This window comes from Hypomesus transpacificus, chromosome 7 (assembly GCF_021917145.1).
Source record: "Hypomesus transpacificus isolate Combined female chromosome 7, fHypTra1, whole genome shotgun sequence".
NCBI lineage: Eukaryota > Metazoa > Chordata > Actinopteri > Osmeriformes > Osmeridae > Hypomesus > Hypomesus transpacificus.
The window spans coordinates 9,399,039-9,459,986 of record NC_061066.1 but is presented as its reverse complement, the minus strand read 5'-3'; the positions used below and the strand labels follow the sequence as shown (position 1 = coordinate 9,459,986).

General features: G+C 49.2%; 3 protein-coding genes across 4 annotated transcripts in view; all 3 read left to right on the top strand.

Annotated features, from left to right (window-relative positions):
- Positions 1-5,658: 5,658 nt before the first annotated feature.
- On the top strand, positions 5,659-20,798 carry hmgcra (3-hydroxy-3-methylglutaryl-CoA reductase a). Its single transcript, XM_047023241.1, has 20 exons — positions 5,659-5,703; positions 7,429-7,614; positions 8,016-8,127; positions 8,582-8,669; positions 8,770-8,854; positions 12,207-12,312; positions 13,842-13,948; positions 14,414-14,530; positions 14,611-14,771; positions 15,115-15,338; positions 15,805-16,019; positions 16,334-16,528; positions 16,780-16,938; positions 17,034-17,191; positions 17,472-17,577; positions 18,000-18,170; positions 18,314-18,454; positions 18,856-19,014; positions 19,092-19,246; positions 19,713-20,798. The coding sequence occupies exons 1-20, from the start codon at positions 5,671-5,673 to the stop codon at positions 19,765-19,767; spliced, it is 2,733 nt and encodes a 910-aa protein (XP_046879197.1). The 5' UTR covers positions 5,659-5,670; the 3' UTR covers positions 19,768-20,798.
- Positions 20,799-22,554: 1,756 nt separating this feature from the next.
- On the top strand, positions 22,555-28,721 carry fxn (frataxin). 2 transcript variants are annotated; one of them, XR_006956329.1, is made up of 7 exons: positions 22,555-22,722; positions 22,836-22,898; positions 23,048-23,133; positions 23,261-23,381; positions 25,959-26,056; positions 26,399-27,480; positions 28,478-28,721. XR_006956329.1 is itself a non-coding variant. In XM_047023194.1 (6 exons), exons 1-6 carry the CDS (start codon positions 22,603-22,605, stop codon positions 26,535-26,537), a joined length of 627 nt encoding a protein of 208 aa, XP_046879150.1. In that variant the 5' UTR covers positions 22,555-22,602; the 3' UTR covers positions 26,538-27,544. The 2 variants fall into 2 exon arrangements, 1 of the variants encoding a protein (XP_046879150.1); XM_047023194.1 differs by lacking the exon at positions 28,478-28,721 and having other exon boundaries at positions 26,399-27,544.
- A 27,319-nt stretch (positions 28,722-56,040) lies between these two features.
- The window catches only part of LOC124469735 (tight junction protein ZO-2-like), a 38,130-nt gene continuing 33,222 nt past the window's right edge, over positions 56,041-60,948 (top strand). The window contains 1 exon segment of the mRNA XM_047023211.1: positions 56,041-56,366. Coding sequence (XP_046879167.1) covers positions 56,310-56,366 — 57 coding nt within the window. The 5' untranslated portion in view covers positions 56,041-56,309.

Here is a 60,948-nt window from a genome sequence, read left to right as displayed (position 1 = left end):
GTAAGATGAAGGCACTGCTTGTGGGGTGTGTTGTTACCTCTCAGTGTGTCTGCCTTGAAGCTGGAGGGGCCTTCTCTACTCTCCTGCTTCTCTCTCCCCCTGATGTCTCTCACCCTGGTCTCTCTCCCCCAGGTGTCTCTCCCCCTGGTGTCTCTCTCCCAGATCTCTCTCCCCCTGGTCTCTACACCCCTGGTCTTTCTCTCCCTGGTCTCTCTCCCCCTAATCTCTTTCTCCCTGGTCTCTCTTCCCCTGATCTCTCTCCCCCTGAACTCTTTTTTGCTGGTCTCTACACCTCTGGTCTCTCTCCCCCTAGTCTCTCTTCCACTGGTCTCTCTTCCCCTGGTCTCTCTCTCCCTGGTCTCTCCACCCCTGGTCTCTCTCTCCCTGCTCTCTCCACCCCTGGTCTCTCTCCCCCTGGTCTCTACACCCCTGGTCTCAGCTGGTTTGGAGTGTCTGGTCACCATGCCATCAGGCTGGGAGGGCCCCACAGGGGAAACAGCAGCAGCATGGGAGCTTGTGCTGATGTCACTTCCCCTCTCTGTTCCTTGCAAACATGAGGGTTAAAAATACATGTTAGCTATGCAGTACCACTGACGTGAAAGCCCCACTAGGGGGCAGCAGTTGTACAGTTCTTGGTCTAGGTTGGTTATGGGTTCTGATCTGAGGGTCTAGGTCGGGGGTACTCAATAGACGGACTACAATACAATACAATTTGGACCTAAGCCTAAATCAACATTTAAATGTAGTCATGATCCAAGCGAGTTTTCATTGGTGCGTGATTTCGCGCTATAGCCTATGTATTTGATATAGTTGTGTGTGTCATTAGCAACAACGCAGGTTAATCGATTTTCTAACTGTTTCTTCGCTAGCAAAAATCATGGCGTGCTCTAAACCCCAAAAATAGCTATGACTGGACTGACAATGCATTTGTGCTGCCGGTGGGTAGTACAAAACCGATGTGTTTAATCTGTGATGAGACGGCTGCCCTTGTCAAAAGTGGTAACCTGAAACGTCACTATGACACAAAGCATGGAGGCTTTAAACAAAATTACCCCCAGAACTCTGAGGTAAGGGCCAGCAAAATAAACCAACTGCAATCATCATACCAAGCAACATGCAGTGTAATAATTAGATCAGCCACCCAACAAGAGCATGCATTCAAGAGTGACATGGGTCTTAGGCTGGATGGGGATTTTGTCCATCACTGTTGGATCACTGTTTGTCCATCACTGTTGGATCACTGTTTGTCCATCACTGTTGGATCACTGTTTGTCCATCACTGTTGGATCACTGTTTGTCCATCACTGTTGGATCACTGTTTGTCCATCACTGTTGGATCACTGTTTGTCCATCACTGTTGGATCACTGTTTGTCCATCACTGTTGCATCACTGTTTGTCCATCACTGTTGGATCACTGTTTGTCCATCACTGTTGGATCACTGTTTGTCCATCACTGTTGGATCACTGTTTGTCCATCACTGTTGGATCACTGTTTGTCCATCACTGTTGGATCACTGTTTGTCCATCACTGTTGGATCACTGTTTGTCCATCACTGTTGGATCACTGTTTGTCCATCACTGTTGGATCACTGTTTGTCCATCACTGTTGGATCACTGTTTGTACATCACTGTTGGATCACTGTTTGTCCATCACTGTTGGATCACTGTTTGTCCATCACTGTTGGATCACTGTTTGTCCATCACTGTTGGATCACTGTTTGTCCATCACTGTTGGATCACTGTTTGTCCATCACTGTTGGATCACTGTTTGTCCATCACTGTTGGATCACTGTTTGTCCATCACTGTTGGATCACTGTTTGTACATCACTGTTGGATCACTGTTTGTCCATCACTGTTGGATCACTGTTTGTCCATCACTGTTGGATCACTGTTTGTCCATCACTGTTGGATCACTGTTTGTCCATCACTGTTGGATCACTGTTTGTCCATCACTGTTGGATCACTGTTTGTCCATCACTGTTGCATCACTGTTTGTCCATCACTGTTGGATCACTGTTTGTCCATCACTGTTGGATCACTGTTTGTCCATCACTGTTGGATCACTGTTTGTCCATCACTGTTGGATCACTGTTTGTCCATCACTGTTGGATCACTGTTTGTCCATCACTGTTGGATCACTGTTTGTCCATCACTGTTGGATCACTGTTTGTACATCACTGTTGGATCACTGTTTGTCCATCACTGTTGGATCACTGTTTGTACATCACTGTTGGATCACTGTTTGTCCATCACTGTTGGATCACTGTTTGTCCATCACTGTTGGATCACTGTTTGTCCATCACTGTTGGATCACTGTTTGTCCATCACTGTTGGATCACTGTTTGTCCATCATTGTTGGATCACTGTTTGTCCATCACTGTTGGATCACTGTTTGTCCATCACTGTTGGATCACTGTTTGTCCATCACTGTTGCATCACTGTTTGTCCATCACTGTTGGATCACTGTTTGTCCATCACTGTTGGATCACTGTTTGTCCATCACTGTTGGATCACTGTTTGTCCATCACTGTTGGATCACTGTTTGTCCATCACTGTTGGATCACTGTTTGTCCATCACTGTTGGATCACTGTTTGTCCATCACTGTTGGATCACTGTTTGTCCATCACTGTTGGATCACTGTTTGTACATCACTGTTTGTCCATCACTGTTGGATCACTGTTTGTCCATCACTGTTGGATCACTGTTTGTCCATCACTGTTGGATCACTGTTTGTCCATCACTGTTGGATCACTGTTTGTCCATCACTGTTGGATCACTGTTTGTACATCACTGTTGGATCACTGTTTGTCCATCACTGTTGGATCACTGTTTGTCCATCACTGTTGGATCACTGTTTGTCCATCACTGTTGGATCACTGTTTGTCCATCACTGTTGGATCACTGTTTGTCCATCACTGTTGGATCACTGTTTGTCCATCACTGTTGGATCACTGTTTGTCCATCACTGTTGGATCACTGTTTGTACATCACTGTTGGATCACTGTTTGTCCATCACTGTTGGATCACTGTTTGTCCATCACTGTTGGATCACTGTTTGTCCATCACTGTTGGATCACTGTTTGTCCATCACTGTTGGATCACTGTTTGTCCATCACTGTTGGATCACTGTTTGTCCATCACTGTTGGATCACTGTTTGTCCATCACTGTTGCATCACTGTTTGTCCATCACTGTTGGATCACTGTTTGTCCATCACTGTTGGATCACTGTTTGTCCATCACTGTTGGATCACTGTTTGTCCATCACTGTTGGATCACTGTTTGTCCATCACTGTTGGATCACTGTTTGTCCATCACTGTTGGATCACTGTTTGTCCATCACTGTTGGATCACTGTTTGTCCATCACTGTTGGATCACTGTTTGTACATCACTGTTGGATCACTGTTTGTCCATCACTGTTGGATCACTGTTTGTACATCACTGTTGGATCACTGTTTGTCCATCACTGTTGGATCACTGTTTGTCCATCACTGTTGGATCACTGTTTGTCCATCACTGTTGGATCACTGTTTGTCCATCACTGTTGGATCACTGTTTGTCCATCATTGTTGGATCACTGTTTGTCCATCACTGTTGGATCACTGTTTGTCCATCACTGTTGGATCACTGTTTGTCCATCACTGTTGCATCACTGTTTGTCCATCACTGTTGGATCACTGTTTGTCCATCACTGTTGGATCACTGTTTGTCCATCACTGTTGGATCACTGTTTGTCCATCACTGTTGGATCACTGTTTGTCCATCACTGTTGGATCACTGTTTGTCCATCACTGTTGGATCACTGTTTGTCCATCACTGTTGGATCACTGTTTGTACATCACTGTTTGTCCATCACTGTTGGATCACTGTTTGTCCATCACTGTTGGATCACTGTTTGTCCATCACTGTTGGATCACTGTTTGTACATCACTGTTGGATCACTGTTTGTCCATCACTGTTGGATCACTGTTTGTCCATCACCTGAATGGAAATGTGGTGAGTGGACGTTTTGGGTTTCTAATTGAGTACCCCTGGAGATGCTATACACTGATCTTCATGGACAGTAAAATAAAACTCACCTCTGTCAAACTGCTTAGTGGCACTACGGTCAGTCCCTTTTGCATCACCTGTAGTAAAAACTTCCCTAGCAAAGGAAAATACTTATCATGAGTGTACAAGGGTTAAGTACATTTTATACTACTATGTATTGTTTTAATATATGTGTAAAGGTCTAATTCCTCTACTTGTATCCACATGAGGCCTGAACTGATGGCGCACCTGGCTGAGGATACAGCGTTGTCCACGTTCTGAAGCAGGAACAGAAGAATGAAATATGCTCTTATCAACTTGTTCTTTAAAAATTAGGGTCACATCGACATGGCGCGACACTTTTACAAGCCTCTCAGTATTTTAGCTATGAGTCGTATCCTAGCTAACGTTGCTAGCTACCTTCACGGGAGTGAGACGTACTTCTGACAGACGCTTATGTGCCATGAAACCAAGTTGCGGAGACATATCTGGTGGACGATAATGTGATTAGCTAGCTAGCTAGGAACGAAGTACAGTTAGCTGCTTTTATGCACAATTTCAATTAAAACGGACATAGTAAGTAAAACACAAATATCCTCAGTATAGGCCTACTGTTCAGCTCTACCTGTTTGACTGGTGGTGCTAATGAGGCAACTGGTCGACGTCTGTGACAATGGCGATCCCACAATTAGCTCAGAAAACATCAATCTGTCGAACACACAACCGCCACAGTTGAGGATCTAGCTAGCAGCACCGTGGTGCTAACTTAAGGCAGAGCACTATTTCATTTGTCTATCACTTGTTACATAAATGAGCTAATTTATAGCAAACTGTGTAGCTATATAGATGAATACTACTGGTATTCCTGAATAGCTTGACTAGCATATGCTCTAGGCTGTAGCAAACTAGCTAGTTAACTTATATGAGAAAATCACACCTGTCTAGGTAAAAGTCGACATCTCCTTCAGAATCTCCGGCTTCAGAGGCTGCCACAAATTCAGTGTCGGAGAAACTCATATTCATACTTGCTGTGACAAAATGTCACTCACTAACACATTCTATTTGCTGAAACTTCACAATAACCAAGTAAGCTAGCAAACTAGCTTCACGTGAGTTTTTTTTTTGCCGTAAAGACCCGCTCCACCACACTTTGAGCGCGAAGACTTCTGCTTTTCTCACTTAAATATTTTACACTCCTAATAATATGATTCTTCATTTAATATTATTAGTATATTAAATGTGCTTATTATAATCGTTTTTTTTATTATATTTTGGAGTTGCATGACACGCATTAACTTAATGTCTTTAAGGCAGCCTATGTGTTTCAGGTTTGCAGAGATTTCCGAAGATCCTTCCTAAATTAACTGTACATGAGCTTACACAGAAAGATAGCCTAGTACACTGCTCAATGTTTTATTTTTATTTTAAACACCCATTTATCTCTTGTGTTCCCATTCCATGTAAAAGATATATACGACCACACGTGGATTGGTAAAAAGTCTACGGCACAAACAAATCTGTTCACCGATCAATAAATAATTAACTGATTGTACACGAAACGTGTACATTTGTTCGCCTTTCAACAACATTATGAGTTTGACAGGGATGCACCGGGACAGGGCCGCTCCGAGGAGAACCAATGATGCTGCGTCGCTCGAGCTTTCAGCAAGTGGTGAGATCGCGCGTCCCTGCTCAGAACACGCCCACTGTGCATGTTGCTAAGGGAACAGGGTGGACCTTACTTACTCGTGAAGCAGCTTTCGAATGTAATTGGCTCATGCCTCGGATGACGCAGTCCCATGCCACCTCGCGACGCACCTACGGTAAAAGCCGGCGGCCTCTGCTCAAGCTGTCTCCGGTGTGAATGGGACGGAAACGGGCGCCTGTGTGCATGAACCTATTTATTGTATCAATAAAACAAATATGCACACAGTTTAATTTATTTAGTTACTAACTTTACAACTTAAGACATCGTTTTAGATCGCTGCAAGAGTAGGCTACGGAAACAGTGGCTATTATCCATTTAGTCGCTTTAATTCTTTGACCCATTCTGACACAGGTAAGTTGGTCTATCTCTTGAACCAATTTGATTGAAGCGAACTGATCTGTTAAACTTGTGACTGACATACTGTATACATGGCTGGTAAAGGATACAAGACAGTTTGGGCAGAATAACGGTAGCAGACAAATAGCTTACGTTTTTTTGTGGCTATTCAGAGTTCCTTTATTAAGCTAGAACAAATAACTAGACACTGTCATCTGTGAATACAGAACCCACTTGATGATAATGTAACCGAAACACAGTTTTCCATCACGTTACTGCTTCATGTTTTTTTCAATGTAGGTTATGTATTTTCTACATGTGTTTGACCTACTATAGATTGACGATTAGACTCCAGCCAACATCTGAATTTGGCTTTCTCTCACCGTCTCTTGTTCAGTTGCCTGCAGTGTAATTGCGCTGGTACAGCATCAGGAGCTGATATGTGGTTGTGGAGGCAGCTTGCGCGTGGAGCCTGTTGTTTCTCATATAAAAAAAAAATATATACATATATATTTGTACAGCCGTTTTTCAAGCAATGTCACAGAGGGCTTCAAATACGCCCATAGAACTGCCCCTCAACCAACCTAAACCCTCAAGGAAGACAAGGAAAAATTCCCCGAAAAACTCACTAGAGCAGAAAAAATTGAATAAACTTTGGGAGGAGCAATTCTGTGAGGGATCTCCTCCAGAGACGGTTGGTGAAGAGAGGTGCATATTTGCAGACAACAACCTGGGTTTAGGATTAGAGATGTGTATTGTCTATTGTTGTCCATTGGGGATGGACGTGAATATATTATTTTAGTTAGCCCACACAAACATCATTAGCAGTGGCGATTTTTATTATTTAGCGCTTCCGAGACGCGTGGTGTGCGACTCTGAGGTGAATCATGACAGAACTTGGGGCAGGACGGACTAAGCTCACCATGAATCACAGTGGAAATTTGGCCATGTGCATAGAAGCCCGCTCGACTATTTTAACTGATGTCAAATTAGATCCATCAGACTTCAATGTTCACATCTGAACTTGGTTGGCTACCGCTGCTTTTTTCTTATTTTGGGTTTGTCGTGCAAGTCAGGCGCTGAAGTGTCCAAGCAAGGGGAGTGGAGCAGTCCACAGTGTGCAGTTTGGTGAACATCAGTGCTCAGAAATGTATTTATTGTCTTGGATGTCAATGAATCAAATATAACCAATTTAACAGCCGAGTATGAATATCATGAAACAGTTGATCTGTATTGATCTTTGTGAAGTTGGAAACTAAAATCGACAAGTTAATGTTCACCTACAATCATCTTGCCTACACCACCACAGGGACAATTCTTCAGTCCTAAATCCTAACATCTGTCTCTGTCCAGACTCCTCCCTTCCCCTCCACCATGCTGACTCGGCTGTTCCGCCTGCATGGGCTGCTGGTGGCCTCTCACCCCTGGGAGGTGATCGTTGGCACGGTAACCCTCACCATCTGCATGATGTCCATGAACTTGTTTACCGGCAACAACCAGATCTGCGGCTGGAACTACGACTGCCCCAAGATGGAGGAGGTACTAAGCTGGACTGCACTGTACTGGACGCACCGTACTGCGCTACACATTCCTCTCAGTTTCTTTACACTTACACTCAGCAGTTTGTCACCCTGGTTACATAAACGATGCCCTCATTGGAAGTGTCTGGAAGAATGACACATTGCAGTATGGATCAATAAAGTATTTCTCCAGTTTAAGGATTTTGAAATTGTTGTATGCTGTGACACTTTGGTGACATAAAGACACAAATGATTTCCTTCTCATTACTGACTTACTGTAAGTCGCTCTGGATAAGAGCGTCTGCTAAAATGACTAAATATCATTAGACGGCATTAGAATGTGGTATTGCTTTATGGCTCATCCCTGGTGTTTATGACTTTGTTTATTGATTTTTTGTGGCCTCTGTTTACGTGTTCCAGCAGGTTCTCAGCAGTGACATCATCATCCTGACCATCACACGCTGCATCGCCATTATCTACATCTACTTCCAGTTCCAGAACCTGCGACAGCTCGGATCCAAGTACATCCTGGGTATGCATCGCTCCCCACACGCATCGCTCTCCACACGCATCGCTCTCCACACGCATCGCTCTCCACACGCATCGCTCCCCACATGCATCGCTCTCAACACGCATCGCTCCCCACACGCATCGCTCCCCACATGCATCGCTCTCCACACGCATCGCTCCCCACCCGCATCGCTCTCCACACGCATCGCTCCCCACACGCATCGCTCTCCACACGCATCGCTCCCCACACGCATCGCTCCCCACATGCATCGCTCTCCACACGCATCGCTCCCCACCCGCATCGCTCTCCACACGCATCGCTCTCCACACGCATCGCTCCCCACACGCATCGCTCTCCACACGCATCGCTCTCCACACGCATCGCTTCCCACACGCATCCAGCAGCTCTTCACCTTGTTTCACACAGGAAGTGAAACATGAGCTACATTCCTTTTCTCCTTCTCTGCCTAATTTAGGGATCGCCGGCCTCTTCACCATTTTCTCCAGCTTTGTTTTCAGCACAGTCGTCGTTCACTTCCTGGATAAAGAACTGACTGGCCTCAAGTGAGTGTTACCTCGTCACTGGTGCAGTTAGAGCACGTGGTTCTGTTACCTCATCACAACAATAAGAGTCTCACATCCTCCATCTTTCTTGTGTTTGCAGCGAGGCTCTTCCCTTCTTCCTCCTCCTCATCGACCTCTCCAAGGCCTGTGCGCTCGCCAAGTTCGCCCTGAGCTCCAGCTCCCAGGTGCTCCTTCTACTCCTGCCTAGTTACGGTTCAACACTGTAACAGCTGTCTCACATTATATACTGTAACAGCTGTCTCACATTATATACTGTAGCAGCTGTCTCACATTATATACTGTAACAGCTGTCTCACATTATATACCGTAACAGCTGTCTCACATTATATACTGTAACAGCTGTCTCACATTATATACCGTAACAGCTGTCTCACATTATATACTGTAACAGCTGTCTCACATTATATACAGTAACAGCTGTCTCACATTATATACTGTAACAGCTGTCTCACATTATATACTGTAACAGCTGTCTCACATTATATACAGTAACAGCTGTCTCACATTATATACTGTAACAGCTGTCTCACATTATATACTGTAACAGCTGTCTCACATTATATACTGTAACAGCTGTCTCACATTATATACTGTAGCAGCTGTCTCACATTATATACTGTAGCAGCTGTCTCACATTATATACTGTAACAGCTGTCTCACATTATATACTGTAACAGCTGTCTCACATTATATACTGTAACAGCTGTCTCACATTATATACTGTAACAGCTGTCTCACATTATATACTGTAGCAGCTGTCTCACATTATATACTGTAACAGCTGTCTCACATTATATACTGTAACAGCTGTCTCACATTATACAGTGCCCTCCAAAAGTATTGGAACAGTGAGGCCAATTCCTTTATTTTTGCTGTAGACTGAAAACATTTGGGCTTGACATCAAACGATGAATGTGAAACCAGAGATCAACGTTTCAGCTTTTATTTCCAGGTATTTACATCAGGATCTGATGCACAAATTAGAAAATATCACCTTTTTGTTCGAACCCACCCATTTGTCACGTGAGCAAAAGTATTGGAACATATGACTGACAGGTGTGTTTTGTTGCCCAGGTGTGTCCTATTACATACATTATTCAATCAATAAATACCACTGAATGTCTACACTCAGGTTCAGATTGGGTAAGATAGGTTTTGTCTATGCAGACTGTATTCAGAGGTGAAAACAACATGAAAACCGGAGCGCTGTCTTTGGGTGAAAAACAAGCAATTGTGAGTCTTAGAGAAGATGGAAAATCAATCAGAGCCATTGCAGAAACATTGGCCATAGCCAGTACAACCATTTGGAATGTCCTGAAGAAGAAGAAAACTACTGGTGTACTAAGTAACAGACGTCGAACAGGTAGACCAAGGAAAACATCAGCAGTTGATGACAGAAACATTGTGAGAGCTGTAAAGAAAGACCCTAAAACAACTGTTAGTGAGATCAGCAACAACCTCCAGATGGCAGGAGTGAAGGTATCACTATCTACTGTTCGCAGAAGACTTCATGAACAAAAGTACAAGGGCTACACCAGAAGATGCAAACCACTCATTAGCAAGAAGAATAGGAAGGCCAGGCTGGAATTTGCCAAAAAGTACAGAGATGAACCTCAAAAATTCTGGGACAAAGTTTTATGGACTGATGAGACAAAGATTAACTTTTACCAAAGTGATGGAAAGGCTAAAGTTTGGAGAAAGAAAGGAACTGCTCATGATCCCAAACACACAAGCTCATCTGTGAAACACGGTGGAGGTAATGTCATGGCTTGGGCTTGCATGGCTTCTTCTAGGACGGGCTCATTAATCTTCATTGAGGATGTAACACATGATGGCAGCAGCAAAATGAACTCGGAAGTCTACAGAAACATTTTGTCTGCCAATTTAAGGAAAGATGCAACCAAACTGATTGGCAGAGCCTTCATCATGCAGCAAGATAACGACCCAAAACACACTGCCAAAACAACAAAGGAGTTCATCAGGGGCAAGAAATGGAAGGTATTAGACTGGCCAAGTCAATCTCCAGACTTAAACCCTATAGAGCATGCATTTTACCTGCTTAAGAGGAGACTGAAGGGAGGAACCCCACAAAACAAACAACAACTGAAAGAGGCTGCAGTGAAAGCCTGGGAAAGCATCAAAAAGGAAGAATGCAAAAGTTTGGTGACGTCAATGGGTCACAGACTTGCTGCAGTTATTGAAAGCAAAGGATTTGCAACTAAATATTAAGTCTTATTCACTTAAATATGTTTTAAGTATATCTGTTCCAATACTTTTGCTCACATGACAAATGGGTGGATTCAAACAAAATGTGATATTTTCTTAGTTGTGCATCAGATCCTGATGTAAATACCTGGAAATAAAAGCTGAAACGTTGATCTCTGGTCTCACGTTCATTATTTGATGTCAAGCCCAAATGTTTTCAGTCTACAGCAAAAATAAAGGAATTCGCCTCACTGTTCCAATACTTTTGGAGGGCACTGTATACCGTAACAGCTGTCTCACATTATATACCGTAACAGCTGTCTCACATTATATACTGTAACAGCTGTCTCACATTATATACTGTAACAGCTGTCTCACATTATATACTGTAGCAGCTGTCTCACATTATATACTGTAACAGCTGTCTCACATTATATACTGTAACAGCTGTCTCACATTATATACTGTAGCAGCTGTCTCACATTATATACTGTAACAGCTGTCTCACATTATATACTGTAACAGCTGTCTCACATTATATACCGTAGCAGCTGTCTCACATTATATACCGTAACAGCTGTCTCACATTATATACCGTAACAGCTGTCTCACATTATATACCGTAACAGCTGTCTCACATTATATACTGTAACAGCTGTCTCACATTATATACAGTAACAGCTGTCTCACATTATATACTGTAACAGCTGTCTCACATTATATACCGTAGCAGCTGTCTCACATTATATACAGTAACAGCTGTCTCACATTATATATTATAGAAGCTGTCTCACATTATATACCGTAGCAGCTGTCTCACATTATATACCGTAGCAGCTGTCTCACATTATATACAGTAACAGCTGTCTCACATTATATACTGTAACAGCTGTCTCACATTATATACTGTAACAGCTGTCTCACATTATATACAGTAACAGCTGTCTCACATTATATACTGTAACAGCTGTCTCACATTATATACAGTAACAGCTGTCTCACATTATATACTGTAACAGCTGTCTCACATTATATACCGTAGCAGCTGTCTCACATTATATACAGTAACAGCTGTCTCACATTATATATTATAGAAGCTGTCTCACATTATATACCGTAGCAGCTGTCTCACATTATATATTATAGAAGCTGTCTCACATTATATACCGTAGCAGCTGTCTCACATTATATACCGTAGCAGCTGTCTCATATAGAAAGTAGAGCAGGAGTTCAGTTCCAACAGTATGTTGGTGGTCAGATATGATGATAATAATAGTACTATAATGCCAATTGCCTCCTGTGTGTGTTCAGGAAGAGGTGAGGGACAACATTGCTCGGGGCATGGCCATCCTGGGGCCCACCTTCACCCTGGACGCCCTTGTGGAGTGTCTGGTCATCGGAGTGGGCACCATGTCAGGTAATTCTGGTTGTGTGTGTGGTAGAGGAGGTCAGTAACTCTGGTTGTGTGTGGTAGAGGGGGTTAGTAACTCTGGTTGTGTGTGGTAGAGGGGTCAGTAACTCTAGTTGTGTGTGGTAGAGGAGGTCAGTAACTCTGGTTGTGTGTGTGGTAGAGGGGTCAGTAACTCTGGTTGTGTGTGTGGTAGAGGGGTCAGTAACTCTGGTTGTGTGTGTGGTAGAGGAGGTCAGTAACTTTGGTTGTGTGTGTGGTAGAGGAGGTCAGTAACTCTGGTTGTGTGTGGTAGAGGGGGTCAGTAACTCTAGTTGTGTGTGTGGTAGAGGAGGTCAGTAACTCTGGTTGTGTGTGGTAGAGGGGGTCAGTAACTCTGGTTGTGTGTGGTAGAGGGGGTCAGTAACCCTGGTTGTGTGTGGTAGAGGGGTCAGTAACTCTAATTGTGTGTATGGTAGAGGAGGTCAGTAACTCTGGTTGTGTGTGGTAGAGGGGGTCAGTAACCCTGGTTGTGTGTGGTAGAGGAGGTCAGTAACCCTGGTTGTGTGTGGTAGAGGGGGTCAGTAACTCTAGTTGTGTGTGTGGTAGAGGAGGTCAGTAACTCTGGTTGTGTGTGGTAGAGGGGGTCAGTAACTCTGGTTGTGTTAGGTAGAGGAGGTCAGTAACCCTGGTTGTGTGTGGTAGAGGAGGTCAGTAACTCTGGTTGTGTGTGTGGTAGAGGGGGTCAGTAACTCTGGTTGTGTGTGTGGTAGAGGAGGTCAGTAACTCTGGTTGTGTGTGTGGTAGAGGGGTCAGTAACTCTGGTTTTGTGTGTGGTAGAGGGGGTCAGTAACTCTGGTTGTGTGTGGTAGAGGAGGTCAGTAACTCTGGTTGTGTGTGTGGTAGAGGGGTCAGTAACTCTGGTTGTGTGTGGTAGAGGAGGTCAGTAACTCTGGTTGTGTGTGGTAGAGGAGGTCATTAACCCTGGTTGTGTGTGGTAGAGGGGGTCAGTAACTCTGGTTGTGTGTGGTAGAGGAGGTCAGTAACTCTGGTTGTGTGTGTGGTACAGGAGGTCAGTAACTCTGGTTGTGTGTGGTAGAAGAGGTCAGTAACTCTGGTTGTGTGTGTGGTAGAGGAGGTCAGTAACCCTGGTTGTGTGTGGTAGAGGAGGTCAGTAACCCTGGTTGTGTGTGGTAGAGGGGGTCAGTAACTCTAGTTGTGTGTGTGGTAGAGGAGGTCAGTAACTCTGGTTGTGTGTGGTAGAGGTCAGTAACTCTGGTTGTGTGTGGTGGAGGGGGTCAGTAACTCTGGTTGTGTGTGGTAGAGGAGGTCAGTAACCCTGGTTGTGTGTGGTAGAGGAGGTCAGTAACTCTGGTTGTGTGTGTGGTAGAGGGGGTCAGTAACTCTGGTTGTGTGTGGTAGAGGAGGTCAGTAACCCTGGTTGTGTGTGGTAGAGGGGGTCAGTAACTCTGGTTGTGTGTGGTAGAGGGGGTCAGTAACTCTAGTTGTGTGTGTGGTAGAGGAGGTCAGTAACTCCGGTTGTGTTTGTGTGTGTGCAGGTGTTCGCCAGCTGGAGATCATGTGCTGCTTTGGCTGCATGTCTGTCCTGGCCAACTACTTTGTGTTCATGACCTTCTTCCCTGCCTGTGTGTCTCTGGTGCTGGAGGTAAGGCTCCTGCTGACCTGACTCTGGGACATGTTCACTACTGCTGACCTGACTCTGGGACATGTTCACTACTGCTGACCTGACCCTGGGACATGTTCACTACTGCTGACCTGACTCTGGGACATGTTCACTACTGCTGACCTGACTCTGGGACATGTTCACTCCTGCTGACCTGACTCTGGGACATGTTCACTCCTGCTGACCTGACTCTGGGACATGTTCACTACTGCTGACCTGACTCTGGGACATGTTCACTACTGCTGACCTGACTCTGGGACATGTTCACTACTGCTGACCTGACTCTGGGACATGTTCACTACTGCTGACCTGACTCTGGGACATGTTCACTACTGCTGACCTGACTCTGGGACATGTTCACTACCTGCTGACCTGACTCTGGGACATGTTCACTACTGCTGACCTGACTCTGGGACATGTGTGTGTGTGTGTGTGTGTGTGTGTCAGCTATCCAGGGAGAGTCAGGAGGGCCACCCTGTCTGGCAGCTGGGTCACTTCTCCAGAGTGATGGAGGAGGAGGACAACAAGCCCAACCCCGTCACCCAGAGAGTCAAGATGATCATGGTACACACACGCACACACACACACACGCTCACACACTCAGACAGAGTCCACCTGATCTCTCGTGTTCCTGGGTGGTGTAGTCCCTGGGTCTGGTGATGGTCCACGCCCACAGCCGCTGGATTGCTGAGCCCTTCCCCGGCAACGCCACAGCAATGCAGCCCCAGGTGGGCATGAGCCTGGACCAGCACACCCCCAAGAGGATCAACCCCGACACCCCCCTCTGGCAGTTCTACCTGTCCAGGTGAGTCACTAGCTCTACCTGTCCAGGTGAGTCACTAGCTCTACCTGTCCAGGTGAGTCACTAGCTCTACCTGTCCAGGTGAGTCACTAGCTCTACCTGTCCAGGTGAGTCACTAGCTCTACCTGTCCAGGTGAGTCACTAGCTCTACCTGTCCAGGTGAGTCACTAGCTCTACCTGTCCAGGTGAGTCACTAGCTCTACCTGTCCAGGTAAGACAGACTATTCAACAAGGAGTGGTCTGGCTGAAAATCTTACATTTAGTCTCTCTTCCTTTTCTTTTCTTCCCTCCATCCATCCATCTATCCACCCTTCCACTCCTCCTTCCCTCTTTCCCTCCTTCCCAGGATGGTGAGCCTGGATGTGGAGCAGATGATCTGCCTGGGTCTGGCTCTGCTGCTAGCGGTGAAGTACGTCTTCTTTGAGCAGGTGGAGATGGAGTCCACCCTGTCCCTGAAAAGCCCTGCCCTCCGCCGCCCGGCCCCCTCCTGCTGCAGGACGGAGCCCACTGCCCGCGCCATGCCCCCCCGTACCCCCCCCACCCTGGCCATCGCCACCAAGGAAGAAAGAGGTAGGGCTTGTGTGGATGGTTTTAGTGCGTAAAGACACGTGTGTTAACGTGTGTCTCTGTTCTCTGCGTGTTCCGTACACATGACCTCTGTCCGTACAGAGGTGGTGACTTGTGGTGTGTTCACTTCCTGTTGTCCCTATCAGAGGTGGTGACTTGTGGTGTGTTCACTTCCTGTTGTCCCTATCAGAGGTGGTGACTTGTGGTGTGTTCACTTCCTGTTGTCCCTATCAGAGGTGGTGACTTGTGGTGTGTTCACTTCCTGTTGTCCCTATCAGAGGTGGTGACTTGTGGTGTGTTCACTTCCTGTTGTCCCTATCAGAGGTGGTGACTTGTGGTGTGTTCACTTCCTGTTGTCCCTATCAGAGGTGGTGACCTGTGGTGTGTTCACTTCCTGTTGTCCCTATCAGAGGTGGTGACCTGTGGTGTGTTCACTTCCTGTGGTGTGTTCACTTCCTGTTGTCCCTAGCTGAGGTGATACGGCCGCTGCCCCCCACAGCTGAACTCCAGCACAGAACCATCTTCATCCTGGGGGACGAGGGGAACACCCAGCCCCCACAGGCACCCCAGCCCCCCCCGACCCCCCAGATTCAGCCCCCACAAGGCCCCCAGGGCCCCCAGCCAAGCCTGCCCTACACCCCCCGACCCCTGGAGGAGTGTCTGTCCATACTGAAAAACCCAGAGGTGAGTCTCTCTGCACACACACACGCACACACACACGCTTTCTGCAGGAGAGCAGTGTGAGGGGTTTAGAGAGGCCGTCCTCAATGAGCTTAGCTCTCCCTGCTCCCTCACTGTTGACCCTGGAACACCAGGACGCTAATGCAGCTACAGCACCTCAGCGACCCCACCAGCCTGTGTCCTCACATCGCACCTGCTGACTTTGCAGGACTCCGAGGGGCCAGGTGTGTGTGTGTGTTAGTGTGCATGTGAATGTGTGAAGGAGAACAGAAGTGTTTGAGTGCTGCTGGATCAACAGGGTGTTGTTGTGTTTCCAGAAAGGAGCTGGTTTCCTGAGTGATGAAGAGGTGATGCTGCTGGTACAGTCCAAGAACATTCCAGCCTACAAGCTGGAGGCCCTGATGCAGACACCGGAGAGGGGCGTGGCCATACGCAGACACATGCTGGCGTCCAGCCTGCCCTGCCCTGGAGCGCTCTCCGCCCTCCCCTACCTCAACTACGACTACTCTAAGGTCAGCTCAGGGGATGTTCTGCTGAGGGACAACAGACTGGGACAGATTAGTCTGACCAGTGTCCTCTCCAGGTATCTGGCCCTTCTGTGTTGCCTGAACAGGATTTGTTTAGTGGTGCATTAAAATGTACATATCACTTTACAAAAAGAATACTAAATATAGCTGAACATAGCAAAATTATGTAACCGTTTAATCCTATGTTAAAACATTTTTTAATAAGAAATAATAACAAAAAACTGTTTGTTTGCCAGGTGATGGGCACCTGCTGTGAGAACGTGATTGGCTACATGCCTGTGCCGGTGGGTGTGGCCGGGCCGTTGCACCTGGACGGGAGGCAATTCCAGGTCCCCATGGCAACCACAGAGGGATGCCTGGTTGCCAGCACCAACAGAGGTTGCCGAGCAATAGCTGTGAGTGACACATTTGATCCATGCTGAAGGCATGTGTTTACTGTGTAACACATAATGTAGTGAGTTTGAGTTTCAAATGACCCCTGACCCCACAGCTGGGAGGTGGGGCCAGCAGCAGGATCCTGGCAGACGGGATGACACGGGGGCCGCTGGTGCGGCTGCCCTCCGCCTGCAGGGCTGCTGAGGTGAAGGCCTGGCTGGAGAGCAGCGAGGGCTTCAGCGCCATCCAGGAGGCCTTCGACAACACCAGCAGGTTAGCACCTGGGGGGGTCTGGACTGGGACTGAAGGGGGCAGGGACTGGGGGGGTCTGGACTGGGACTGAAGGGGGCAGGGACTGGGGGGGGGTCTGGACTGGGACTGAAGGGGGCAGGGACTGGGGGGGTCTGGACTGGGACTGAAGGGGGAAGGGACTGGGGGGGGTCTGGACTGGGACTGAAGGGGGCAGGGACTGGGGGCTGCATCGTAGTTCTATTCGGTTTGTTTCTATGTGAGGGGCGGGGCTTACCTGTAACTCTCTCTTCTTATTGGTCAGGTTTGCTCGCGTGCAGAAGCTCCTGATTGGCTTAGCTGGTAGAAACCTGTACATCCGCTTCCAATCCCGGACCGGCGACGCCATGGGGATGAATATGATCTCTAAGGTGGGTTCCTGCTCTGGCCTCCACCTGGGGGAAATTGTGCTGGTTGCTCAACCCGTGTGTGTGTGTGTGTGCAGGGTACAGACTAACGTGTGTGTGTGTGTGTGTGTGTGTGCAGGGTACAGACTAACATGTGTGTGTGTGTGTGCAGGGTACAGACTAACGTGTGTGTGTGTGTGCAGGGTACAGACTAACGTGTGTGTGTGTGTGCATTGTACAGACTAACCTGTGTGTGTGTGTGTGCAGGGTACAGACCAACGTGTGTGTGTGTGTGCAGGGTACAGACTAACGTGTGTGTGTGTGTGTGTGTGTGTGCAGGGTACAGACTAACGTGTGTGTGTGTGTGTGTGTGCAGGGTACAGACTAACGTGTGTGTGTGTGTGTGTGCAGGGTACAGACTAATGTGTGTGTGTGTGTGTGTGCAGGGTACAGAGCAGGCTCTGGCCAGGCTGCAGGAACAGTATCCAGACCTGCAGGTGTTAGCGGTCAGCGGTAACTTCTGCACCGACAAGAAGCCGGCCGCCATCAACTGGATCGAGGGGCGAGGGAAGTCTGCTGTATGTGAGGCCACTATCCCTGCCAAGGTGGTCCGAGAGGTACCAGCAACACGCCATCAGCAACATGCCATCAGCAACACGCCATCAGCAACACGCCATCAGCAACACGCCATCAGCAAACATGTCCAGCATGCCCCTGTCATGTCATGTGTTGTGAGTGCTGTGTTCATGCTGTCCTCCAGGTGTTGAAGACCAGCACCGCTGCTTTGGTGGACGTCAACATCAACAAGAACCTGGTGGGCTCGGCCATGGCCGGCAGCATCGGGGGCTACAACGCTCACGCCGCTAACCTGGTGGCCGCCATCTACATCGCCTGTGGACAGGTGAGACACTAGCACGGTTAGCACTGACTCAGGTGGTGGAGGCAGGCTAGCACGGTTAGCACTGACTCAGGTGGTGGAGGCAGGCTAGCACAGTTAGCACTAACTCAGGTGGTGGAGGCAGGCTAGCACAGTTAGCACTGACTCAGGTGGTGGAGGCAGGCTAGCACAGTTAGCACTGACTCAGGTGGTGGAGGCAGGCTAGCACAGTTAGCACTGACTCAGGTGGTGGAGGCAGGCTAGCACAGTTAGCACTGACTCAGGTGGTGGAGGCAGGCTAGCACAGTTAGCACTGACTCAGGTGGTGGAGGCAGGCTAGCATGTTAGCTTCAGAAGAGGGTCATTTTCAGTGTCTATGGTGAAAGCGTTCAGGCAGTAAGTGGGGCACCTTGTTGTTGTGTCAGGACCCCGCCCAGACGGTGGGCAGCAGCAACTGCATGACGCTGATGGAAGCATGTGGACCTGGGGGAGAAGACCTCTACGTCAGCTGCACCATGCCCTCCCTGGAGCTGGGCACCGTGGGCGGGGGCACCATCCTGCCCCCCCAGCAGGCCTGCCTCAAGGTACACACACATGCACACACACACACTGCGTCAGGATGGTGTGATGACTTGATGGTAAGATGGAGGTGTGTGTGTAGATGCTGGGGGTGCAGGGGGCGTGCCAGGAGAGCCCGGGGGAGAACGCTCGGCAGCTGGCCAGGGTGGTGTGTGCCACCGTGCTGGCAGGAGAGCTGTCCCTCATGGCTGCTCTCACCGCCGGACACCTTGTCAAGAGCCACATGGCCCACAACAGGTATGCACCCCTTACACACACACCTGCACCCCTTACACACACACCTGCACCCCTTACACACACACCTGCACCCCGTACACACACACCTGTACCCCTTACATACACACCTGCACCCCTTACACACACACCTGCACCCCTCACACACACCTGCACCCCTCACATACACACCTGTACCCCTCACACACACACCTGTACCCCTTACACACACACCTGTACCCCTCACACACACACCTGCACCCCTCACACACACCTGTACCCCTCAAACACACCTCACAGGGTAGTCCTGTTTATTTACTCTTTGACGTTGATGTATTGATATATGATGTATTGATATATGATGTATTGATATATGATGTATTGATATATGATGTATTTATAATTGATTAATTGATATATGATGTATTGATATTTGATGTATTGATATATGATGTATTGATATTTGATTACTTGATATTTCTTTCTGCAGATCAAAGATCAACCTGCAGGAAGCTCCAGGAACCTGCACAGAGAAGGCATCCTGAGCACTTTGTTCTCTAGGGGTTATCCAGGGGTTATCCAGGGGTTCCCCAACGTTCCCCCAAGGAGAGAGCACAAACCAACCACTAAACAAGGCTGCTTTCATTTCAAAATTCAGCATCAATCAATACAGACCTGTAGAAATATTGTAATATTTAAAGGGATTCTACTAAGCAGGTCCAAGCAGACTAAGTTTCCAGACGATGTCTCTAATGTGACGGTCTGTCGGACCATGACTGAGGTGGGACAGCTATTCCTCGTGACAATGTTGGTTTAATTTAAGATGGGAATCTGTGAACTGAGAGTTGGATGAGCGGCACATTTTGCATCTGTCTCCTTCAACAGTTAAGGGTGATTGTGTTTGTTAAAAAGGGATTTGTCTGTATAAAATTAATTTTATGTTGTGCAGCACGCAAAGTAAGACTGAACAAAATATTGCAAAGTACACGCTAATGTTTTACCAACAAGTATAAATTGCCAAATACAGCCTTCTAAACCTAGAACCAATCATTCCTTTAAGTGAATGTTTTTCTGTTGAGTGTGAATGGCTTCTAAAAGCAGTTCTGTTGTAGCTTAGCTTATCATGTACTGTGTGTGTGTGTTTCACCAAGGTGCTCAGCAGCCTGGGTGGTTGGCTGGGGCTCCTATGGGCCTGACTGTCAGAGTAGAACATGTTGGCTGGGGCTCCTATGGGCCTGACTGTCAGAGCAGAACAGGTTAGCTGGGACTCCTATGGGCCTGACTGTCAGAGCAGAACATGTTGGCTGGGGCTCCTATGGGCCTGACTGTCAGAGCAGTAGAGTGACTAAGCTAAATCACTTCCTCTGTGTTCATTATGTTCAAGAGGCCCAAACCGGTCTGGCCTCATCTGTAAAACAGGCCAGGAATCCGAAGGTACGTAGTAAAGTAGAGAGGAGGTGCCAGGCAGGGGAGTCTGCGTGGAACTATTCCTTTACAAATATGAGAGAATTATAGTTTTGCGAATTCAAATATTTTGCATATATTTTGTAATAAAATAACAATAATTTACAATAAAAACTACAAAAACATTCTATGTGTGCTCATTTTTACACATTGAGCATTGGGATGGGATGGGACTGAGGCCTGTATCTCTCACTCTTACACACAGAACAGGACTGAGGCATGTATCTCTCTCTTACAGACAGAACAGGACTTAGGCCTGTATCTCTGTCTCTTACACACAGAACAGGACTGAGGCATGTATTTCTCTCTCTTACAGACAGAACAGGACTGAGGCCTGTATCTCTCTCTCTTACACACAGAACAGGACTGAGGCCTGTATCTCTCTCTCTTACACACAGAACAGGACTGAGGCCTGTATCTCTCACTCTTACACACAGAACAGGACTGAGGCCTGTATCTCTCACTCTTACACACAGAACAGGACTGAGGCCTGTATCTCTCACTCTTACACACAGAACAGGACTGAGGCCTGTATCTCTCACTCTTACACACAGAACAGGACTGAGGCCTGTATCTCTCACTCTTACACACAGAACAGGACTGAGGCCTGTATCTCTCACTCTTACACACAGAACAGGACTGAGGCCTGTATCTCTCACTCTTACACACAGAACAGGACTGAGGCCTGTATCTCTCTCTCTTACACACAGAACAGGACTGAGGCCTGTATCTCTGTCTCTTACACACAGAACAGGACTGAGGCCTGTATCTCTCTCTATTACACACAGAACAGGACTGAGCCAGTCACACCAACATGATTAGAAAGCCGTAACTTTCTCTCCTTGACCCTGAATCCCAGCTGAGGTTGGTCAATCCAGCAGCAGAGATCCACCCTGATGTCACAATGGACTCCCCTCACCAGAGGAGAGGACAGCCAATCAGGTTAGAGCTCATCACATCTCACCAGCTCCGGGACTACCAATTGGCTGATCCCTCTGCAGGACGGCAGCGGAAAGTTCCTGAATATTCATGGTTTAATACCTGTGGTGACGTGTGTCGCTAAGCAACAGGTCAGAGAGAGGGGGGCTGGGATAAACGGTGTTGGAGTCTGGCCTCCACCACACTTCTCTGCCCTTCTTTCACAGTATAGATAAGATGACTGCATACTTTACATAAATTGTCACAGGGAACTGAATTAGCAGTTCATTCATTCCTTCATCAGGCTTCAACCAGTCCATCCAGGTCCTGGTCATAAGAGGCCTCAGTAGTGAAGCAAAGAGTCCAGGCTGGTATCGAACCCTTGCTGCTGTGGTAAGGCCCTAGGCTGAGGGTGAAGCACAGAGTCCAGGCTGGTATCGAACCCTTGCTGCTGTGGTAAGGCCCTAGGCTGAGGGTGAAGCACAGAGTCCAGGCTGGTATCGAACCCTTGCTGCTGTGGTAAGGCCCTAGGCTGAGGGTGAAGCACAGAGTCCAGGCTGGTATCGAACCCTTGCTGCTGTGGTAAGGCCCTAGGCTGAGGGTGAAGCACAGAGTCCAGGCTGGTATCGAACCCTTGCTGCTGCGGTAAGGCCCTAGGCTGAGCGGTACGCATTCTACTAGGTGATCCTCGGGACGCCACGTGACGTTCCACATTACATCTTTATCCTCAGTCCAATCTTTGTCAATTCAACTTTGAAAAGAGAAAATGGACCTGGTGCCTTTAACTACTGAGTTCAGACCGGACAGATATTTCTGTGTCCGTGCGACCTCTGGTGTTAGATCCATTACATTGCGCGTGACAGCACGATATCCTGAATCAAACCGTCACGCCACAGCGATAGGTGGCGGTAGCGCGTGCTCCTCTGAACAGCCGCGAGGAGTCGATTCACGGACAGACGTAATCACTTTAACTGGATGTGCTTGCCCCTGACAGGAATATGCTAAGGTTGGCAAGTAAAAGACTATGTTTTCATCACCTTTTTCGCCACCGGCGAAGTCAAACTAGAACACCTCAGAAAACGATGTCTGTACCAGGGACCAGGTGTCTGTCAACTCAGGTATAATTGCACCGTGAAACCTGAACCAAGCTTCACAACTTCTGCTCGCTAGTTAGCATAGCTTGTTGCTATCATTATCCAGCAAGCTAACTACCATCTCTCCCAACTTTCAGCAACTGTGGACCCGTCTCGCAGACACAACGGTGGTACCGTCTAGCGACCTGCTCTCCCTAGAGGTAACACTTGCAGCACTACAACCATGAACATGTTCAGACAGCTAGCTTAAATAAGTTATATCTATAACAAATAACTTGATCATTCTGTCTTCAACAATTTATTTTACTATAGTGCTGCCTTCCTGATGAATTTCCCTGTCTTCTTTTAGGTGTTTGATACCAGACTGGTCAGAGGTGAGCGAAGGCGGGATATACACACCACAGGTCTGACAAAGGCGGAGGCTGTGCACACCAGGTAGTATTATACAACTTTTCAGTTAAGTGCGTTCAGTTTTCGACAGCTACATTAGTTTCGTTGATATTTACTCTCCGTGTACAGTAGCACTATCTCTGGACAGTCACAATGCTCCGTGTTCCGACAGTGATTTAAGTGAGGCGCAGTATGAGAAACTGGCTGACGAGACGTTGGACGCGCTAGCAGACTACTTTGAGGATCTGGGTGACAAACCGCTCACAGGCTCGGAGTTCGACGTTGTGTTCTCTGTAAGTAGCGTGTATCCTGGTGTAAATTATACTGTGTGCGTCTGAACATGTAGTTCGAGGTTTGTATTTTAAGGTATGGTTCAAGATATTGAAAAGGGTGTTTTGCTTAACGACAGGAGGGATGACACCAACTCCAGTATGTGCATGGTTGCCATGCAGTATGTGCAGGGTTGCCATGCAGTATGTGCAGGGTTGCCATGCTGTATGTGCAGGGTTGCCATGCAGTATGTGCAGGGTTGCCAAGCAGTATGTGCATGGTTGCCATGCAGCAATGTTGAGGCTAAAAAACATTGATATGAAGCAGGTGCGTCTGTCATAAATCTGTCATGATCAGTGACCTATGCTTTTTTGTAAAGCTCTCTCTAAGAAGTCGCTTTGGATAAAAGCGTCTGCTAAATGCATAAATGTAAATCACTGCAATGACAACAAATGTCCACTAAGTGGAGCTCAGAACCCACCTTGCAAAAACATTTATTGTCCTTCTAATTTAACATTTAGTCATTTTAGCAGATGCTCTTATCTTAACATGTTTTTAGTATCATGTCTTCTGAGAAATATCAAGCAGATTCTGTTGGAAGCCATAATCTACATGATTTATTCATAGTAATTTCTGATGTGAAGTGATTGCCAGATAATGGCCTACATTTGAATGTGAACAGTGAATCAGGGCATCAGGGCCTAATGACTTCTTTAGGGCAAACGTCATCTGATGACATAATCAGTGTGTTGCGTCCTCTAATGAGTGACAAGCCTCGGGTCTCCAACACATTGATAGGCAGTTGTCATTGGGTGTGTGGAGCGGAGCTGTAGGGGGAACTGGTGTGAGTGAGGGAGGGAGAGGCATGGTGATGGAGGGGGAGAGAGAGCGTGTCACTATCTTTCCCCTCTACAAACAGGCTGTATATGCAGTCTGGTGTTTGTTGTCCGGCCCAGTGCAGTATTGATTCCTGGCCCAGTTCAGCAGATGCAATTAGGCTCCTCTGTTGGTGGTGAACCGTTTCTCAGCCAAGCTGCAGACCAGATGGGACTGGAGCAATCTGACTACTGCAACACCCCTCTGTAGCTCCCCAGCACAGTCCTCCAACACCCCACCTCCACCCCCCTGTAGCTCCCCATCACAGTCCTGCAACACCCCACCTCCACCCCCCTGTAGCTCCCCATCACACAGTCCTACTTCAGGTTAGGTTAGGGGTGAGGTTAGGCCCCAGGTGTCTCCATGGCCTGCTCTGGGTTGGTACATCAGAGGGGGTCTCTCTCCCCCTCTCTCCTTCTCTCTTCTCCTGCTCTCCTCGCCCCCCCTTTCCTCTCCTGCTGAATCCTGTTGTTGTTGTTTGCTTGGTGACTTGTTTGGCTGAAAGCTCCTTCAGAATTTATGAAGCCACTCAGACGAAGATTGACTCCAGCAATCTGCTAACACAGCATCAGTCTATTTTGTAGCTCCTATGTTGTGGGTGCGTGTGCGTGTGTGTGGGGGGGGTTCTACTATCTTTCCCCCCTGCCTCCTTTCCTGGGTTTATAGGCTTGCTGAATGTTTTTGTCCTTGAGCGAAGTGTCTTTAAATGACCTAACCAGGCCTTGTAGCTCAGCGTCATAAACGTGTTGGGTTAATAGAACTGATGACAACATTGGCAATTAAACGTGCAGAATACTTTAATAGGTTGGGTCCTCGTTAAATTAACCTATCAGGTTAATTTAACGTGTGTGTGTTATGTCTTTATTTCCTCAGGCTGTCAGCAGCTTCATATGGGGACAGTGAGGGGACTTGGTTGTCTGGGTGACGGACCGTCTGACTGGTTGTCTGGGTGACGGACCCTCTGACTGGTTGTCTGGGTGACTGGTTGTGTGGGTGACACCCCCCTCCCCTTCTCCACCCTGGGCAGATTAACGTCACACTCTGGACTGCCTGCCTATCAGCCTGCTTTGATGAGAGAGTGTGTGTGTGTGTGTGTGTATGTGTGTCTAAGTGTGAGTCATACTCCACTATTGGATTTCCTCTGGGATAAACGCAGTGGAAAGATTTATATCATTTCAAGATATCTGTCTCCCTCCTTCACTTCCTCCTGCAAGGTCTCCTCTGCAGCATCTGGGGAGGTGATTAATAAAGCTGCAATTTGTTAAATCACTCATTGGACAGCGGGTGTGGTCGCTGGTGCTGACTGATTGGACGATGTTCCTGACTTGGCAGCTGACAGCTGACCCCCTTTCAACTGAGAGGAACATATGAGACCATAAACCACACTTGCACACACACACACACACACACACATGCACATGCACATTAAAAATAAATGTAAAAAAGCTTCCATGTTGCTGGCCATATAAGATATGGAGCTCTATGTTGACAGCTCTGTTAGCAGGAAATAATCAGCTTGAATAATAAAATAAAGAGACCGATTTAATCTTTATGGTTCACCGACCACGCTGTGTACAGCGATCATATCGCAACTACAGAATGACATGGTGCTCACGCTAATATTAGTTGATGGGTATGTCATTAGTGCGTTAGAGTAATAATAGTTTGACAGTGTGTTTGACAGTGTGTGTAATATAGTAACAGCATGATCCTGTCCCTGGCAGAGTGGCGTTCTGACTGTGATGCTTGGAGGGGAGCATGGGACCTACGTCATCAACAAGCAAACCCCCAACAAACAGATCTGGCTCTCCTCCCCTTCCAGGTATAACCCCTCCCCCTTCAGGTAGAACTCCTCCCCCTTCAGGTAGAACTCCTCCCCCTCCAGATATAGCTCTTCCCCTCTCCTTCCTGTGACTTACAAGTTTCCCAGTATCCCATCTTTTAAACATCTCCTGACTAGTCTTAATCCTATGTTCTTGTCTCTCTTCTCCTCCCACCATCCTCCCCCTGCTCCTCCTCGTCTCCTCTCCTCCTCCTCCCCCTCTCGTCTCCTCCCCTCCTCCTCCTCCCCCTCTCGTCTCCTCTCCTCCTCCCCTCCTCCTCCCCCCCCCCCCCCCCCCTCTCGTCTCCTCCTCCTCCCCCTCTCGTCTCCTCCTCTCTCCAGTGGGCCGAAGCGTTATGACTGGACAGGTGAGCGGTGGATATACTCTCACGACTCCGTGAGTCTTCACCAGCTGCTGGCGGAGGAGTTCTCCCTCATCTACCACCTGGAAGTGGACCTGTCTCACCTACCCCACTCCTGACCCCATCTACCTGTCTCACCTACCCCACTCCTGACCCCATCTACCTGTCTCACCTACCCCACTCCTGACCCCATCTACCTGTCTCACCTACCCCACTCCTGACCCCATCTACCTGTCTCACCTACCCCACTCCTGACCCCATCTACCTGTCTCACCTACCCCACTCCTGACCCCATCTACCTGTCTCACCTACCCCACTCCTGACCCCATCTACCTGTCTCACCTACCCCACTCCTGACCCCATCTACCTGTCTCCTCTCTGGACCCCAGACCCTCCCAGCTCTGTCTATACTCATCATCTACACATGTTACTCACCTTTGACCTGGAAACCAAACGGGCAAGTCTGAAAGCCAACACAACACAAGTGTGGGTTCACTTTTACCTGCTGTAACCTTGCTCTCTTGGGTTCACCTTTATCTGAGTAATCTGCTGAAAGCTTGCTCTCTGACTGTTGTCTGTTCAGTACCACAGAAATCTGCTGAGATTGTAACTAGAGAACCATATAATATATCTAACTGATCTAAAACTTTCATGTATTAATGTATCTGACTGTGATCTAATCTGATATCTGCCATCGATACGAGCGCTCCACATATCTGTCGTTCTCTGATCGAAGACAACGCTGATCGTCCTGTTAAGCGTCCTGTCGGTTCCGATACACCAGATGTTCTAACAGCAGTTGGACACAGCCTCAACGTTGTGAACAACACACGCTGCTCTGACATTCCCATGGAAACATGACATGCATGATTACTTCCACCACGTTAATCTCACGGTAAAACATGTCAGTGTCGTTATGGGCTCGTTAAGCTCTGGGGAACATCTCGTCTTAAGCGTGGAGGCCAGGCTGGAGAACCTGCTTCAGAGGAACATCTCGTGTCCAGTGTGGAGGCGATCAGCTTGGAGGACAGATAAAGGAAGCTCTCTGACTCTCCTATCACTGTATCTTTCCCCTCCTTCCCTCCCTCCCTCCCTCCCTGCCCCCCTCCCTCCCTCCCTGCCCCCCTCCCTGCCCCCCTCCCTCCCTCTCTCCTCCCTGCCCCCCTCCCTCCCCCCTCCTCCCTCCCCCCTCCTCCCTGCCCCCCTCCCTCCCTCCCTGCCCCCCTCCCTCCCTCCCTGCCCCCCTCCCTCCCTGCCCCCCTCCCTCCCTCTCTCCTCCCTGCCCCCCTCCCTCCCTGCCCCCCTCCCTGCCCCCCTCCCTCTCTCCTCCCTGCCCCCCTCCCTCCCTCCCTCTCTCCTCCCTGCCCCCCTCCCTCCCTCTCTCCTCCCTGCCCCCCTCCCTCCCTGCCCCCCTCCCTGCCCCCCTCCCTCTCTCCTCCCTGCCCCCCTCCCTCCCCCCTCCTCCCTGCCCCCCTGCCCCCCTCCCTCCCTGCCCCCCTCCCTCCCTCCCTGCCCCCCTCCCTACCCCCCTCCCTCCCCCCTCCTCCCTGCCCCCCTCCCTGCCCCCCTCCCTCCCTCTCTCCTCCCTGCCCCCCTCCCCCCTCCTCCCTGCCCCCCTCCCTCCCTCCCTGCCCCCCTCCCTCCCTCCCTGCCCCCCTCCCTGCCCCCCTCCCTCTCTCCTCCCTGCCCCCCTCCCTCCCTGCCCCCCTCCCTGCCCCCCTCCCTCCCTCTCTCCTCCCTGCCCCCCTCCCTCCCTGCCTCCCTCCCTCTCTCCTCCCTGCCCCCCTCCCTCCCTGCCCCCCTCCCTCCCTCTCTCCTCCCTGCCGCCCTCCCTCCCTCTCTCCTCCCTGCCCCCCTCCCTCCCTCCCTGCCCCCCTCCCTCCCTCTCTCCTCCCTCCCCCCTCCTCCCTGCCCCCCTCCCTCCCTGCCCCCCTCCCTCCCCCCTCCTCCCTGCCCCCCTCCCTCCCTGCCCCCCTCCCTGCCCCCCTGCCCCCATCTCCTTCATGTTCAGTCACAGTCTTTTCACCACAGATGACCCTTAACCCTGCCTGGCTGACAGAGATCCCATTCACAGCTGATGATGGCGTTCAGACAGATAGCCTTGGGAGGAGAGGCTGTCAGGAGTCACCAATATTATTTCCATTGTGTGGAAAGTGCGTTGCCAGGGGTTACGGATGCTCTGCACGCACTGTCATTCTTTCTTTCTCTGTAATTTGTGGATACATTTATCCTTATTTATCATATGTTATTAAAGAACAAATGTAAATACATTGTAAAAAAAATAAAGACATGTATTACCCAGCTGAGATGTGGTTTAACATAGTTTTCTTTCATGTATTTTGTGTTTAAATGTTTAGAGGGATGTGCCTTATCACAGTTTGGGTCACAATCCTCCCTAACTCGATCCCAAACAAAAACTGACCTAACTTAGCCAAACTAATATGTTCTCTTAATATGAAGCTCATTTTTATCTTAATGTGTCAATGACACATCCCGGGTTCAGCAGCCTGCATCAGAGACCAGGCTGCATCAGAGACCAGGCTGCTGGCCTGCATCAGAGACCAGGCTGCATCAGAGACCAGGCTGCATCAGAGACCAGGCTGCATCAGAGACCAGGCTGCATCAGAGACCAGGCTGCTGGCTGCATCAGAGACCAGGCTGCTGGCTGCATCAGAGACCAGGCTGCATCAGAGACCAGGCTGCTGGCTGCATCAGAGACCAGGCTGCTGGCCTGCATCAGAGACCAGGCTGCATCAGAGACCAGGCTGCTGGCCTGCATCAGAGACCAGGCTGCATCAGAGACCAGGCTGCATCAGAGACCAGGCTGCTGGCCTGCATCAGAGACCAGGCTGCATCAGAGACCAAGCTGCATCAGAGACCAGGCTGCTGGCCTGCATCAGAGACCAGGCTGCTGGCTGCATCAGAGACCAGGCTGCTGGCTGCATCAGAGACCAGGCTGCTGGCTGCATCAGAGACCAGGCTGCTGGCCTGCATCAGAGACCAGGCTGCATCAGAGACCAGGCTGCTGGCCTGCATCAGAGACCAGGCTGCATCAGAGACCAGGCTGCTGGCCTGCATCAGAGACCAGGCTGCATCAGAGACCAGGCTGCATCAGAGACCAGGCTGCATCAGAGACCAGGCTGCTGGCCTGCATCAGAGACCAAGCTGCATCAGAGACCAGGCTGCTGGCTGCATCAGAGACCAGGCTGCTGGCTGCATCAGAGACCAGGCTGCTGGCCTGCATCAGAGACCAGGCTGCTGGCTGCATCAGAGACCAGGCTGCTGGCCTGCATCAGAGACCAGGCTGCTGGCCTGCATCAGAGACCAGGCTGCATCAGAGACCAGGCTGCTGGCTGCATCAGAGACCAGGCTGCTGGCTGCATCAGAGACCAGGCTGCTGGCTGCATCAGAGACCAGGCTGCATCAGAGACCAGGCTGCTGGCTGCATCAGAGACCAGGCTGCTGGCCTGCATCAGAGACCAGGCTGCTGGCCTGCATCAGAGACCAGGCTGCTGGCCTGCATCAGAGACCAGGCTGCTGGCTGCATCAGAGACCAGGCTGCTGGCTGCATCAGAGACCAGGCTGCTGGCTGCATCAGAGACCAGGCTGCTGGCCTGCATCTCATCCCAGCATGATTGTCAGGGTTGGTGGAGGTTAAATACACAGCAATGAGATTATGAGGCTATCAGATCAGATTACTGCCAGCGGATGATGCACAGAGATACTTGGATTGCTTTAAACACGGTTTGTTTGTCACAGGGTGCAGTACACACATACACAGTTTGACACTGATTCAAAATCAGTAAATACCGGAAATTATATCTTAACATTTCCTGTAGCCTACTTGTCTACCTACATATCACACCTTTCAGTTTTAAATGTGACTTTATAGCCTACGTGTTTATTTCATCTGGATTTCCATTTACGTTTTTAATTGTCTTTTTTTTAATAGCAAATCTAACGGAACATTGCCAAGACCTAGGCAGTGATGCTCTGTGGTTTCCATGGTTTCCAGATGGCAGCGTCGCTTTGCAACATGTCACATCAGCCCCATAAATAGCTGTTCCAAACGCAGGGCAGTTTCCATGGGAACATGGCACTGGACACCTTTGTCTGCACACCGCTTATGTTTTCTCTGCTTCTCCCTCTCCCTATCTCTCTCTCTCTTCCTCTCATCCTGCAGACTCAGATATCAGCCCTCAGTATATGAAAACAACACTACCCGTCAAACTAGCACCCAAGCCTCCCCTCGCATCACCAGTGGGAGGAGGCCTCTTTCGAAGGAGACAGGGGAGTGTTGCTCAAAGGCTAAACGTGAATGAAAATGCGACAATAAACAAGGTAAGTAGGCAGTGGCTCGTATTAGATCTTCTTCTGTGGAACATGGGCGCTGTGGAACATGGGCGCTGTGTAAAGGCGTTGTTGACTGTCCTATCGGTGTCATGTTGCCTGACTTACTAAAGCTGCCGACGCGCAAGCTCTCGGCTCGAGTTAAAGGCGCCAGCGAATAAGTAAACACGTGATTAAAACGCTCCGGCGCTTTTCACCTGGCGTCACTCCCGTTACCGGCAGTCTGTAGGGAACTGGTTTGAGGGCTGCACAAGTCAATGCATCAAGGTAAGATTACTGTCTGCATAACCTTAACTACGGTCTGCGGGTTTAGACCGTCTTTGTAATCTTTTGCGCCATGCTAAAACTTTAAAATCTAGTCAAAAAAAACCGAGACTTTGCCGTGGCTAATTAACCCTGTGTAATTAGTCTAATTGAGAACTTCCAACTTTACTCATAGGCCACAGCAGTTGTATGCTAGAAAACTGTTATATGTATAACTATGAGTAGCTTTAAGTATTGTCACTTTATGCACCATATCACCTACTGAGTCGGAACTTTTGTCTTGTCGGGCTACATCGTATCGATCAGTTATCTTCAGAGGTGGAGGCCATTCCTCTGGGCCCCAGTAATCAGGGCCTTCCTGCCTGAAAGACTGGAGTTACACACATCTAGTTTATAAACACCCTTATGTAGGGTGTAACACCCTTATGTAGGGATAACACCCTTGTCCCTCACTACATCCCTCCTCCTCTCCTCCCTGCATCCCTCCTCTCTTCCCTGCATCCCTCCTCTCCTCCCTGCATCCCTCCTCCTCTCCTCCTCTCCTCCCTGCATTCCTCCTCCTCTCCTCCTCTCCTCCCTGCATCCCTCCTCCTCTCCTCCCTGCATCCCTCCTCCTCTCCTCCTCTCCTCCCTGCATCCCTCTTCCTCTCCTCCCTGCATCCCTCCTCCTCTCCTCCTCTCCTCCCTGCATCCCTCCTCCTCTCCTCCTCTCCTCCCTGCATCCCTCCTCCTCTCCTTCCTGCATCCCTCCTCTCCTCCCTGCATCCCTCCTCCTCTCCTCCCTGCATCCCTCCTCCTCTCCTCCTCTCCTCCCTGCATCCCTCCTCCTCTCCTCCTCTCCTCCCTGCATCCCTCCTCCTCTCCTCCTCTCCTCCCTGCATCCCTCCTCCTCTCCTCCTCTCCTCCCTGCATCCCTCCTCCTCTCCTCCTCTCCTCCTCTCCTCCCTGCATCCCTCCTCCTCTCCTCCTCTCCTCCCTGCATCCCTCCTCTTCTCCTCCTCTCCTCCCTGCATCCCTCCTCCTCTCCTCCTCTCCTCCTCTCCTCCCTGCATCCCTCCTCTTCTCCTCCTCTCCTCCCTGCATCCCTCCTCCTCTCCTCCTCTCCTCCTGTCCTCCCTGCATCCCTCCTCCTCTCCTCCTCTCCTCCCTGCATCCCTCCTCTTCTCCTCCTCTCCTCCCTGCATCCCTCCTCCTCTCCTCCTCTCCTCCTCTCCTCCCTGCATCCCTCCTCCTCTCCTCCTCTCCTCCCTGCATCCCTCCTCCTCTCCTCCTCTCCTCCCTGCATCCCTCCTCCTCTCCTCCTCTCCTCCCTGCATCCCTCCTCCTCTCCTCCTCTCCTCCCTGCATCCCTCCTCCTCTCCTCCTCTCCTCCCTGCATCCCTCCTCCTCTCCTCCCTGCATCCCTCCTCCTCTCCTCCTCTCCTCCCTGCATCCATCCTCCTCTCCTCCTCTCCTCCCTGCATCCATCCTCCTCTCCTCCTCTCCTCCCTGCATCCCTCCTCCTCTCCTCCTCTCCTCCCTGCATCCCTCCTCCTCTCCTCCTCTCCTCCCTGCATCCCTCCTCCTCTCCTCCCTGCATCCCTCCTCCTCTCCTCCTCTCCTCCCTGCATCCATCCTCCTCTCCTCCTCTCCTCCCTGCATCCCTCCTCCTCTCCTCCCTGCATCCATCCTCCTCTCCTCCTCTCCTCCCTGCATCCCTCCTCCTCTCCTCCCTGCATCCATCCTCCTCTCCTCCTCTCCTCCCTGCATCCCTCCTCCTCTCCTCCTCTCCTCCCTGCATCCATCCTCCTCTCCTCCTCTCCTCCCTGCATCCCTCCTCCTCTCCTCCTCTCCTCCCTGCATCCCTCCTCCTCTCCTCCCTGCATCCCTCCTCCTCTCCTCCCTGCATCCCTCCTCCTCTCCTCCTCTCCTCCCTGCATCCCTCCTCCTCTCCTCCCTGCATCCCTCCTCCTCTCCTCCTCTCCTCCCTGCATCCCTCCACCCCTCATCCCTGCATCTCCCTAAAACACTGCAGTGACCAAAACTCACCTTGGCCTGCCACTGTCACTAACGATGATGAACCACTCAGACTGCAACAGATATAGCTTGTTCCAGATATGGCTTTTTTCGTATATGGCTTGTTTTGCGGAGCAGTGATTGTTGTTTATGGATTAAAGAGCCTTATGGTTCTCATGCAACCTCAGTGAGAGGGGAGGAGTGTGTGTGAAGCTATGTGTGTCCTGGTATAGCTGTTGAGGGTGTGTGTGTCCTCTTATAGCTGTTAAGTGTGTGAGAATGTGTGTGTCCTGGTATAGCTGTTAAATGTGTGACGGTGTGTGTTTCTTGTAGCGTGGGAAGCAGGTTGTGGTTTGAGTGAGACCTTGTTTACGGTGAACTTATTGATCGTGGTTGTTGTGAGGGCCAACAACCCAACCAAGTCGGACTCAGCCAGCCCCCCCTCCAGCCCCCCCTCCAGCCCCCCCCATAACAGAGAAACAGGGAAGGTGGAGACAGGGAAGGTGCGGAGCAGAGGAACAGAGGAACAGGGAAGGTGTGGGGAGCAAAAAATCAACATTTACACAGCGGAGAGCAGTGTACTGCAGCGTCTGTCGACTGTGAGAAATTAATCTGTTCAATTTCTGGCGAACGAAGCAATTTATCTCAATCTTCCCAAGCCCCTCTGCCTTCGCTAACTCTGTCATCTCCCAAGATTAAATTCTTCACCGGAAAACTTGGCCTTCGGTCCTGCAGGATAAATTTAGGAAACTTCACACAGTACCACCATGATGTAGAATATACAGTTTGTACATTAATGCAAGACAGGTATGCATTTGTTGTCCTGTCTGTGGCTGTGCTTGTATCACAGTAGTTACTACATTAGTTTGGAATTACAAATCATTCAATGAAGTGGTCTTTGTGTTCTTTATCCAGCGTTATTTCACCTTATTACACGGCTGTTCTTAATGCTGTAGAATGCTCCATTCTATACATGATCCCTTTACTGATTTCTGCACTTGCAAGCTGGAAGCCACACAGTCCTTATTTGTTGATAAACTCAAATGCTCAGTTACTTTCGATTCAGTGTGTTTTCCTCCAGAGTTAGCAGATGTTACTGCTCATCACAGAGAGACTGATTGGTCAGAATGACTCAGTAATTAGACCTGGAGCAGCATTTAATCCTGCTCCAGCTTGCTCTTCACTGGTGTGGGATCAGTGCTCTCTGGCTCTGCTTGTTGTGGATGATAACCACACTACTATGTAGCTGGAAGTTAACCAGTAGACATAAAAATGTTTCTTAACAATGCAACAGACAAGTGTAAGATAATGCAGGTCATTTTCTTTACAGTAATTCTTTAAGGAGTTGACTGCTGTAAAAACATCTAGCTAGTTGACTAAGAGGAGCTGTTTCCTGATCTGTAATCGTTATGACTGATTGCTGGGTTCATGTATTGATCTGTTTATGCGGCTGTGAGGTGGAGGAAGGTCTATAGATTGTAGCTGAGATGGCCACAGTTACAGTTACACTAGAATCGAACCCGGGCCTGTTAGAATCCTACTTGGAGTCTCAGAGAAGAGTGACTTCATCCAGACAAGCACAGGAGCAGTCGGTCTGCTCTCTCCAGTAGAGATGTCTCAGGAGTCGGTCTGCTCTCTCCAGTAGAGATGTCTCAGGAGTCGGTCTGCTCTCTCCAGTAGAGATGTCTCAGGAGTCGGTCTGCTCTCTCCAGTAGAGATGTCTCAGGAGTCGGTCTGCTCTCTCCAGTAGAGATGTCTCAGGAGTCGGTCTGCTCTCTCCAGTAGAGATGTCTCAGGAGTCGGTCTGCTCTCTCCAGTAGAGATGTCTCAGGAGTCGGTCTGCTCTCTCCAGTAGAGATGTCTCAGGAGTCGGTCTGCTCTCTCCAGTAGAGATGTCTCAGGAGTCGGTCTGCTCTCTCCAGTAGAGATGTCTCACGAGTCGGTCTGCTCTCTCCAGTAGAGATGTCTCAGGAGTCGGTCTGCTCTCTCCAGTAGAGATGTCTCAGGAGTCGGTCTGCTCTCTCCAGTAGAGATGTCTCAGGAGTCGGTCTGCTCTCTCCAGTAGAGATGTCTCAGGAGTCGGTCTGCTCTCTCCAGTAGAGATGTCTCAGGAGTCGGTCTGCTCTCTCCAGTAGAGATGTCTCACGAGTCGGTCTGCTCTCTCCAGTAGAGATGTCTCACGAGTCGGTCTGCTCTCTCCAGTAGAGATGTCTCAGGTGTCGGTCTGCTCTCTCCAGTAGAGATGTCTCAGGAGTCGGTCTGCTCTCTCCAGTAGAGATGTCTCAGGAGTTGGTCTGCTCTCTCCAGTAGAGATGTCTCAGGAGTCGGTCTGCTCTCTCCAGTAGAGATGTCTCAGGAGTCGGTCTGCACTCTCCAGTAGAGATGTCTCAGGAGTTCTTCTGATATCTTGTGAAGGTTCACAGAAATCCTGACTGTCAGCACGTCACGTCAGTCAATAATCAACACGTCTACTGAAATCTTTTTCCAGTTTTCTGCTATTTATTTTCAGATTTAGTTATTTATTTTTAGATTTCAGTTATTTTAAGATATCAGTTATTTTCAGAATTTTGTTATTTATTTTCTGATTTCACTAATAATTTTTTCAGATTTCAGTAATTTATTTTCAGAATTCAGTTATTTTCAGAATTCAGTTATTTTCAGATTTCACTATTTTGGTACATTTTATTTCAGTCATTACATTTCAGATTTCAGTTATTTCTTTTCAGCTTTGTATTTTCATATTTGTGTTATTTATTTTCAGCTTTGTATTTTCATATTTCAGTTATTTATTTTCATATTTCAGTTACTGACTGGCTGTGGTGGACGTGCTGTTTTAAGCGGTGGGAAGGAGGTTGAAGTTGTTCTTGAAAATGTGATGAAATAGCATAGCAGACTGAGTGGCATTCTGCTGGTGTTTTCCATCTGTGTTTGTAGCTGTGTGTGTTTCTAGCTCTGTGTGTTTCTAGCTGTGTGTGTTTCTAGCTGTGTGTGTTTCTAGCTGTGTGTGTTTCTAGCTGTGTGTGTTTCTGGCTGTGTGTGTTTCTGGCTGTGTGTGCTTGAACCTGTTCCTGACGAACTTGTTAAACACTGTTGGAATCTTCTATCTACACACACTATTTCTATGTTGCTTTGGATGAAAGTTTGTGGTCTGACCAATAGGTAGTGGTTAACTGAGCTGGGCCACATCACCTCCTGGTGTTTGTGACCATAAACTACCTGAGGTCAGATATCAGGGGAGGGAGACCTTGGGGTTATCACATCAAACACACACGCTGGTAAACACACACACATGTGAACACACACATACAAAGAGCACACACACACAAGTGTGCAAAAGTGGGTTCAGTCAAATAATGAGCTGACACCCCCCCACAGGCAGAGGGGCGGGGCCCAGGGGGGCGGGGCCCAGGGGGGCGGGGCCCGGGGGCGGGGCCCAGGGGGGCGGGGCCCAGGGGGGCGGGGCCCAGGGTTTGGCCTGTGTAATGAAAGCAGCTGTGTGTGTGGTGACTCCCAAGGCCGGGCAGTAATTTGGAGCAGAGGAGATGAAGGTCTGGTAGCCGGGGGCAACGTTTAGACTGGCTGAATGAGAACCAGGGATCTGACACACACTGCGGCTTGCACTGTCACTGGATGGGCTTACTTATTTATGAGCCTAGGGGATTGTGTGTACGTGTGTTCGTGTCTGTGATGAGATCTTCTAAGACATGGAGGGTGTATAACAGACACTCACCCTCTGTAGCAGTAATCTGAAACACCTATTCAAGAGGAAGGTAAATGCAGAGGAAGATCCATCTGTAGAGATACATGTAGAGATGGGGAGAGAGAGGAGAGAGAGAGGGGGGAAAGAGAGGAAAGAGAGAGGGGAGAGAGAAAGAGGTACAGAGGGGGGAGAGAGAGTATTTATCCTGCAGACTTCCCCAGTGAAATATCACCTCTGTCTTGCTGCACAACATTATCACTGTCAGATACAGAGAGGGAATACAGACAAGGAGACGGACATAAGGAGACAGAGAGATAAGGAGACAGGGACATGAGACAGGGAGATAAGGAGACAGGGACATGAGACAGAGAGATAAGGAGACAGGGACATGAGACAGGGAGATTACGATATAGGGAGATAAGGAGACAGGGACATGAGACAGAGAGAAAAGGAGACAGGGACATGAGACAGGGAGATAAGGAGACAGGGACATGAGACAGAGAGATAAGGAGACAGGGACATGAGACAGGGAGATAAGGAGACAGGGACATGAGACAGAGAGATAAGGAGACAGGGACATGAGACAGGGAGATAAGGAGACAGGGACATGAGACAGGGAGATAAGGAGACAGGGACATGAGACAGAGAGATAAGGAGACAGGGACATGAGACAGGGAGATTACGAGATAGGGACATGAGACGGAGATAAGGAGACAGCAACATGAGACAGGGAGATAAGGAGACAGGGACATGAGACGGAGATAAGGAGACAGGGACATGAGACGGAGATAAGGAGACAGGGACATAAGGAAACAGGGAGATAAGGAGACAGGGCGATAAGGATTTTATCTCAATGAGTTTTACTGGGAGTTGCCTTCCTTGACGGTTTCGGTTGATTGAGGGGCATTTCTATGGGTGTATGTGAAACCCTCTGTGACACTGCTTGTAAAAATGTCTATACAAATACAATTTGAAGATAAGGTGATAAGGAGACAAGAAGGAGATGAGTAGAGGGGATGAGGAGAGAAGGAGATGAAGAGACAGGGAGGTGAGGAGGTGTGTGTGTGTATGTGTGTGTTATAGGGAGGTGCAGCAGTGGCAGGGTGGTGTTGCCCCCCCCCCACAATATCGATCAGCTGACAGATACACCTACATCCTGACATACACCTACATCCTGAGACTGCACCCTCCCTTTCCTGTGACTGGCATAGTAAACAGGAGCTCACACACACACACACACGTATACAGCAGGTAGTGTTTCTACAAGCTCAATCACTGGAGCTGCTTCTCATGTTTGCCTTTACCAGGAGGGAGGGATGGAAACGTAGGGAGGGGAGGGGGGCTGAGGCCAGGGACCGTTGCTGACTGGTTCTAGAGGGTTATTCTGGTTCTAGAGGGGTTATTCTGGTTCTAGAGGGTTATTCTGGTTCTAGAGGGGTTATTCTGACCCACTAGGAATCATTCATCTTCATAGGTATCCACCAAGATGGTGCTTTGGTAAAATGACCACTTCCTCATCCTTCTTGTGATTAAAAACGTTTAAAGTGTCAAGCGTTAATTATTGATTATCTTATGTATTAATAATTAATGAGGTCATTAATTCATTTCTTATCATTAATTATTAAAAATCTTTTTTTTTTTACCCTGCAGTGAAGACCCCTGCTGCTGAAACAGCTAGCAGTGATGCTAACCAGCCTACGTCACAAACATAAACAGATAGTTAAATGTCTTGAATGCTTCTTCTAAACGTCTTTTCCTAAACTGCTTTTAATAGTAGAAGCACAACATCGCTTTCCCACCCTGTCTGGGTCCTCCCAGAATAGCTACTCTAACAAACCGGGGCGTCTGGAGGTGTGAAGGGATGCAAAAACTTCTCTTCAGCTGAGCGCGCCAAGCTGCAGTTTGTTGTAAAGGGCAACACCGTTTATCAGATGCCAGTAGGCAGATCAGCTGGTAAAGTTGTTAAACTGATACATGTTGTAGAGGAGAGATGAGGAGAGATGAGGAGAGATGCAGATCCACCAGGCTGTCCTGCCCTACAGGAGGTGCTGCTCTCTGGTTATAATATTCTTATTTTAATATTGTGCATTCACTGTTAACTGTGAAACTGCCTGCTTAATTCTTAAACAGTATTTGTATGTTTAATTACCCTGCTGTATAATAACTGTTGGCTAAGGAAAGGAGGAGCTGAATCCTCGACCTCATGAAAAGGTCCTTTATGCAGAAATATGCCCGGTGAGATCTCCTATCTCATTGGTAGTTCAGTGGGCGCTGGCGCATATTGATGCAAATGTTAGCGACTATGACAGAACTCTGCTTTAATATCCATCAATCATGAGCCAGAAAGAAAGGCCAGACTTGTTAAGGAGGCTGACGTCCCTTGCCCCTAAATTGCTGCCGTCCTTTGAAGAGTTGCAGGTGTCCTTCTTTATTTTGTGCCCCAAAATGGCCACCGTCCTGTGATGACTAGCTGAGTTCCTTTTCCATGTCAGAGCGGTATCCAATGTGCGATCTGACCTTTGACCTTGCGAGGTCAGTCTCCTGGGAAATGTTGCAGTGTCTCAGCCTGCCAGGGAGAAGCTACTCTCTCTAGCCTCTGACATTCTGATGCTTCATCAGTAGAGACTGAGTAAGGACACATGCTTCATCAGTAGAGACTCTGAGTAAGGACACATGCTTCATCAGTAGAGACTGAGTAAGGACACATGCTTCATCAGTAGAGACTCTGAGTAAGGACACATGCTTCATCAGTAGAGACTCTGAGTAAGGACACATGCTTCATCAGTAGAGACTCTGAGTAAGGACACATGCTTCATCAGTAGAGACTCTGAGTAAGGACACATGCTTCATCAGTAGAGACTCTGAGTAAGGACACATGCTTCATCAGTAGAGACTCTGAGTAAGGACACATGCTTCATCAGTAGAGACTCTGAGTAAGGACACATGCTTCATCAGTAGAGACTCTGAGTAAGGACACATGCTTCATCAGTAGAGACTCTGAGTAAGGACACATGCTTCATCAGTAGAGACTCTGAGTAAGGACACATGCTTCATCAGTAGAGACTCTGAGTAAGGACACATGCTTCATCAGTAGAGACTCTGAGTAAGGACACATGCTTCACACAGCTGTGATGACGTTGAGGCGGATGGCTGCTGCACCTGTGGGGTTCATTATTCTGAAAGAATAACAATAAATGTATTTGATAAAAATAAAACATGAAATACCAAAAGTGTGCTTAGCTGGTAGCAACGTAAAGGTGTTTTTTTTATCTTCATGTATGTTTTGGATGTTATTGATTTGAACAGCAGAATGTAATGCAATTATTGACTGTCTGTAATGCCCTTGTAGAATGTAAATGACGCTCTGCACAGTTTGACCTTTTGTGTCAGCAAGTTTAATATGTGCCTGGTCACCCTGACTCCTGTATGACACCCACAGAACAGGACACACTGCATGAAGGATTCTCTGGTGGAGCAAAGCTGTCAGTTGTATGTCCCAACAATGTCCCTCCCCTCTCTACTCGCTCTTCCTCCCCCCTCCCCTCCCCTCTCTGCTCGCTCTTCCTCCCCCCTCCCGCCTCCCCTCTCTACTCGCTCTTCCTCCCCCCTCCCCTCTCTACTCGCTCTTCCTCTCCCCTCCCCCCTCCCCTCTCTACTCGCTCTTCCTCCCCCCTCCCCTCTCTACTCGCTCTTCCTCCCCCTCCCCTTTCTACTCGCTCTTCCCCTCCCCTCTCTGCTCACTCTTCCTCCCCCCTCCCCTCCCCTCTCTACTCGCTCTTCCTCCCCCTCCCCTCTCTACTCGCTTCTTCCTCTCCCCTCCCCTCTCTACTCACTCTTCCTCTCCCCTCCCCTCTCTGCTCGCTCTTCCTCCCCCCTCCCCTCCCCTCTCTACTCGCTCTTCCTCTCCCCTCCCCCCTCTCTACTCGCTCCTCCTCCCCCCTCCCCTCTCTACTCGCTCTTCCTCCCCTCTCTACTCGCTCTTCCTCTCCCCTCCCCTCTCTGCTCGCTCTTCCTCTCCCCTCCCCTCTCTGCTCACTCTTCCTCCCCCCTCCCCTCTCTACTCGCTCTTCCTCCCCCCTCCCCTCTCTACTCGCTCTTCCTCTCCCCTCCCCCGTCCCCTCTCTACTCGCTCTTCCTCCCCCCTCCCCTCTCTACTCGCTCTTCCTCTCCCCTCCCCTCTCTACTCGCTCTTCCTCCCCCCTCCCCTCTCTACTCGCTCCTCCTCCCCCCTCCCCTCTCTACTCGCTCTTCCTCTCCCCTCCCCTCTCTACTATCCTCTAGACCTATAGACCTAGATCCTCAGGACTCAAGAGAACATTAAACGTGTTTGTGTGTGTGTCTGTACATGTGTGCGTGCGTGTGAGTTACCATGATAATGCATTCATAGTTTTTAAACTGGCAATGGGAAAAATACTAAACAATATATGATTATTTATTTTTTATCATCCAGGGAAAATCTTGACATTTGGTTGGAGACATTTTTAGCCTGTCCTCACGTCGGTTTGTTCAGAAGAGGATCTTGTAACCTGCTCCTAGGAAAACTGGCCCCTCCTGGACCTGGCTAGACCAGCTAACATGAGTCTCTAATGGAACTACCAGAACACATCATACTCTAGGTCTGGTAGTCTAGTTCTGGTAGGAGTCAGATGGCTGAGTGGTTAGGGAATCGGGCTATTAATCAGAAGGTTACCGGGTTCGATTATGGCCGCGCTAAATGACGTTGTTTCCTTGGGCAAGGCACTTCACCCTACTGTCCTCGGGGGAATGTCCCTGTACTTACTGTAAGTCGCTCTGGATAAGAGCGTCTGCTAAATGACTAAATGTAAATGATAGTCTAGTTCTGGTAGTCTAGTCATGAACCAGAGACGTTCCTGCTGTTCTGTGTGTGTGTGATGGACCGTGTGCATCACTACAAAAAAAGCTGTGTGTGTCAGAACAATAGTTAACTTGTGTCTTCCGTTGTGTTGTGCGTGTGTATGCAAGGCCGTACTAAGCCTCCAGATGACAGATAGCAGCAGCATTAACTACACAGGGCTTAGTGCAGCTATGATCCCTGTTGGCCCTGCAGAGGAAGCCCAGCAGGTCTGGTTACGCAACAGCAACACAGATCAGCAAGATTCAGGCTTTCTGTCCCTCCTGCTCCAAAGCAGAGCATCATCCCTGCCTGGCTGGAAGGAGGTCTGGTGCTCTATGCGGCTGGAGAACCTCTGTGTCTTGGAGGGTAGCAGGTAGTGGCCCAGTCCACTGGGAGCAGCTGGGAGTTGTAGTTTTAACAGCCAGTCGTGTGTGTTGTTGAGCAGCAGGATGAAATATAAGAAGTTCATCACCATCATGCAGGCTGCTGTTGGAGTGGCTCCCCTTAACAAGAGGCATCTGATGCCCCCACCACGCAAACTCTGGAAGAACACAGGGTGAGTCTGTGGAGGGGGTCGTGTGTGTAGCATGTGTGAGCATCCGTAAGTTGGTAAGAGAGAATGTGTGTGTGCGCATGAAATTCAAGATGTGTGCGCACGTGTGTGTGTGTGTGGTTGGTCGGGTGGGTGGGTGGGTGTGTCTGGGTGTGGCTGGATGTGTCTGGGTGTGTGGGTGTGTGGGTGTGGGTGCGTGGGTGGGTGGGGTAGGGGTCTGTGTTTACTGCAGAAACACACACACACACTCAAGAATATTGGAGAATATTATGTCACACATGTTTAAGCTCTTTGGAGAGTGTATTCATATTTATAACCATCTATTGTTAATGAGGATTAGCAATTTATACTTCATGCACATGCTATACATCCTCCTAACTAATAAAACTGTAACGAATAAGAGAACTCGGTAGTGAATTCATTTTCCCTAAATATGTTTCCTAGCCAGACGTTTCTGTTGTGTAAAACGTAAACATGAAAGAAAAGATGTTTTCTTCAAGTCTCAGGGAGTCAATTTGATGTGTGAAATAGTTTAATTAGCACATGCTTTACTGCCTGGATAAGGAGCTAAACTGCCCTGTCTTAACATGAAGCCTGGCTCCTGGGGTCAAAGGTTAGCCAGGGACACCCCTGTTCAACTACCTCTGAATGATGGACAGAATAAACGGGTCATTTATGTAGAAATATAGATAATATGTGTGTGTTTGTTTGCATACATGCATGACTGCTTTTATAACTCATAATGGTAACATGCTTTAGAACCAGGAGGCTAACCGACCGGTGAATCTGGTCTGTGGGTGTGTGTGTGGTTCACTGGCGTGTGTGTGTCTGTGTGTGGTTCACTGGCATGTGTGTGTGTGTGTGGGGAGGGGTGGTCTCTCTGGGGTTAGATGTGTAGGAGGCAGCTTGGTCATGGACTGGATCTAATGTCAACGTGTGCCATGGTGTTATACCACACACACACACATACACACACACACACACACACACATACACACACACACATCACAGTGTGCTTAGAGGTGTCCTGCAGCAGCAGCACGAACCCTCTCTCTCCTCCTCCCTCTCGCTCTCCCTCTGCCTCTCTCCCTCTCTCCTCCTCGCTCTCCCTCTGCCTCTCTCCCTCTCTCTCCTCCTCCCTCTCTCTTCCTCGCTCTCCCTCTGCCTCTCTCCCCCTCTTTCCTCCTCCCTCTCCCTCCTCTCTCAGTCTGCCTGACACTCTCACTCTGAGCGCACCTCTCTGGGAACCCTCCTCTCTCCTCTCTCTCCTCTCTCTTTCTCTCTCTCCCTCTTTCTGTCTCCCCTTCTCCTCTTTCCTCTCCCCTCTCCTCTCTCCTTCTGGGTGTTGTTGCTGCCAGCATGCGTCTGGGGATCGCCTCGTTCATCTCGGACCTCCTCAGCACCTCCAGCAACATCTGCTTCTGCTGGACCGAGGGCAAGGTAGAGCTCAGAGGAGACCTTTCAATGCTGCTGCTCTTCATCCCACCTGGGGAGAGGGCTGTGTGTGTGAGCGTGTGTGTGTGTGTTGCTCCAGGTGCTGGGTGACGTGTGTGTGTGTGTGTGTGGAGAGGGAGTTGATGATAGTAGACTTACAGCTGTACTTCTGTACATAAGTGCATTTGTGTGCATTGCAACGATTGTGGTGGTAGTGGGGTCTCTGGGTTATGTAAGGGTTCAGGGTTGAAGTGTGTGTGTAAGGTTTGGTTACACACACACTGGACACTTTCACACAGGACAGATAGTGTGTGTGTGTTTGTGTGTGAGCAGCTAAAGGTGTCAGTCTGTTTGTGTCCCAGAGAGATGAAGGGATGGCTGTACTGATATTGACAGCCCTCCAGGGGTGTGTGTGTGTGTGCGTGCGGGTGAGAGCAAAAGCAAGAAAGAGAGGGAGAGGGAGAAAAGACGAGAGAGAAAGAGAGAGGGCACTTGGAGTCCTGAGTGTGTGTGGTTGTACAGGGGCAGGCAGCAGGAGGAGAGCTGCCCTGTAGACAGACAGGAGCCATCCTCCATGACACCTTGCTCCTTCAGACTGTGCTCAGCGACAACTTGAGTGTGTGAGTGTGTGTGTGTGTCAGCCACACTCAGGTATGTGCGTATGCCTGCATGCCTGCCTTAGGTACTGTGTGTGTGTGTGTGATGGATGGATGTGTCTGGGGAGTGGAGCAGTATTAGATTCACTGTTGGGCGTCGGCAGAGGAGTGCAGAGCTGCCAGTGATTTGTTTTGTAGCTTTGCCGTCTTTCCCTCCCTCCCTCCCTCCCTCCCTCCCTCCCTCCCTCCCTCCCTCCCTCCCTCCCTCCCTCCCTCCCTCCCTCCCTCCCTCCCTCCCTCCCTCCCTCCCTCCCTCCCTTGTGTCATGGGTGTCACTATGTTAACAGACTGAAGGTCTGGCCTGTAGTATGGTGTTGTGGAGGTGGTCTGGCCTGTAGCAGGGTGTTGTGGAGGTGGTCTGGCCTGTAGCAGGGTGTTGTGGAGGTGGTTTGGCCTGTAGCAGGGTGTTGTGGAGGTGGTCTGGCCTGTAGCAGGGTGTTGTGGAGGTGGTCTGGCCTGTAGCAGGGTGTTGTGGAGGTGGTCTGGCCTGTAGCAGGGTGTTGTGGAGGTGGTCTGGCCTGTAGCAGGGTGTTGTGGAGGTGGTCTGGCCTGTAGCAGGGTGTTGTGGAGGTGGTCTGGCCTGTAGCAGGGTGTTGTGGAGGTGGGCAATGGAGGCTTTAGAGAATATGTTCTGAGTGGAGAGAAGCTGGCTGGACAAGGGTGTGTGTGTGTGCATGTGTGTGTTTGTGTGTGTGGGGGGGTTATGAGAGCACTCTGCCAGATGAATGTCCCAATATTGATCAGACTGGACGTGTGGACGAACGACCCCCAGAGATCCACACACTCGCTCTCTTTTTACCCACACAGACTCAATTCACACATGCGTACACACATACACAAACTTGTAAACATTCTATACACATACACACATCCCATACACACACATTGTATCATTCAGCCACAATTTAAGACATTGATTACATCTGACAGCTGAGATGCAACGCTGAATAATGAGGCGTAATCAAAATCTTTGCGAAAGATCATTTAAATATTCCTAATGAATGTACGCCTGAACAAGACAGTGTTAGTGCTGGGTTCTTGACAGTGTTAGTGCTGGGTTCTTGACAGTGTTAGTGCTGGGTTCTTGACAGTGTTAGTGCTGGGTTCTTGACAGTGTTAGTGCTGCGTTCTTGACAGTGTTAGTGCTGGGTTCTTGACAGTGTTAGTGCTGGGTTCTTGACAGTGTTAGTGCTGCGTTCTTGACAGTGTTAGTGCTGGGTTCTTGACAGTGTTAGTGCTGGGTTCTTGACAGTGTTAGTGCTGGGTTCTTGACAGTGTTAGTGCTGCGTTCTTGACAGTGTTAGTGCTGGGTTCTTGACAGTGTTAGTGCTGGGTTCTTGACAGTGTTAGTGCTGCATTCTTGACAGTGTTAGTGCTGGGTTCTTGACAGTGTTAGTGCTGCGTTCTTGACAGTGTTAGTGCTGGGTTCTTGACAGTGTTAGTGCTGGGTTCTTGACAGTGTTAGTGCTGGGTTCTTGACAGTGTTAGTGCTGGGTTCTTGACAGTGTTAGTGCTGGGTTCTTGACAGTGTTAGTGCTGCGTTCTTGACAGTGTTAGTGCTGGGTTCTTGACAGTGTTAGTGCTGGGTTCTTGACAGTGTTAGTGCTGGGTTCTTGACAGTGTTAGTGCTGCGTTCTTGACAGTGTTAGTGCTGGGTTCTTGACAGTGTTAGTGCTGCATTCTTGACAGTGTTAGTGCTGGGTTCTTGACAGTGTTAGTGCTGCGTTCTTGACAGTGTTAGTGCTGGGTTCTTGACAGTGTTAGTGCTGGGTTCTTGACAGTGTTAGTGCTGCGTTCTTGACAGTGTTAGTGCTGGGTTCTTGACAGTGTTAGTGCTGGGTTCTTGACAGTGTTAGTGCTGGGTTCTTGACAGTGTTAGTGCTGCTTTCTTGACAGTGTTAGTGCTGGGTTCTTGACAGTGTTAGTGCTGCGTTCTTGACAGTGTTAGTGCTGGGTTCTTGACAGTGTTAGTGCTGGGTTCTTGACAGTGTTAGTGCTGCGTTCTTGACAGTGTTAGTGCTGGGTTCTTGACAGTGTTAGTGCTGGGTTCTTGACAGTGTTAGTGCTGGGTTCTTGACAGTGTTAGTGCTGCTTTCTTGACAGTGTTAGTGCTGGGTTCTTGACAGTGTTAGTGCTGGGTTCTTGACAGTGTTAGTGCTGCATTCTTGACAGTGTTAGTGCTGCGTTCTTGACAGTGTTAGTGCTGGGTTTTTGACAGTGTTAGTGCTGCATTCTTGACAGTGTTAGTGCTGGGTTCTTGACAGTGTTAGTGCTGCGTTCTTGACAGTGTTAGTGCTGGGTTCTTGACAGTGTTAGTGCTGGGTTCTTGACAGTGTTAGTGCTGCGTTCTTGACAGTGTTAGTGCTGGGTTCTTGACAGTGTTAGTGCTGGGTTCTTGACAGTGTTAGTGCTGGGTTCTTGACAGTGTTAGTGCTGCGTTCTTGACAGTGTTAGTGCTGCGTTCTTGTCGATGAGAGGAGCTGGTCTGCAGGGAACCCAGGACTATTTGAAGAGACTGTCTGACTCACCCAGCGGGCATGTCCAAGTGTCAGATGGGATCCAGGCAGAGTGATCCTAACTCAGAGGACTATTAGCTAAGCTACCTTTATGCTAACACTAGGCTAGGGGTGCTACCTGCTAAGCTACCTTTATACTAACGCTAGGCTAGACTAATAGTCAGACGATCTTATTTGCATGGCTGGTTGTTTGATGAGAGCTTAAATAATGGATGTTCTCTGTTGCGAGACTCTGGTTCTGTTGTGTTGTTGAGGGAGGGGCACCAGGGAGGTGTGTTAGCAGGGAGGGGCACCAGGGAGGTGTGTTAGCAGGGAGGGGCACCAGGGAGGTGTGTTAGCAGGGAGGGGAACCAGGGAGGTGTGTTAGCAGGGAGGGGAACCAGGGAGGTGTGTTAGCAGGGAGGGGCACCAGGGAGGTGTGTTAGCAGGGAGGGGCACCAGGGAGGTGTGTTAGCAGGGAGGGGCACCAGGGAGGTGTGTTAGCAGGGAGGGGCACCAGGGAGGTGTGTTAGCAGGGAGGGGCACCAGGGAGGTGTGTTAGCAGGGAGGGGCACCAGGGAGGTGTGTTAGCAGCACATCACTAAGCCACACCAGTCTGCACTTCGCTTCAAAACAAGACGTGTTTTCTACTTCTCTCTCTGATCTCATTTTCTCTGTCTCCCACCATCACCTCTCTCTCTCAGCTGATCATCTTGTTTTCTGTCGTGTTCTTACCTCCTAGACACAGTCCTCTAGAAGTGAATGATGGAACCGTGCTTACATTTACATGTATTCATTTAGCAGACGCTTTTATCCAAAGCGACTTCAGAGTGCATATGTCACTGATAATAACAACAAGATAGCCCCAAACCATTGCGAGTTGCCAAAACAAGAAGCACACATTGTGAACAACCCCCCAAAAAAGTGCCAAAGGGAATAACCATAAGAGCATGTAGTTAAGCAAGTTACAATTAAATGACATGAATCTCTAAATGCAAGTGTACCTCTAGAAAAAGCAGGCAACAGTAAAAATAAAAATAAGATTAACTAAAATAGAATATTTCGCAGCGAATGCAACAGTTTGAATCAGTTACCACTAACCAACAAAAGCAACAAGTCTCTAAGCAAGAATCATTGTGATCCTTGAGGAAACTAGCATTGGGTTCAGCAAACCATTCCTAAGTACCGTTGTACTCCTGGAACAAGTGCGTCTTGAGCCTTCTCTTAAAGGTGGAGAGACAGTCTGTGTCTCTGATGGAGGTGGGGAGTTGATTCCACCACTGTGGTAGCTGTGCTTTGAGGTTCTTTGTCCAGACAGTTCAATGGCATATTTGTGACATGAATGTGATTATGTGCTGGCAGGATTCATGTATGTCTGTGTATGTGTGTGTGTACATTCACACACATACACACACACACTCTGACTGTAGTTTGTCTTAAGCTGTGTTCCAGTGAAGCGAGGAGGTTATATAGGTTATACAACCATCAGACCCATGAGCCCACAGAGAGCACTGCAGGTCCACACCACTGCTGTAAGTGTGTGTGTTTGTATTGATGAAGAAAAAAGGTCACTGCAGCTCTATGTTACTGCAGCTCTATGTCACTGCAGCTCTATGTTACTGCAACTCTATGTCACTGCAGCTCTATGTTACTGCAGCTCTATGTCACTACAGCTCTATGTCACTGCATCTCTGTTACTGCAGCTCTATGGTACTGCAGCTCTATGTCACTGCAGCTCTGCAGCTCTAGTCATTACAACTCTATGTCACTACAGCTCTATGTTACTGCAGCTCTATGTCACTGCAGCTCTATGTCACTGCAGCTCTTTGTTACTGCAGCTCTATGTTACTGCAGCTCTATGTTACTGCAGCTCTATGTTACTTACTGATCACATGAACCCAGAGGTTGTGGTGTGCGTGTTGTGTGTTTGTGAGGTGTGCATGGTGTGTGTGTGCTGTGTTTGTGGTGTGCATGGTGTGTGTCTGACCTTGCTTTGGATGTCGTCATGTGACCTTCTCACCTGCCCCCCCCCCCCCCACACACACACACACACGCTGACACACAGACACATTTTCTGCTTTTCTGTCACTTTTTCAAAACCTGTGGTGTGAGAAGTCCGACACACACACACACACAGCTGGCATGCATGCACTCACACACACACACACACACACACACACAGCTGGCATGCATGCACTCACACACACAGATATGCCATGTTTCTTTTTTGCTATATTGACATCTTTTTTGTACCAGGAACACACATACACAGAGCAAGGTGAACATTCAGTGAGCTATTCTGATTCCCCTGCTCTTCAACCCTCCAGAGAGAAGGAAAGGGTCACCTTGTTTCTCTCTTCACTCTTCTCTCCCTTCATCATTTCTGCCCTTTAATCTCACCGTACAGCTTCCTGTCTACTGCCTTGTCCTCCTCCTCCCTCCCTCCCTCCCTCCCTCCCTCCCTCCCTCCCTCCCTCCCTCCCTCCCTCCCTCCCTCCCTCCCTCCCTCCCTCCCTCCCTCCCTTGTGTCATTAGCAGGATTCTTAATGAAGGTGTAGATGAGTGAGGCAGCATGTTGGCTCCGCCCTGGCAGAGTTACTGCCTGCTAGAGTCACGCCCACGTCAGCTGACGATCCAACACTGACATCAGTGTTGAGAGAGTGTGTGTGTGTGTGTGTGTGAGGCACATGCGGTCGTGTTAATTAGCGGGGGCCAGATGGAGGAGGTGCCACAGCACCCACAGCTACACCATAATTACACACAAACACACACACTCCCAGAAACACACACACTCCCAGAAACACACACACTCCCAGAAACACACACACACTCCCCAGAATTGGAGTGTCTGCAGAACACGCACACCACATGCTTACATAACTAAAGCCTTGTTATTTACAGTACACGTGACTGTAACAGTGGAAAATACAGTTCAGTTTCTCCAATGCAAATGTTAAGTGTGTGAACTTTCTGATTTCTGAAGTGTGTATTAGATATGCTGTGGTACTTTAAACATGTTAAAGTCCAATCTGGAGATAACCAAAGGCAGTGGAGCGATAGATAAATACCCTTCTCATGTCTTTTACTTCCAGAACCCTCCAAATATAGTGGACCACAGCCAAGAAAGAGAGAGAGAGATGTTTAGGGAGGGAGCGAGAGAAAGAAGGGTTGGGACAGGGAGACAGAGAGGTGAGGTCCATGAGATTGGGCCAGGAATTAATATTCATGATACCTCTCTCTCATCTCTCTTCTCTCTTTCCCTCTCTCTTCTCTCTCTCTCTCTGTATCTCATCTCTCTCTCCCTCATCTCTCCCTCTCTCATCTCTCTCTCCTCTCTTCCTCTCTCTGCCAGGCGCAGTGCAGTGGTCGGTATCTATTTGGCTTCCTCAGCATGTGGCCTCTCCTTCCACCCATAATCATACGCGCACACACACACACACCTGTTTGACCTTGACTGGTGGGGTTCCCATACTGAAGCACTAGTTCAGACAACATGGCCTCAGTGGAACTATTAATAACACAGGAAGTCCTTATTAATAACACAGGAAGTCCTTATTAATAACACAGGAAGTCCTTATTAATAACACAGGAAGTCCTTATTAATAACACAGGAAGTCCTTAAGTGCACTGGGAACCAGCTAAATGCCACAGGCGTGGTTAAAGGCTGTGAGGGAGTGCTGCAGTGAGAGGAGGGGCTGGAGGTCAGCTGGAGGAAGGGGCGTGGTTAAAGGCTGTGAGGGAGTGCTGCAGTGAGAGGAGGGGCTGGAGGTCAGCTGGAGGAAGGGGCGTGGTTAAAAGGTGTTAAGGAGTGCTGCAGTGAGAGGAGGGGCTGGAGGTCAGCTGGAGGAAGGGGCGTGGTTAAAGGGTGTGAGGGAGTGCTGCAGTGAGAGGAGGGGCTGGAGGTCAGCTGGAGGAAGGGGCGTGGTTAAAGGCTGTGAGGGAGTGCTGCAGTGAGAGGAGGGGCTGGAGGTCAGCTGGAGGAAGGGGCGTGGTTAAAGGCTGTGAGGGAGTGCTGCAGTGAGAGGAGGGGCTGGAGGTCAGCTGGAGGAAGGGGCGTGGTTAAAGGCTGTGAGGGAGTGCTGCAGTGAGAGGAGGGGCTGGAGGTCAGCTGGAGGAAGGGGCGTGGCTAAATGGTGTGAGGGAGTGCTGCAGTGAGAGGAGGGGCTGGAGGTCAGCTGGAGGAAGGGGCGTGGTTAAAGGCTGTGAGGGAGTGCTGCAGTGAGAGGAGGGGCTGGAGGTCAGCTGGAGGAAGGGGCGTGGTTAAAGGGTGTGAAGGAGTGCTGCAGTGAGAGGAGGGGCTGGAGGTCAGCTGGAGGAAGGGGCGTGGTTAAAGGGTGTGAAGGAGTGCTGCAGTGAGAGGAGGGGCTGGAGGTCAGCTGGAGGAAGGGGCGTGGCCACTGCACAGACACACACATGGATTACATGCTGGTTATCTGTAGTATCTGTGGAGGGACAGTGATGTGTAAGATCTGTCTCTGTGCGTGTGTGTGTGCATGTGTGTGAGAGTGTGCATGTGTGTGAGAGTGTGCATGTGTGTGTGCGTGTGTGTGAGAGTGTGCATGTGTGTGTGTGTGCGTGTGTGTGAATGTCTGTCTGCATGTGTGTGTGTAAACATATTTGTGGTGGGCTGTGTGTATTTGAGACTGTGTATTTGAGGCTGTGTGTATTTGAGGTTGTGTGTATTTGAGGCTGTGTGTATTTGAGTTTGTTATCACAGTTTTAGTTACTGCAGGTTCACTACTCCCCTGCCTTCTCTCACACATCTAAGCATCGAAGCTTTCTGTGTGTGTGTGAGTGAGTGTGTGTGAGTTTGTCTGTCTAGGGTGCTGTGTTCAGAGGAGGTGATGGACCAGGCTGTGTTCAGAGGAGGTGATGGACCAGGCTGTGTTCAGAGGAGGTGATGGACCAGGCTGTGTTCAGAGGAGGTGATGGACCAGGCTGTGTTCAGAGGAGGTGATGGACCAGGCTGTGTTCAGAGGAGGTGATGGACCAGGCTGTGTTCAGAGGAGGTGATGGACCAGGCTGTGTTCAGAGGAGGTGATGGACCAGGCTGTGTTCTCGTTGTCTCTCCCAGCTGAGCTCTTATTTGACACACACACTGAGGGAGGCACGTTTGCCTTGTATCTAAGCTCAGTCTGTCACATCCAATCAGGCCTTGTCCCTGCACACGGTGGGGGGGGGGGGGGGGGGGGGGGGGCTCTGCGTGTGATTCTGCTGTTTGTAACAGGCTGCAAGATACAGTTTGCTAGTGTGTGTGTGTGAGGGCTGGTGTGTGTGTGTGTGTGAGGGCTGGTGTGTGTTGGTGTTTAGTGTTTTTAGCAGTAAACTCTGGCACCTTTTGTATAATGTACAGTAGTAGTCAACTTCCTGTTGTATAATGTACAGTATAAGTCAACTTCCTGTTGTATAATGTAGAGTAGAAGTCAACTTCCTGTTGTATAATGTACAGTAGCAGCTGTGTGAGTGTGTAAATGTCTGAGTGTGTGTAAGTGTGTTAGTCTGAGTGTGTACATTAGTGTGTAGCTGATTGACGGGGTCTCAGGAAGGCAGCTTGATAGGTCCTCTGTGGTCCCACTAATAACTGCACTGCCATCTCTCACACACACACACACACACACTCACACCGCAGGTTGCAGGTTGACAGGGACCGTGAATGAAGACTGTGATGAGATTTAGATTTACGCTGATGTTGGTGTGGAGTGTATTGATCTGGTGCTGGGATGAAGCGCTTTGTGTGAGTGAGAGTATGAGAGTGTGTGTGAGTGTATGTGTGTGTGTGTGTGTGTGTATGTGTGTGTGTGTGTGTGTGTATGTGTGTGTGTGTGTGTGTGATGGAGGCTAACATGGCTGTTCCGTCGCAGGGAGCAGTACCAGTCAGACGTGTCGCTGGCCAATCTCAGACCTTCAGACGCTTCTTACAAGATACAGGTACACACACCCTGCCTCACTGTACACACCCCTGCCTTACTGTACACACCCTGCCTCACTGTACACACCCTGCCTCACTGTACGCACTCCCTGCCTCACTGTACACACCCTGCCTCACTGTACACACCCTGCCTCACTGTACACACCCTGCCTTACTGTACACACCCTGCCTCACTGTACACACCCTGCCTCACTGTACACACCCTGCCTCACTGTACACACCCTGCCTCACTGTACGCACCCTGCCTCACTGTACACACCCTGCCTCACTGTACACACCCTGCCTCACTGTACGCACTCCCTGCCTCACTGTACACACCCTGCCTCACTGTACGCACCCTGCCTCACTGTACACACACCCTGCCTCACTGTACACACACCCTGCCTCACTGTACACACCCTGCCTCACTGTACGCACCCTGCCTCACTGTACACACCCTGCCTCACTGTACACACACCCTGCCTCACTGTACACACCCTGCCTCACTGTACACACACCCTGCCTCACTGTACACACCCTGCCTCACTGTACACACACCCTGCCTCACTGTACACACCCTGCCTCACTGTACGCACCCTGCCTCACTGTACACACCCTGCCTCACTGTACGCACACCCTGCCTCACTGTACACACCCTGCCTCACTGTACACACACCCTGCCTCACTGTACACACCCTGCCTCACTGTACACACACCCTGCCTCACTGTACACACACCCTGCCTCACTGTACACACACCCTGCCTCACTGTACACACCCTGCCTCACTGTACACACTCCCTGCCTCACTGTACACACCCTGCCTCACTGTACGCACCCTGCCTCACTGTACACATAAACACCCCCCCTCCCCCTCCCCCTCCTCCTGCCCCTCATTTCACGTGTTTGAGAACAGAACAGCTCATCTCTACCAGAGCTGCAGAACCTGTGAACGTACTGGATGTTTGAGAACCCTCTAGCGGCTGTCCAGAGTACTGCACCCGCCCCACCCCAGTCCTAAGAGTCAGTTCAGCACAGTTTCAAGGTAAATTAAACTTACAGCTGTAAATTAACAATATTATTTTACATACACAAACACTTAGTTTGACAGACATTAAATGTTAAATTAAAAAAATATATAACTGTCAGTCCAGCTGGACTGTTGTAGAGCCTGGATGTAGTTGTAGAGACCGGACATTCCCCCTCCTCCCGCCCCCCTCCTCCCCAGTGAGGTGAAGGACATACTCTCCTCCCCCTTGGGGATTGCTCTGACATCTATTTATCCTCCTTAATGAGCTTGTCCCAGAAACCCCAGTGCAGGGCCCAGCAGAGCAAAGAGTCCAGGACTCATTTACATGGGCTCATCAATGAGGCTTTACAGTGCATTAGCATTTAGCATTTAGCATTGCTGCCGTGGTTGTTTCCACACGTCAGAGCCGGGGTCTGAGACAGGCAGCAGGGAGTATTGTCCTCTTGAGTCTGTCCTATGTTTGTCTCTGTCTCTCCTGGTGGGAAGTTGTCTCTGTCGAGTGTGTTTAACCACCATGACTCCTGTGTCACCAGCAACTCTTCTGTCATCAACTTCCTGCTTGTGTTCATTTAGAGCCTGTGATCTCCTCACCAAAGATCACCTGGAGACACCCCTCCCCCTCCCTCCCTCCCTCCCTCCCCCTCCCTCTCCCTCCCCCTCCTCTCCCTCCTCATACGCATAGATACAGCGTTCTAGTAAGACAGACACGATATCAGGGAGCCTTCAGCATTAGTACCGTAGCTAAAATTCTAGGAAAGTTGAGGTTACTTTTCGCTAGGTACCTACGAACATGTCTTAATCTGCTAGACAGGTGGGTTCCCCTTAGTTCTTTTGGTGAGCAGTCTCAAGAGCCCTACTTACCCGGCATTTGAGGTGTGGTAGAGTGTGTGAGGTGTGTTAGAGTGTGTGAGGTGTGTTAGAGTGTGTGAGGTGTATTACAGTGTGTGAGGTGTGGTAGAGTGTGTGAGGTGTGTTAGAGTGTGTGAGGTGTGTTAGAGTGTGTGAGGTGTGGTAGAGTGTGTGAGGTGTGGTAGAGTGTGTGAGGTGTGGTAGAGTGTGTGAGGTGTGGTAGAGTGTGTGAGGTGTGGTAGAGTGTGTGAGGTCTGGGACACAGCTTCCTGGGCTCCTCTCTGCTGCTATGTGAGGGTTAGGGTTATATGAGGTATAATTATAACCTGCTTCAATGACGGAGCACCAGCATCAGCACGCATGGCTGCTGTTAGTGTCCCTGACATTAAATCATTTAGATGTTCTGCTGTCGCTCTTATCTAGGACACTGGTGTTGATGCTGTTTTCAACACTCATCATCTAAAGCAGAGATGGATACATGGAGATGGATATGAGAGCTATTTAGGTGCTGATTCTTTCTGGGACAGGAACCAGATGAGCCTGTGTGCGTACACATGAGCCTGTTCAGATGAGCCTGTTCAGATGAGCCTGTTCAGATGAGTGTGTTCAGATGAGCCTGTTCAGATGAGCCTGTTCAGATGAGCCTGTTCAGATGAGCCTGTTCAGATGAGCCTGTTCAGATGAGCCTGTTCAGATGAGCGTGTTCAGATGAGCCTGTTCAGATGAGCCTGTTCAGATGAGCCTGTTCAGATGAGCCTGTTCAGATGAGTGTGTTCAGATGAGCCTGTTCAGATGAGCCTGTTCAGATGAGCCTGTTCAGATGAGCCTGTTCAGATGAGCCTGTTCAGATGAGCCTGTGTGCGTACAGTCCTGGAGTTAGAAGGCTCCTGGCTGCTTCAAGTTTGAGATGTTTTGAAACCAAATAGATGGGAGCATACTACACAGTATAGCTGTAGAAAGTTGTATCTAATATAATACTCCTCACAGTGTATCCAGTGAGAACAGACTGTGCAAAGAGAGGGTTAGTGTTTCTTAGGGTTAGCTTCCTGTTCCTCTGGTCCAGAGGACGGCAGACATTTATTAAAATATTAAGAGCATCAATTAGTTCCTCTGTCAGAGATATGTATGTTTTAGTATGGTCAGAATACAATAGCATGAAATATGTTTTTGTCTGTTACTTTCTGGGACAGGGAACAATGTACGAACAGTTTACAAACACACATTTTTCTATTAATATAAAACGGTTGTGTTTTCTCCTGTTCCCAGTGAATAGATAGTTTCTGTGGGGCGAAAATGCGTGTTTGTTTACTGAAGAACTTTCAGAGAACAGTAAATCAATGTTCCCAATCCGGATCAGTCCATTCCGGCAGAGGGGGGTGAGAAAAACATGAACAGTGAAAATGTGTTTAAAAATGTCCTTGTATTGGAAAATTCTGACGTTTTAGTGAAATTATTCACTTTTCAGTAATACGATATGTTTGCTAACGCCCAGCAACATGTATGTGCAAATAAGCCCCGCCACAGCCTCCCCCGCGTTTAGACGGTAGGCTCGCGCGCTCACAGTGGCTCTGAGGGGAAGAATGTTTCGGCTCTCCACGTATCACAGCGAGCATTTTTAAAGGAACTCGAACGAAGTGGGAACTACCGCCGCATCTGAGGAAGTATTTTAGCGCCGATGTAAAAAGACATGTTTCATTCCATAAACTAAGGCACCTCAGGAAATCCAGGGAGGTTCAACGTGCTAGAAGACACTTGTTTTTACTGCAAAAATAAAGCGACTGTTGAACAACTAAAGACCAGCAGGATGCCCGTGAAGGGAGGACGAGTTGGGGCTTATCCAAGCAAGAACGAACAAGTAGGAGTAAGTAAAAGTTTTAATATTGTAGTCCTGTCTTACTACTGCCCTTCGCCAGCCTAGTTTTCTTTACGGTTGCCTACCGGTCAACTCGCCTACCGGTCAACTCGTACTGTTAATGTCCGAGTATGTCGCCTCTCTGGGACTGTTTACTGTCCAGCTGTAAGAGCGCGGCCGTCAGGTATGACGGACCTGCCGAGGGAACCAATCAGCTTCCAGCTGCGTCAACACACCTGCTGATACACCTGTTGAGTTCCGTTCTCTCCGCCAATAGGAACGCTCCTCAGGGAGCACATACTCGGAATATAGAACATTCTCTTTGTCTTACTGATTCAAGGTACATTAGTAAGGAATTTGAACACATAATAGGCCTAATTGTACTTTGTACATGTTTTGTATAAATATTTTTACATAACCTTAAAGCAAGCTTTCTAAAAGAGCAAAAAAGAAAACACGTATTTGTGTCTTATGTTTCTGAAGTAATGAGACTGAGATGTGAGTTGATCTTCAGTATGAGCAGACAAGATCAGGGTGTGGCCTTGACCTGTTTAAAATACACCCACATGTCACCTAATATTTACAGGAGACTAGAAACACCTGTTACAATCTGCATAAGTGTAGTATTCAGTTAGTCTCCTAAGCAGCCAGTAGCAGTGGTGTTATGATGAGCTTGTGGTGTTGATTGTTACTGTGTACAGGGTACTAACGGCTGTGGCACAGGGTACTAATGGCTGTGGCACAGGGTACTAACGGCTGTGGCACAGGGTACTAACGGCTGTTGCACAGGGTACTAACGGCTGTGGTACAGGGTACCCAGATGTCCAAACAATTTCTTCCCTTCACGGTCACAATAGGTCAAGGCTGACCGTCTCTTGTGTGTCTGTGTGTGTGTCTGTGTGTGTGTCTGTGTCTACCCCACAGTATTGTCTGGCTGGCCAGGCCCAGCAGGGGAACTAAGGTGGGGGGGTTACTAGTTAATGTTTGTGTGGGTGTGTGTGCGTACATGTATGTGTAATACATACACATGTGTGTGTATGTAACTGGGGATGATCACTTTGCTGACCTTAATGACCTCCAGCAGCTTCCAGTCAATCCTCTCAACCCAGCCTGCTGCTGATCACACGTCTTCCTATCTTTTAGTTGAGCTTAGCCTCAAACACACACACTTCTTAACATACAGACACACACTTATACACGCACACACACACTTGTAGGCATCCCCCCCTCCCCCCATACAGGCTGTGCCCTGTCTCAGGGCTGAGAGCAGATGATTGTAACTGAACTCTGCAACAGCACTGCTCGGTCAGTGACCTCCCTGTCCTGCTGGAGCAGCTGTGGACATGACCGGACTAGTGTGTGATGACTGGAGGAGGATGAGGAGTGGACTAGTGTGTGATGACTGGAGGAGGATGAGGAGTGGACTAGTGTGTGATGACTGGAGGAGGATGAGGAGTGGACTAGTGTGTGATGACTGGAGGAGGATGAGGAGTGGACTAGTGTGTGATGACTGGAGGAGGATGAGGAGTGGACTAGTGTGTGATGACTGGAGGAGGATGAGGAGTGGACTAGTGTGTGATGACTGGAGGAGGATGAGGAGTGGACTAGTGTGTGATGACTGGAGGAGGATGAGGAGTGGACTAGTGTGTGATGACTGGAGGAGGATGAGGAGTGGACTAGTGTGTGATGACTGGAGGAGGATGAGGAGTGGACTAGTGTGTGATGACTGGAGGAGGATGAGGAGTAGACTAGTGTGTGATGACTGGAGGAGGATGAGGAGTGGACTAGTGTGTGATGACTGGAGGAGGATGAGGAGTGGACTAGTGTGTGATGACTGGAGGAGGATGAGGAGTGGACTAGTGTGTGATGACTGGAGGAGGATGAGGAGTGGACTAGTGTGTGATGACTGGAGGAGGATGAGGAGTGGACTAGTGTGTGATGACTGGAGGAGGATGAGGAGTGGACTAGTGTGTGATGACTGGAGGAGGATGAGGAGTGGACTAGTGTGTGATGACTGGAGGAGGATGAGGAGTGGACTAGTGTGTGATGACTGGAGGAGGATGAGGAGTGGACTAGTGTGTGATGACTGGAGGAGGATGAGGAGTGGACTAGTGTGTGATGACTGGAGGAGGATGAGGAGTGGACTAGTGTGTGATGACTGGAGGAGGATGAGGAGTGGACTAGTGTGTGATGACTGGAGGAGGATGAGGAGTGGACTAGTGTGTGATGACTGGAGGAGGATGAGGAGTGGACTAGTGTGTGATGACTGGAGGAGGATGAGGAGTGGACTAGTGTGTGATGACTGGAGGAGGATGAGGAGTGGACTAGTGTGTGATGACTGGAGGAGGATGAGGAGTGGACTAGTGTGTGATGACTGGAGGAGGATGAGGAGTGGACTAGTGTGTGATGACTGGAGGAGGATGAGGAAAGGGAATGAGGCGGGGCTAGTGAATCCTGTTTGATAGCAGCATGTTTTCAGGGTGAGAGGAGTGTGTCAGTGAGCTGATACTGTGACACGGTGTTTGTGATGATGATGATGATGATTATGATGATATATGTTCATACCTGCCTCACCAGGTTTTTAAGTGCAAGTGTGAAAAGCTTCCGTAAGATGTGATCTTTTATATGTCATGTATTATATGAACACAAGACAGTAGCAATGGTGTGTGTATGTGTGTATCTATGTGTGTGCCTCCCCCAGTGTTGTGGGGCAGCAGGTGGTCTGGGCAGTAATCCTCTGCCCCCAGACGACTTGACGATAGCGTGGTGTGACACCCTAATCTGCACTAGGGGGTTTGGCTTGGCTTTGGTGGGTGCTGTAACACACCAGCCTAGCAGAGCAACACTGTAGCTGCTGTAACACAGCACACACCAGCCTAGCAGAGCAACACTGTAGCTGCTGTTGCTGTAACACAGCACACACCAGCCTAGCAGAGCAACACTGTAGCTGCTGTTGCTGTAACACAACACACACCAGCCTAGCAGAGCAAAACTGTAGCTGCTGTTGCTGAAACTCAACACACACCAGCCTAGCAGAGCAACACTGTAGCTGCTGTTGCTGTAACACAGCACACACCAGCCTAGCAGAGCAACACTGTAGCTGCTGTTGCTGTAACACAGCACACACCAGCCTAGCAGAGTGACACTGTAGCTGCTGTTGCTGTAACACAGCACACACCAGCCTAGCAGAGTGACACTGTAGCTGCTGTTGCTGTAACACAGCACACACCAGCCTAGCAGAGTGACACTGTAGCTGCTGTTGCTGTAACACGGCACACACCAGCCTAGCAGAGTGACACTGTAGCTGCTGTTGCTGTAACACAGCACACACCAGCCTAGCAGAGCAACACTGTAGCTGCTGTTGCTGTAACACAACACACACCAGCCTAGCAGAGTGACACTGTAGCTGCTGTTGCTGTAACACAGCACACACCAGCCTAGCAGAGTGACACTGTAGCTGCTGTTGCTGTAACACAACACACACCAGCCTAGCAGAGTGACACTGTAGCTGCTGTTGCTGTAACACAGCACACACCAGCCGTGATCAGCTCAGTCATTCTGGAACTCAGGAGGAAGGAAAGAGGACTCCCCTCCAACACACACCCTTCATCCTACCTCCTTCTTCCTCTCCCTCCCCTCCCCTCTCCTCCCTTCCTTCCCTCCTCCTATCAGCACGCTTGTGACCTAAAGCACTTCTCTTATCTGGATAGAGGTTTCAGTGGTGAGCAGCTTGTTTACTGGTAGGTTCTGCTGACTTAGACTTGGCCTGGGATCAGGGGTGTGGTGTAGAAACTCCAGCCCTCAGGGAATATAGTTTAGATCCCATCTTATAGGGCTTTCTGATCTCTGATTGGATCCTTTGAGACTGGGTTTTGTTTGGATTAAACGTGTCCCAAACGAGACATCTGTCATGCTCTTCCAGGGCGGACTGGCCATCAGGGATACCGGGAGAACCCCTGGTGGGCCGACGGGGTTGGGATGGTCCAAAACACCGGCCCACTTCCATTACCAACTGGCCCTCTGACATCGCCAGCATCTCATATTATTTCACATGTCACAGCTTGAATACGTAAAAATAGTTCTTAGACCTTTCGTAGTCTGGATTCACTGACTGATATTTATAGTGCTCCTTGCGATCTGTATTTACACTCATGGTGCCGATTTTTCGAAATTTTTCTGACCTGTCTTCTGAAATGTGTTCTTACGGACTTTACGTTAAACGGAAGTTTAACATAAGATATTCAACATATATGATGTAATTTATTTGTAATCATCCAAACTAATGCGAAGTGTATATGGGTATTTTTCCAAGTAGGCCAATGACTGGTCGATACGTGCGATCGATGCATTGAGTGGACAACGTGTTTTGAGTGGGCCGGGCACCGTTTACTGAGTGGGCCGGTCTGACAGTAAAACTCCTGGGCCACTTTTTCCCCCCAGTTCGTCCCTGTGCTCTTCCCATCACTACTGACCTGGTCACTATGACACACACACATACACACACTCTCTCTGTCTCTCTCTCTCACACACACACACACACACACACTCTCTCTGTCTCTCTCTCACACACACACACACACACACCTCTCAC

What these genes read in the sequence shown, in the direction of transcription:
- hmgcra (XM_047023241.1), top strand. Translation starts at nt 5,671, where the DNA reads ATGATGCTGCGTCGCTCGAGCTTTCAGCAAGTG. An exon ending in AGAGAGTCAAGATGATCATG is followed by an intron (nt 14,531 to 14,610) that starts GTACACACACGC and finishes TGGGTGGTGTAG; the next exon opens with TCCCTGGGTCTGGTGATGGT. An exon ending in TCTACATCGCCTGTGGACAG is followed by an intron (nt 18,455 to 18,855) that starts GTGAGACACTAG and finishes TTGTTGTGTCAG; the next exon opens with GACCCCGCCCAGACGGTGGG.
- fxn (XM_047023194.1), top strand. Translation starts at nt 22,603, where the DNA reads ATGCTAAGGTTGGCAAGTAAAAGACTATGTTTTCATCACCTTTTTCGC. An exon ending in CCAGGTGTCTGTCAACTCAG is followed by an intron (nt 22,723 to 22,835) that starts GTATAATTGCAC and finishes CCCAACTTTCAG; the next exon opens with CAACTGTGGACCCGTCTCGC. An exon ending in GCGGAGGCTGTGCACACCAG is followed by an intron (nt 23,134 to 23,260) that starts GTAGTATTATAC and finishes GTGTTCCGACAG; the next exon opens with TGATTTAAGTGAGGCGCAGT.